The following is a 72,089-nucleotide window of genomic DNA, read 5'->3' as shown; positions in this document are numbered from 1 at the left end:
GAAATTTTATCTTGTGTAAGTAACTGTAAGATAATGTTTCTCATGTTGAAAATTGGGACAAGTGGACTTTGGTTTCGGACAAGTAGATTTTTCAGTATGACTTGTCCGTGGACAAGTGCAAAAAAATGGGAATTCCACACCCCTGATGATGGTGTAACAGTAAGCTACTGCAATAGCATTTTAAAGAAGGTGTAAGCCACTGTTACCTAACTTAGGGAATAAGTCAGCCACTGATGCATTATAAGGAAGTGTCAGTCAATGCTAATACACCTTAATCACCATAATGTTTAAACTTAAGGAAATACTTGACAGAAACTAAAATTTTATATTTACTTCACAGCTAGGGATGATAGAGTTTTTCCCAAACTTATCTGTAGAAGTGTGGGCACCTAGTATATAATACATTTGTTTTAAGAAAGGTGTCTGCCAGTTAGTTTTTGCCTCTAAATAACAAAATACAGGTACTGCCTTATCATTTATTTGGTCAACTGTTGCAGCCAGGCGGTTTAAACAAAATCTGGTTTAAACAAAATCTGCAGTTAGTCAGTTAATGTATCTGACAACTGATTCCAGGTTAAAAGTTAGTTATCACTTCTTGCATTTAGAAAATATATCATCTCTGTTAGGGATATGGTAGGATAAGGCAAAGAAGTACTGGCTGAAGGTTTCAGAAAACTACCGTATCACCGCATTTTAAAGGCAGTTTCGGCCAAGGGGCTCATGTATTTTTGGACTAAATTTCATTTGGATAGGGATGATAAGGTAGGGTAAGATAGGATTTTTCTGCCACTGTTAGTGTGTGAAAGTGTACTGTGTGATAGTGTTTTTAAACAGTCAACCCTCAAAACATGATGTCTTTAGGTACTACCATATCATTTAATGTGATCAACTACTGTAGCCAGGCCGTTTACTTATACGCTAACATAAAAAAATTGAGGGTTGCAATTGGTTACATCATTTAGTATAGGAGATTAGATGTTTTTCAGTAATTGATTTTTGACAAAATATCAGGGTTCTCCCCAGAATATCGTGCAGTTTGTGTGTGCTTAGTTAGGTGACTATTACCTTGGAAGATATTGATCAGTTATATATAATTTTGGTCAGCAGTGTTACTGGTAGAGGTTATAGTAAACAGGTGTTGTATCTGTCAAAGACAACATATTTATAGGAATATAACTGTTGAAGTTCCATAATGGTTTAAATTTTATGTTAAAAACAGATTACTTGGGCAACTGTCCAAAAAGATGATTGCATTCAAAAATGGTGATTTTAATAAAATTTTATGTTATAAACTTGTTAATCAGTGAACATTTGGCCAATATTTGAAAAAAAACAATGATCAAAAATGGGACTTAACAAGAAATTACTGTATTTTGATATAATATTATGTTCAGATAGATCATAAACAAAGATTTTATGAATTTTCAGACCATACTACTACCAGAAAATTTAATTCAAGGTATATAATAATATATATTGCTAACAGGTTGGTTATTCCATTAAATTTAGGAACCTGGGGAGAACAATATTGTTGCTAGGGTTATGGTATTAGTAATTAAAGCCAGTTATTTAAATAGGGTAATTGGCTACAGGTTAAGATTGAAATTGAACTATCACTTGCTGCATTTATTATCCACTATTGAAGGTGGATGAATATAGACTTGGTGTTGTCTGTCTGGCTATTTGTTCATTCATCCATCTGTCCTTGTGTGTGTGCGTCCAAAGTTCAAGTTAGTATTTTTAAATTAACTAGAATCAACAAAACCTCATATAGTTACTGATTAGCTAATAATAGTATTATCCCCATGCAAAGATTTTTCCCTTAATTTGGTAAAAGATAGGGATTTAATTTTGACTGAGTAACCTATTGATATTTTTCATGAAATTTTACACATTAGTGTAGTTTATGACATGCACAACTTATATTAGGATGACTTCAGTAACTTCAGAGTGATTGCCCATTACTTGTATTACAGTCAGTTAATTTCCACATAACAAAGTAATCCATTGGTGGATATTTATTAAATGTAATACACTATAGGATAGTTGTGCATAAACATCTTTTGTAAGGATCTCTTCACTAAATGCAGAGTTATTGCCCTTTAATTGTTTTGAAATTCCCACAAAACAGAGTAACACAATCATCATTGTTGGATCTTCATGAAACTTAATACTATATAGATCACTGATAAGGTGGTGGTGCATACACAGATTTGGTCAGGATTTCTTCAATATTGAATTGTTTTATATTTCAAAGTATAGTCCTGTCATTCACAAAACAACCCATTTTGTGGGGGATATAAATTTGCTTCTTTTGTTAGGGATATGGTAGAATAGGGCAAATGTTTTAATTCTGGCTACTGGTTTTATAAAAGCTACCATATCACCACATCTTAAGGGCAGTTTCGGCCACATGCATGTATTTTTGGACAAAATTTCAACATGATATGGTAGATTTGTTAGGAAGATGCCTCAATTAATGACAACTTTGTTCAAAGGATTTCTTCTTCATGCATGGAGGGATTTTGATGTATCTTGGCACAATTGTTCACCATCATGACACAAAGTGTCATGTGCAAGAACCAGGTCCCTAGGTCTAAGGTCATGGTCACATACAAGAATGAAATTTTCTTGTATGGCCTTATAGTGGGTTGATGAATGCTTCTACCTTATATCCAGGTCACCCATGACACTTATTTTAGGTCAAGGTCAATAGGTCAAATGTCAAGCTACTGTCATGATATTTGAATGGTATGTGCAGTTCTGTAACAAAAACTTTTCTTCTATTATAAGCTCTCTCTATGGGTGTATTTTGAGACTATGACACCCTTGTCATTAATAAATATTTTTTACTGTAAAACAAATTGAAAATATTAAAGATATATAACATTTTGTCTATGATTATTGGGTTTGTACCAATAATGGTGTTTATCAATGGTCTACAGGCTGATACCAGTATATAGATTTATGGGATGCCATTAAAGGGGGAAATATTTTTTATTACATTTGAACATGTTGTTAAGAGTTCCTACATTAAGATATGATATTTTCGGCTCTTCCTACATTTTTTTTATGTGTGAATGAGATTGGATGAGTGAATTCCTACCTGCAGAGAAGAGGATGCTGCTGTGAAAGAGGAACTTGGTGGAGGGTTTGACATTGACTGTACCATTGAGGGCTTCAAGATATCTGGTAAAGCCCAACTGTCAAACTTGACTGTTCAAAGATACCACCATATCATATTTTCTGTCTACAGTTTAGCCAATTGAGCCATTCAAGTTTGGAGAAAATCCTCAACTCAGAAGTTTAATGGAAAACAAATTTACCTGTGGTTATGATATTCTTCTGCATATAAGGTATAGGTTCAAATCATTGTAGTTTTTTCATATATTAGTTGTTAGGACTGTAGTGGTGTAGGTCAGTTAATTTAGAACTGGCTAATGGTTAAAATGGAAGTTAAACTATCAGTTCTTGCAGATTTAAAAGAGTGACATGGTAGGATAAGCAAAGTGGCTACAGGTTTCAGAACTACCATGTTACCATATTTTAAGGACAGTTTAGGCCAGGTCATCCATTGTACAATTTTCTTATTCTGTGCTCCAGCCAACACATCATTTTGTCACTATCCAAGTTTTTCATTTGACATGATAATGAAAGTGACAAATTTATTTTCTTATAAATTTCAATCTCTTTAGTTGATACATCGAGTTTTAGTTTGGAAAGTTTAAAAAACAAGCAAGTAAGAATTACTTACTGATAGGAGCACAGAGAGTTTAACCATTTTTGAAGGATGGCTGTATGTATTTTTGGACTAAATTTCAAGAGATAAGGTCGATATGGTGGAATAAAATAAGGTGTCAGCCATTGATCATTTTTAAAATGGCAGTTTTTGTCAATTTGTATCTAAAAGATTTGTAATGAAATTTATGTTAAATTCTTTTTCACTTCTAAAGCACTAGGTCAGAATTTGTCTTATAAGAGTTGTATGAAATATCTTGTAAAGCACAGTGATTGAATGTTGTAATGAATTATCTGTAATTCATTATGTAAAGCCTAGTGTTTGAAATTCTCCTGCACATCCGTCAAACTTGACTATTTAAAGATAACTACCATATCATATTTCAGTCTCTAGTGTAGCCGCCCCATGTGGTTCTGGGACGTTCTATGTATGAAAAGAATTGGAACCACTGTCTTACCCTTGCATGATAAGAGGGTCTGAATACTTGGTTTTGCTGTAACTCTGTGATTCCAGTAGGTATAAAAGTTTTGATTTAATATCTCATGTTTTTATTTTTATGTAAATGAGATGTGAAACCAAAACTTTTAGTCCTGTAATCTGTACTGTGTTGGTGCACTGACATGAGAAATTCAAGTTTAAAGAAAATCCTCAACTCTGAAGTTTAATGGAAAACAAGTTACATTGTATATACATGTGGTTATGACATTCTCCTGCACATAAGGTATAGGTTCAAACCTTTGTACTTTTTTCATATAATATATATTTGTTGTTAGGACTGTGGTAGTGTAGGTCAGTTATCAGAACTGGCTGATGGTTAAAACTGAAGTTAATCTACCACTTCTTGCAGATTTAAAAGAGTGATGTGATAAGATAAGCGAAATGGCGACAGGTTTCAGAATTGCCACATCACCGTATTTTAAGGACAGTTTTGGCATGGCTATCCTTAAAACAATTTTTCTTTTCTGTGCTCCAGCCAACCCATCATTTTGTCACTATCCTCAATATTGTTTTGGACATAATGAAAGTGACAGAATTTTGTTTTGTACAAATTTCAAATTCCAGTCATCTGTTTAGCTCATAATTATAATTATGCTCAAGGTTTGACTGAAGGAAAAACAGAAGTAAGAATAACTTACTGACCCGCCTAGGAGCACAGCAAACATATAATTTCTTAAGGATAGCCTCTCATGTATTTTTGAACAAAATTTCAAGTAATAAGGATGATATGGTAGAGTAAAATAAGGTGTCAGCCATTGATTTTTGTTTAAATGGCAATTTGTACATAGTTTTGATAACTTTATGTTAAATGATACAAGATTAATATAATAACATTAGCAATATGTATTGTCCAATTTATTTGACCTGTCAAAAAATGGACCCGGCTTTTAGTATATTCTGTTCGAGCCTATATAAGATTAACATGAAAGCCGGGAACATGTTTTGACAGGTCAATTAAATAGCACAATATTGTATAAATTGCATTTACTACATTAATGAATTATTTGTAAAACACAGCAAATGTATCTTTAAATAAGTTTTGTAAAACACTGAATGGATGTGAAATGAGTATGATTATTGTAAAGCAGAGTGAATGAATGTTAGATGAATTATTTTGTAAAACAGAGTGAATGAATATGTAATTAGCAGTCAGTTGTACTTCACTGTATGAATTCTTTTGCCATTTTTGAAATATCATTTAAAATGAACTGTTTTTAAACAAAATGACAGGACTGTAATATTAGTAATTTTGTAAAACAGTGGTCAGATTATTTCTTAAAATTGGTAACTTTGTAACAGTGACAAGGTTTCATTTTTGACATGAAGTGGCAAGGTTTTTCAATTAGATTTTTTATATGAGTAACTTTGTAACACACTATGGCAAGGTTTAATTTGTAAGGTAAACAAAGTGGCAAGGTCTTTAATTATGATTTTTATATAAGTAACTTTGTAGGTTTAATGTGTAACATGAAGTGGCAAAGTATTTCAGTCAGCTTTTTTTATATGAGTAACTTTGTAACACACAGTGGCAAAGATTAATGTGTAACATAAACAAAGTGGCAAGGTCCTTGGTATGATATTTAAATGAGTAACTTTGTAACACACAGTAGCAAGATTTGATTTGTAAGTGGCAAGGTCTTCAGATAAATTTTTTATATGAGTAGCTTTGTGTCACAGAGCGGCAAGGTTTAATTTGTAATATAAACAAAGTGGTAAAGTCTTTCAGTATGTTTTTCAAATGAGTAATTTTGTAACACACAATGACAAGATTTAATTTGTACCATTAAGTGACAAGGTCTTATCAATCGGAACTTTTATATGACTAGCTTTGTAACACACATGAAAAGGTTTAAATTCAGTAGCAATGCCTTTCAATCATTTTTCTTCATATGACTAACTGTAACTCAAAGTAGCAAGGTTTAATCTGTAACACAAAGTGGCAAAGTATTTCGTATGAGTAAGTTTGTAACACATAGTAGCAAGGTTTAATGTGTAACATAAAGTGGCAAGGTCTCTAAGTCAGATATTTAGCTCACACACTCCTTCTCTGTGATAATACCAATAGAATGAAATTTCAGTCTTTTCTTCTCCACGATACCAACTGATTGAAACCCTGCACTCTTCTTTCCCATGATAATACCCGCTGAATGAAACCTCACACATTCCTTTCCCACGATAATACCAGCTGAATGAAACCTCAATGAAACCTCACACATTCCTTTCCCACGATAATACCAGCTGAATGAAACCTCACACATTCCTTTCCCACGTTAATACCAGCTGAATGAAACCTCGCACATTCCTTTCCCAAGATAATACCAGCTGATTAAAACCCTGCACATTCCTTTCCTGTGATAATACAAACTGATTGAAACCCAGCACATTCCTTTCCCACGATAATACTAGCTGAATGAAACCTCACACATTCCTTTCCCATGATAATACCAGCTGAATGAAACACTGCGCATTGCTTTCCCATGATAATACCAGCTGAATGAAACCTCTCATTCCTTTTCCAAGATAATACCAGCTGATTAAAACCCTGCACATTCCTTTCCTGTGATAATACAAACTGATTGAAACCCAGCACATTCCTTTCCCTCGATAAACTGAAACTGAAACTGAAACTGGTTTATTTGCTTAAACGCCTATTTCTACATTTAAAACATATTCAATGGCGTTTTACAATACAAGTTGAAATAAAATATTAAATATAAAATATTTTAAATAAGATTAATTAAAACGAATCAAAATAGCAATTATTAATTTAAAGTCAATGATAATACTATATTTTAAAATATTACTAACATACAATTATCACAGACAAACATTAAATTTCTATCACTGTCACCAGCATCATTGTTTAAAACTCAATCAAAACTTAGAATAATGCAAGGTAGTCTCTGAAGAAATGCGTTTTCAACCTTTTCCTAAAGCAGTCAATTGAAGAACTTTGTCTGATGTTCAACGGCAAATTGTTCCACAACTTTGGCCCTATAGTACTAAAGCTTCTATCACTAAAAGTTTTTCGCTTGTTGAAAGGGACGATGTAACAGTCAACTGATGACTCCGAGGATCTGAGGGAGCGCTGGGGGATTTTCGGTGTTAAGAGTTCAATCAAATATGCAGGCGCATTTCCAACATGGCAATTGAACATGTACGTCAAGATCTTAAAGTTTATTCTGGCTTTGATCGGCAGCCAGTGCAAATCGTAGAGTGCCTGCTTAGAACTGTCTCTTCTTCTACGATTCAGAACTAACTTCGCACACATATTTTGAATGCGTTGCAGTTTTGCGATGTCACAATCAGAAATACCGTATAAAATAACATTACAGTAGTCTAAATGCGAAATAACCAGCGATAGCACTAAGGTTTCAGTTGCATCCTGAGTCAAATATTTGCGAATGTTTTTGATTCGGAAAAAATTCAACATTGCCGTTCTACACTTTATTTTTATATGCTCTTTGAAAGTTAAAGTTTCGTCCAAATAGGCCCCCAAATATCTGATGTTACTCTGTCTCTTGATTTTATCACCACAAATATCTATCTCGTGAATGTTTAACTTATTCAACTGTGGGGCACTTCCAAAGGCAATATGTTCAGTTTTTGAGGAATTCATTTTAAGTTTGTTACTGTTCATCCACTCATTTGAATCTGTAGCAAACTCCTCTAGTTCACCAATGGATTTAGCCTCGATGGATGGTTCGGGCTTAAAACGTGTGCTTGCGGTGTGGTCGTCGGCAAAGCCAAAGACGGAAATGGACGGGGGAACAATGTCAAAAATCGTTCCTGCGTACGTGAGATAGAGCCACGGCCCTAAACAGCTTCCCTGGGGGACACTACACGTAAGCTCACGTGCTGATGACACTGTTTGATTCACACTCACGCGGCAGCTCCGTGGCCTCAGATATGAGTTCAACCAGTCCAATGCAACACCAGAGACACCATACTGACATTTCAAAACGTCCAAAAGAATATCGTGGTCTACCGTATCAAAAGCTGCACTAAGGTCTAATGCTATCAATGCAGTCACTTCTTGATGTTCCATAGCGTCCAAGATGTCATTGATAAGTCTCAATAAAGCCGATTCGCACGAATGATGTTGCCTGTATGCGGACTGATTTTTCGGAAGGAGATTATGTTCATTTACATGTTTATTAAGTAAATACAGTGCTGCTTTCTCTATCAATTTGGACAAGAATGATAAGTTGCTCACTGGCCTATAGTTTGAGAATATAAGTTCGAGACCAGCTTTCTTTAACAGAGGTCTAACTATTGCCTGTTTCCACTGCACTGGGAAGACTCCTTGAGTCAATGAAAGATTCACTAGTCTGGTTATAATTGGGAGGAGCTCGTTTAAATATGACTTCAACACTTTTGTTGGAATAACATCAATTTCACACGACTTTGTTTGTAACTGGTTAATGAGTTTTCTAACTTCATCCTCACTAAGTTCATCAAATTTTCCAAATTCCGGCACATTTCTCATAGATGGTTTATAGTTTTCAAAATCTTTTAAGCTGTCCCGTATTTTCTGAATCTTTTCCATGAAAAAGTCAGCAAATTTGTCAGCTAGCGTATTTTCATTTTCAACAATAATACTAGCTGAATGAAACCTCACACATTCCTTTCCCATGATAATACCAGCTGAATGAAACACTGCACATTGCTTTCCCATGATAATACCAGCTGAATGAAACCTCGCACATTCCTTTCCCAAGATAATACCAGCTGATTAAAACCCTGCACATTCCTTTCCTGTGATAATACAAACTGATTGAAACCCAGCACATTCCTTTCCCACGATAATACTAGCTGAATGAAACCTCACACATTCCTTTCCCATGATAATACCAGCTGAATGAAACACTGCGCATTGCTTTCCCATGATATTACCAGCTGAATGAAACCACACACATTCCTTTCCCAAGATAATACTAGCTGAATGAAACCCTGCACTTTCCTTTCCCAAGATAATACCAGCTGAATGAAACCTCACACATTCCTTTCCCATGATAATACCAGCTGATTGAAACCCTGCACATTCCTTTCACATGATAGTACCAACTGATTGAAACCACACATTTCTTTCCCATGATAATACTAACTGATTGAAACACATTTCTTTCCCATGATAATACCAGCTGAATGAAACCTCACACATTCCTTTCCCATGATAATACCAGCTGATTTAAACCTCCCAAATTCCTTACCCATGGTAATACCAGGTCAGAAGACTAAGATCTATTGCCTTGGAAGCTTTTAACGTCATAAAAACAAGGCCCATCATACTTGAATTAAATATATTTATTACTATTTTAGGTACACAAACACAGCAGACATTCCAAGGGTAAGAACCTCTAGCTATGGCAGCTGCTCTTCGTTTCATAGCAACCAATTTTTGTTGGAACTCTCTGCCACAACATTTCAGGGAAGAAACCAATTTAACCAGTTCAAAAGTTTGGTCAATACCTGGAGCAGAGAGGGCTGCACATGCACTGCCTGTTCTAGCTACTGATTTGCTGCTTTATGCTATTTTGCTTGTTTTCTATGTGCTTGGTTGCATTGATGCTTTCTTTTATATGTGTTTATTTCATAATTATGCTTATTTCTTTCTTTCTTGTTTTATATGTGCATGTATGTGTAAATGCATTGCTTTCATATGTGCTTTTGTTTTGCTTGAAGGTAGCTGCTTCCAGAAATTATCTTTTATTTTATGTCTTTTTATGTTGCTTTAACATGTTTTCATATTTTATGCAAGTTAACGTATTCATGTCTTAACCAGTGTTTTGGTTGCTTTCTGTTTTTGTTGTTATTTATAACTTCAGGTTTAATTTTGATGAATGTGAGCATGTAATAGTGCAGTTTTGTCTAACAGTCAGCTTGAATTAACTACATGTACTCCCAATTAAGTAAGTATAGTGTTTCTGAAATAGACGTAAGACTCACAAAGTCATTGCCTTTAACTTAACAGAGTTACCCAATTTATGAACAAACTGAGTTTGTTTACATATATATGTCATATATCTGTAGCATTAGACTGAAATAATAAAATTTTCTGAAATATCAAACGTTTAATAAAATCCATTATAATACTGCAAATGAATTTCTCGGATTTTCATTGGTTAACATGCATGTTATACAAAACCGTATACCCCGTGAGCGATTTTCCCCTTCAGTAGGCCCCTCTACACTGACGGTATATACGGAAAGTGAATATCAATTTTGATTGGCCGTTGCGCAAGGCCATTTTTCAATTTACATTAAACAAAATGGCGGACGTCTCTTGATTTGAAAATTAATTCAATGATTACCCTTCTTTGAGATGGTTTCATATCAATTATGGATCTATTCTTTACCTTAAATAAAGTTTATTTTCTGCAATGATCGTCATTTTGTAGTTATTCATAGGAGACAAAGCAGTACGAGTTATGTTTTTTTTGCCAATAATGGCAGCATTCACCAATTGATTAAAATAAGCACAACACTACTTATGCTTGTGTACAATGGGAACTAAACGACTGGTCACTGCAGATAAGTCTGCTTAGCCTGCATAATCTAAGTATTTAAATGATTTACTCTCATTACACATTCAAATAACTAAATGGTATCACGTCATAATTTTATTTCTAATAAACAATAACAATACAGTAACCAAATTTCATTGGAGTAAAAAAAACTGACAACAACAAGTTTAAAAAAAAAATGAATATAACAGCAAAAAAAATTAAACAGGAGTTTTCTTTGAAAGCGAATTTACAATACAAAATAAATAAACAGAAGAGTGGTCAAACCAGCACTTGCCATGAAGTTAGTTCAACGAAATTAATTTGATGCGATCCTAGAAAGTATTTAGGTAATATTTTCATATGGACAATATCCCCATTCGCGTCAAACACTCGAAAGACCAAAATAGTGGAAGCAATTTCCGATGAAATTTTCATCTCTGTCGACGCTTTACATGCTCTAGGTTCAGATGCCGATAATGTCACAAATTGGCCATAAATTCAGATAAAACTTACATGTATCGAAAGTGGATTCAATTCCTCATTGATTTGTGTAAAAATTATCAAATAAAATCCAAAATTACAAATTTTCTGGTGATTTAAACCTACGTACATACTGTACATGATTAACGTTTACCATGACTACACGCCAATATGCACAAAAGATAAAACATATAAGTTTACATGACTGTGATTTAGCTTCCATTATTTTGGTCCTTCGAAGTTTTGACATTTAGATTGCCCTGTCACAAATTTAAACAATCTGAATGTTGAATTATTTTGACTAGCCGCGAGGTGTATTCTAGTGCTCAGCATAAATGTGCTTAATTTTGAATCAATCAATAATGAAAAATAATAATTAATTTTACAGTAAGTTCAAACAACAATAATCATCATTATTATTTACAACCGTGTCATTGTTTTAAGATGTATCATTAACTTAATGTAGTACACACAGAATGCCAGCCATTTCCATGGGATTATATTATCGTCAGGTAATTCGGCATTGTTCTGACATAAATATCTGTATAGAATCATTCATCATGAAAATAAGCCAGTCATTGGATACACCATTCTAAAAATGTTTAAATTCTGAAATCCGGAATAAAAGTTCCTACTAGTTCTCAACTCTAGAATTTTAGAATGATGTGTAGTATTTGAAAAGTAAAGAAATTACATACCGACAATTGAAACTGAAGCTTGAAAACATCAATACCTGAATTACATACTCATGTTTATACTCTTCAAAGTGGCACAAGCGAATTACATACATCAACATTTTTCCATACAATAAAACCTGTCTTAAGCAGCCAGCCAATGGAGTTAGAAAAAGTGGCTGTTTAAAGCAGGCGGCTGCGTTATGCAGGTAATTTATAGAATAAATGATGATTTTAGGAAATGAGAACAGGCTGCTTACAGGTTTAAGTGTACTGGCATGCAATTTTCGTACCGGGTACGTGGCGTCATTTGTAACATCACTGTTTTGATCTTTTAACATCAAAATTTTCAAATTGGTTAAAGAACTTAATTATTTCATCTACCAGAATAATTCTAAGATTAGATCTAACTATGTGTATGTAATGAAAATAAACTTTGCATCCAGAAATATGAATTAATTTTGTTCTTTCTCAGAATAATATTGCACGAGTCCAGGCTCTGCTACAGAAATTATGCATATTTTTGCGACAAAAATCTAATAAAGTCAAAGCAATAAATATATTAATTTTGTTGACAAGACTTACTGTAGTGTTAGTAATGACTTAGCAGGGCTTATGTCATATGACACAGTTAATTTGACAACAAATACGACTAGCTTCTACTGATTATAAAAAAAGATATTCCTTGTTTTGACAGTTTTAAAGATCTGAGCGAGGAAGAAGTTAGAAAACTTATAAACCAATTACAGACAAAATCATGTGAACTTGATATTCTACCAACAAAAGTGCTAAAATCATACTTGGATGAGCTGTTGCCTGTTACTACCAAATTGGTTAATTTGTCGTTGTGCGACGGAATCTTTCCAACAAAATGGAAACAGGCAATTGTAAGACCTTTACTGAAGAAAATGGGACTGGAACTTGAATTCGCAAACTACAGGCCTGTTAGCAAACTATCGTTTCTGTCAAAATTAATTGAAAAAGCAGCTCTGTTCAGGCTCAATGATCATGTAAACAAACACAATCTTCTACCAAAAAACCAATCTGCTTACAGGAAAAACCATTCTTGCGAATCAGGACTGTTACGTCTTGTAAATGATTTACTGGATGCTATGGAGAAGAAAGAAGTTACGGCACTAATTGCCATCGATCTCAGTGCCGCCTTTGATACTGTACATCATGACATTCTTGTTGATGTGTTAAACAAGCAGTATGGCGTTCGTGGAACAGCACTGAGCTGGGTTGATTCCTATCTGCGCCCCAGAAGTTGTCGTGTAAGTGTCAATTCAGCCATGTCAATTCCACGCCAATTAAATTGTAGCGTTCCACAAGGGAGCTGCTTAGGACCGTGGCTATATTTGACATATGCGGGGACACTGTTTGATGTTATTCCGCCGTCGATTTCAGTTTACGGCTTTGCGGATGACCACACTGCTAATAAACGCTTTAAACCATCATCTCCAACAGTAGAATCCCAGGCAATACGAGAACTTGAACAATGTGCTAAAACAATCAACAACTGGATGAATGAAAATAAGCTTAAAATGAACACTTCCAAAACTGAGTTCATCATGTTTGGTAGTAGGCAACAGCTCTCTTAAGTGTTCAACTGACAAAGTATGCATTGTAGGTGATGAAGTGAAATCAGTGAGCTTTATTCGATATCTAGGTGCATTCCTGGATGAAAACTTGAATCTAAAAAGAGCATGTAAAACGAAAGTGTAGAACAGCAGTGCTCAACTACTTCAGAGTAAAATGTATCCGGAAATATCTTACCAAAGAGGCTACCGAAACCCTTGTCCTGTCATTGGTGATATCCCATTAGATTATTGTAATGTCATTCTGTATGGTATTGCTCAAAGCGAAGTAAACAAAATGCAACGAATTCAGAACATGTGTGCAAAACTTGTCCTAAATCGAAGAAAATATGACAGTTCCAAGCAAGCGCTGTATGACCTTCACTGGCTACCAATCAAAGCCAGAATCACATTCAAAATGCTCACCTACATGTATAATTGTTCAGTTGGAAACTCTCCAGAATATCTTTCTGAACTTCTCATAAAACAATCACAGACAAGAAACTTGCGTTCTTCAAACTCCGTTACTGGGTGTTTCGTTGTTCCTTTCAACAAGCGCAAAACGTTCAGCAACAGAAGTTTCGGTACTGTTGGACCTAAACTCTGGAATGAATTGCCTCTCGAAATAAGGAACTCAGACACAATAGATGTTTTCAAAAAGAAGTTGAAAACTCATTATTTTGGAAATTACTTTGCACTGTTTTAGAGAATGTGACTGTAATTTTTAAGAAATTGAAGTAACGTGAACTGGATGATTTTATTGTGTAAATACAGTTGTTTGTAATAACTTCTGGACATTTCGCAATAACCCACTTATTCTTACTTAATAACAAACAGCTGTCTTACTGTATCTTAATATTCTAATATTTTATCAATCTTATCTGATGTCTGATCTTTTTTATACGCCCGTTTGAAAAACGGGACGTATTATGGGAACGCCCCTGGCGGGCGGGCGGGCGGGCGGGCGGCGTCCACAGACCTTGTCCGGAGCATATCTTCTACATGCATGAAGGGATTTTGATGAAACTTGGCACAGTTGTTCACCATCATGAGACGGAGTGTCATGCGCAAGAACCAGGTCCCTAGGTCTAAGGTCAAGGTCACACTTAGAGGTCAAAGGTCAAATTCAAGAATGACTTTGTCCGGAGCATATCTTCTTCATGCATAGAGGGATTTTGATGAAAGTTGGCACAATTGTTCATCATCATGAGAAGGAGTGTCATGCGCAAGAACCAGGTCCCTAGGTCTAAGGTCAAGGTCACACTTAGAGGTCAAAGGATACAAGAATGAAAACTTTGTCCGGAGCATTTCTTCTTCATGCATAAAGGGATTTTGATATAACTTGGCACAAATGTTCACCACCATGAGGCGGAGTGTCATGCGCAAGAACCAGGTCTCTAGGTCTAAGGTCAAGGTCACACTTAGAGGTCAAAGGATACAAGAATGAAAACCTTGTCCGGAGCATGTCTTCTTCATGCATGGAGTGGCACAAATGTTCACCACCAAGAGACATAGTGTCATGCGCAAGAACCAGGTCCCTTGGTCTAAGGTCAAGGTCACACTTAGAGGCCAAAGGTCAGATACAAGAATGACTTTGTCCGAAACATTTCTTCTTCATGCATGGAGGGATTTTGATGTAACTTGACACAATTATACACCATCATGAGACGAAGTGTCATGTGCAGTTCCCTTCTTTCGAATTACTTCCCTTTTTTGTTACTATAAATAGCTTATATTGTAACTTTTTCATTACTAGTCATAGGGAAAAATCGAGACCACTTTTCTGTAGTACAATATGCATGCTACATCCAATTTTGAGGTGTATTTTGACCAGTCTCTATCTGGTAAAGATTTTTGTGAGGACTTACAATTTTTTTTTTTGATTTTTTTTTTTAAGATTAACTTCCCTTAGTTGTTACTATAAATAACTTATATTGTAACTTTTTTATAATTGACCGTAGGGAAAAACCAAGACCACTTTTCTGTGGTACAACATAGATGTTACTTTCCAATTTTAGGTGTATTTTAAGGTATCTCTACCTGGTAAGGAATTTTTTTGTGGACTTAGAAAAACAAAACACTTAGTTATTACTAAACAACCACAAAGTTAAAATTCCATTTGCAAATACAGGTGCTAGAGTAAAGAAATTTGCTGTGACGGGCGTATATTGTGACATTGTTGCACTCTTGTTTAATGCTTACTAAATAGTTTATTATGTCTCCCCCAGGAGACATATTGTTTTTGCCCTGTCCGTCCGTCCTTCTGTCCGTCCGTCCGTCCGTACGTCACACTTCATTTCCGAGCAATAACTGGAGAACCATTTGACCTAGAACCTTCAAACTTAATAGGTTTTTAGGGCTGCTGGAGTAGACGACCCCTATTGTTTTTGGGGTCACTCCATCAAAGGTCAAGGTCACAGGGGCCTGAACATTGAAAACCATTTCCGATCAATAACTAGAGAACCACTTGACCCAGAATGTTGAAACTTGATAGGATGATTGATCATGAAGAGTAGATGACCCCTATTGATTTTGGGGTCACTCCGTCAAAGGTCAAGGTCACAGGGGCCTGAACATTGAAAACCATTTCCGATCAATAACTAGAGAACCACTTGACCCAGAATGTTGAAACTTCATAGGACGATTGGTCATGAAGAGTAGATGACCCCTATTGATTTTGGGGTCACTCCGTCAAAGGTCAAGGTCACAGGGGCCTGAACATTGAAAACCATTTCCGATCAATAACTAGAGAACCACTTGACCCAGAATGTTGAAACTTAATAGGATGATTGGTTATAAAGAGTAGATGACCCCTAACGATTTTGGGATCACTCTGTGAAAGGTCAAGGTCACAGGGGCCCACACATTGAAAACCATTTCCGGTCAGTAACTTGAGAACCACTTGACCCAGAATGATGAAACTTCGTAGGATGATTGGTCATGCAGAGTAGATGAACCCTAACGATTTTAGGGTCACTCTGTCAAAGGTCAAGGCCACAGGGGCCTGAACATGGAAAACCATTTCCAATCAATAACTTGAGAACCTCTCGACCCAGAATGTTGAAACTTCATAGGATGATTGTTCATGCAGAGTAAATGTCCCTTATTGTTTTTGGGGTCACTCTGTTAAAGGTCAAGGTCACAGGGGCCTGAACATTGATAACCAGTTCCGATCAATAACTTGAGAACCACTTGACCCAGAATGTTGAAACTTCATAGGATGATTGAACATGCAGAGTAGATGACCCCTATTGATTTTGGGGTCAGTCAATTAAAGGTCAAGGTCACAGTGGCCTGTTCATGTAAAATCATTTTTTGGAAAAAACTTGAGAACCACTTGACCTACAATGTTGAAACTTAATAGGATGATTGGACATGCAGAGTACATGACCCCTATTTATTTTGAGGTCACTTGATCAAAGGTCAGGGTCACAGGAGCCTGAACAGTGACTTGAGAACCACTAGGCCATGAGTGTTGAAATTTAGCGGGATGACTGGACATGCCAAGTAGATGATCCCTATTGCAGCCAACCATCAGTGTCTCTTTGACTTTTGCTCCTGACCCCTATTGACTTCTTGCCTATAGGACTTGCATTGGCTAGGGTTGGTACTGATCACTTGTGTGAAGTTCCATTAAATTATATGCAAGGGTTCGGAAAATTAGGCGCGCACAAGATTGCATATGCAGATTGTATGTACATTTTATGTTAACAAGACACAAAGTCCCAGAACTCAGCAAATTTTGTTGTTGAAAGAATCTAACATGCCCCACGCACAACTACTGTTGTTACTGATCACTTGTATGAAGTTTCATTAAATTTTGTCAAGGGGATGAGGAGAGATGGTGCGCACAAGATTGTGTCTATGTATATAGCATCATAACATAAAACAAAGTCCCGTAACTCTGCAATTTTTTTTTCTGAAAGAACCTAACTTGTCCCATGCATAACTACTGTTGTTACTAATCACTTGTGTGAAGTTTCTCTAAATTGTGTCAAGGGGATGAGGAGAGATGGTGCGCACAAGATTGTGTCTATGTATTATACTCTATAGTAACAAAAAACAAAGTCTCGTAACTCTGCAATTTTCTTTTCTAAAAGAACCTAACATGCCCCATGCATAACTACTGTTGTTACTGATCACTTGTGTGAAGTTTCTTTAAATTGTGTCAAGGGGATGAGGAGAGATGGTGTGCACAAGATCGTGTCTAGGAACAGACAGACAGATGGACGGACAGGCAGACAGACAACCTGAAACCAGTATACCCCACTTACAACTTTGCTGTCAGGGAGTAAACATAAGGCAGTTTACCTAGAGTAAAGTGTTACATCGTAAAAAGTTGCAACAAGAGGGTCATGATGACCCTGAATCGCTCATTTGAGTAATATAAAGCACATGTTTAAAATGGCAAACTGATGCTAAAATATTAGAAAGCAGGTCAGTATGTCAAATTCATGGTCACTGAGAGTCAGTTTTAAGACTGGTGTGAAAAACTGTACATGTCATCCAAATTTCAAGGCTGTATCTTGAAAAAATAAGAAAGTAGGTCAGTAGATCAAGGTCACAGTCAAGTAATCCCTAATCACTTTGGGTCATCAGGCAATTATGATAAAACACTCTAGGAAATATGATTTGATAACTTTTGAAGTATCTATTCCTATATAACTTATATAACAAAAGACATCCGGGATGGGGCCTCTGGGGCATAATATGAACAATCTTGTATGAGATCCACTAAGCAATGCTACATACCCAATATCCAAGGCCTAGGCTTCGAACTTTCAGACAAGAAGATTTTTTCCCCTACAGATATGTTTATGTTAAATTTAGACACCCTAGAGTTGGGCCTCATCCTATATACCCACAAACCAAGTTTGAAGTCAATACCTTGCATTTTTATTGATTTATGCTCCAGACACAAAATATGTTGGCTAATTTTAACTTTCAGCACTGTTTGTGACCTTGACCTTTGCCCTACAGACTGTTTAAGCACTCTACACAGCTTCTTACTGGCATGTACCCTTGTCCCAAATTTGAAGTCAATAATTTGTATTTAGTTTTGCTCAGGACACAAATTATGATGGACAAACAGTCTCACAGATGAACATGCAATCACATATTTCCTTTATTCAAAACAGATAAATAATAACTAGAGCTATCACTAAAGGTGATGAATGTACCCCCCGCATGCACTGACACAGTACATTGTAATTTGACGCACACAAGATTGCATAATTATGTGGACTGTATGTATATAGACTGTATGTATACAGTATAGTAACAAAAAACAAAGTCCCATAACTATGCAGAATATTTATCTAAAAGAATGTAACATGCACCATGCACAACTAGGGTTGGTACTGATCACTTGTGTGAAGTTTCATTAAATGGTGTGTAAGGGTTTGGTAGATTAGGCACGCACAAGATTGCATATGCAGACTGTATGTACATAGTATGTTAACAAGAAACAAAGTCCCATAACTCTGCAATTTTTGTCGCTGAAAGAACCTAACATGCCCCATGCACAACTACTGTTGTTACTGATCACTTGTGTGAAGTTTCATTAAATTTTGTCAAGGGGATGAGGAGAGATGGTGCGCACAAGATTGTGTCTATGTATATAGTATAGTAACAAAAAAACAAAGTCCCATAACTCTGCAAAAATTTTTTCTAAAAGAACCTAACATGCCCCATGCACAACTACTGTTGGTACTGATCACTTGTGTGAAGTTTCATTAAATTGTGTCAAGGGGATAAGGAGAGATGGTGCGCACAAGATTGTGTCTATGTATATAGTATAGTAACAAAAAAAACAAAGTCCCATAACTCTGCAAAATTTTTTTCTAAAAGAACCTAACATGCCCCATGCACAACTACTGTTGGTACTGATCACTTGTGTGAAGTTTCATTAAATTGTGTCAAGGGGATGAGGAGAGATGGTGCGCACAAGATTGTGTCTATGTATATAGTATAGTAACAAAAAAACAAAGTCCCATAACTCTGAAAATTTTTTTTCTAAAAGAACCTAACATGCCCCATGCACAACTACTGTTGGTACTGATCACTTGTGTGAAGTTTCATTAAATTCTGTCAAGGGGATAAGGAGAGATGGTGCGCACAAGATTGCGTCTACGGACAGACGGACAGACAGACGGACAGACAGACAGACAACCTGAAACCAGTATACCCCCCCTTACAACTTTGTTGTCGGGGGGTACAAAAATTTACAGAATTCAGGTTTGGGTCAGTAAAGTTGAAAAGAATGTTTGCATTTAATCATGCGAAATTCTCCCCTTGCATGGACCCTGGCCCCAGTCCCAAAAAGCAAGAGAGCTCCAAGGCTTTAGTTTGTAAACTCTAATCAAAACTGCATTCATTCAATATGTGTAAGTATCGTGATACTTATCGCGATACAACCAAAAGTATTGTGATAATATTGCGATACATTTTCAGGGGTGATACCCAGCTCTAAAGGATGTGCAAGTTGATCATGATCAATCGTGTCTAGTGCATGGTAAGGGTAACAGTAGTAATACTACAACAATGATTACCTGAACACACAGATTTCTTTAAATTCATCCAGGAGAAGTCTACAGTTTCTGTAGTTCTGCCTCTCACTGAACTCAGCATAGAACTGTAGAAATGGCAGCAGTGGTGAACTCTGTAAATGACAGTAAGTTAGATCTCAGACAAAATTATAATAATCAAACCTGTGAACTTTACACAAGTGCAGTGATTTGATTTTTTGAGTAAAGAGAAGATAAAGGCAGTTCTGCCTGTTTTAATTTGACAATTCTTATCTACAATGTAGAATTTAACAAGCAAATTCGATGAACTGGTATCCCGCGCCGAAAGGGTTTGTGGTGAGGAATGGCAAAAAGATATATCCGGCAAAAAGTTAAGGATGTTAATAAGAAGCAAATAATTTCATTAGTCAAAATCAATTTAACAGAAAACAAATGTTTAATTAAAGAGTACACAATAAATGTATGATACTTTGATCCGGACTAAAGAATTTATTTTGAATATGATATGCTTACTGTAATAAGCTTAGCTTTTAAAATTAAATGCAGTTAATTGAAATGTGAGCTTGAAGTTTAACTGGAATGAAATATTGTCTTTGAGTGGTTTGGCACCAGGTGTTGCTGTTTTACATGTACATTTGTACATAAAAGATCAGATGTCCTTAAGAGAACACAGATAAGATATCTTGAACATGGCTGAGGGCAAGGTTTGTGCAGTCACAACTTAACATGTTGAAGGTTTGAACATTTAAAAAGAAAAAAAAAAAGGAATGGAAATATATATATCTATATATAGATATATGTATATATTTATTTTTTTAGGGGGTGGGGGTGCAGGGGAACGGAGAGAAACAAAATTTCACATGCTGATTATAAATATTGATTGAAAATTAAAAATGTAAAAAAAAAAAAAAGGTAAAAGGGTGAAGTTGGAGGGGGGGGGGGGGAGAGGATGCATGATCAGTGGTGGGCATTACTGGGTGGAGAAGGGAGGTGGGGGAATAGTACAACTTGGAAGGTTTGAAAAAAATCTAAAATAAATGAAAAAAAAAACAAAACTTCGGGGGGGGGGGGGGGGGGGGGGGGGTGTGTGTGTGTGTGTGACCAAGGCATGGGTGCGCAAATTCACATGTTTATAATAAATGTTCACAGAAAAGAATGAAAGAAATTTAATGAAATTCTGCCAAATGGTAAGTTTGTTATGTACAAATATGTGGATTTTTAGACAATTAAAGGGCAATAACTCTGAAGTTACAAAAAGAAATCCGTACAAAATTGTCTGTGCACAACCACATTATAGTGCTCTAAATTCTGTTAAAGTTTCATAGTTCTAGGTCAAATATATCAAAAGTTATGATGCAGAAATTGGCATATCTATAGATCTATAGTACCCTATATAGTTAACACTAGAAACTTCTAAGGGCCATAACCCTGGTGTTACTTGGGCAATCTGTCTGAAACTTGATGGGCCCCATAACCTCATAGTGGTGAACATGTATATGAAGTTTGTTTGAAAAAATCTAAAATAAGGAATGAATTTTTTTTTTTGGGGGGGGGGGGGGGTGGGAGGGGGGATGGGGGGGGGGGGGGGTGTGTGATCAAGGTAAGGGGGCGACCAGGTGTGGGTACACAACTTCACATGTTTACAATAAATGTTCATGGAAAAGAATGAAAGAAATTTAATGAAATTCTACAAAATGGTAAGTTTGTTATGTACAAATATGTGGATTTTTATACAATTAAAGGGCAATAACTCTTAATTTACAAATAAATCCAAATGAAATTGTGTGTACACAACCACATTATGGCGATCTAAATTCTGTTTAAGTTTCATAGTTCTAGGTCAAATATATCAAAAGTTATGATGCAGAAATCGCCGTATTTATAGTACCCTATATAGTTAACACTAGAAACTTCTAAGGGCCATAACTCTGGTGTTACTTGGGCAATCTGACTGAAACTTGACGGGCCGCAAGAACTCATTGTGGTAAACATGTATATGAAGTTTTAAATAAACATTCCCAACCATTTCCTAGATATGGCTCCGGACAGACGGACGGACGGAAAGACGAAAGGACGGACGGACGGACGGAAGGACAACGCCAAAACTATATCCCTCCGACTTTCGTCGGGGGATAATAAACCAGTAACAGTTTATTTTCAAAACTTCAGGATATACTAAAAAAATTCAGCGAATAGAAGAGTTTTGAGTGCATGATTTTCTGCTCGACTGATTTAAATAAAAAGAGTACTTAAACTAGATGTGTGTCCATAGGACACAGGTGCCCCCACTCCTATCACTGCAACACTGTTTTATGACTCAGGTTAAATAATTTTTAAGATGTTTGCAACACAAACTTTTAAGAACCTTAAGATGTGTATTATTTACTTAGTAAGCCATAACTCTGGCCTAGCTGAGTAAAATCCTAAAGAGAACGCTTCACAGGCTATAAAACAATCCTCTTAATGTTTTATGATTCTAGGTCAAGTACATTTTAACATGCATATTTCACAAACTTATTTATTTATTTTTTTTTTGAGTAAGTCTGGACAAGGAGTCTGGTCTTGTGTAATGAAAATAAAATAAGTCAGGGGCCATAACTCCTACACGACTGAATGAATCCAGATGCAAAACTCCAGGTGCACAACTGCACAGGCTGACCAACATCCTGTAAACTTTGGCAACTCTAGGTCAAATACTTTTGGAGCTACATGCGACACAACATTAAAATGACCAATATTTTACTAAGTCAGGGGCCATAACTCCTACATGACTGAATGAATCCAGATGCGAAACCCCAGGTGCACAACTACACATGCTGACCAACATTCCTGTAAAGTTTTGTGACTCTACGCCAAATACTTTTGGAGCTAGGTGCGACACAACACTAAAACAACCAATTTTTACAAAGACAGGGGTCATAACTCCTACATGAGTGAATGAATCCGGATGCAAAACCTCAGGTCACAACTACATATGCTGACCAACATTCCTGTAAAGTTTTGTTACTCTACGTCAAATACTTTTGGAGGTAGGCGTGACACAACATTCTCAGACGGACAAACAGAAAGACGGACACTCACGGTGGGGCACAAAAATGTCTTTATACAGAGTGTCTATGAGAAAATCACAATTTTCGATGACATTTTCATATATAGAAAAAATTCTAGACAGCTGATTTTAATGAAACTTCTCAAAGTCATAAATAAACAGGTAGTCTATTACAAAGTAAAATAAAATGTAATGGTTCACGTGTCTGAGATACTAGTTTATGATAAAAACTGGTAAGCACAGGTTGATTTTGAGACATTATTCAGAATGTTATTGTGTGTCAACATCTTTGGATAGTTAGAAAAATTGCTATTTTTATAGATTATCACATCAGCTGCCATGAATTCATGGGATGAATTTTGTTTCCATATGCCAGGACCAGGCTTTGTTCTATGTTTTCCAAAGGAATTATGTTACGCCATCACTTAAGGTTTATCAAACATGCGGAACTACTTTAATGCCACTATTGTAAAACAATTCGATCTAAAACATAATAATCCTTCTTCAAACACATGACCAAGGAAATTTGCTATAAAAACTGACTATCCTTATCTGCTAAAATCATTGCTTAAAGAGGCATAAGTCCATTTCATCCATTTAGAGTGTACTGTAAAAGCAGAATTTTTTTGTGAGGGTTTAAATTTCGCTATATTTGCGAGGCCCTACATCTCAAGAAAATTCATCCTCGCTTAAATATTCACCATTAGTATAATTCAAATTCAAGTAGGATATTATTTTAAAATTTCGCAAATATTAAACCTCGCGAACATACTAAAAATTTCAAATACGCGAATACTGAACAAGTGAAAATATATGCTTTTACAGAATAAGGACCCTCAGAGTGTATCAGGAAGTGATGCAACTGTTTCTTGCTGAGGTTACCCAAGTTTAATGAAGTTGTGCTGTATTATGCAATGATCATTTACCTTCTGAAAAATGTCAAATCCTGTAACAAGCAGTGATCCCCTTTTTTTACTTATGAACAGATCCAAGATGGCATCTAGGGTATGCATGGTGTATCTCCATGGTGATTTCCCATAATCCTCTAGGAACTGAGCATGCTCAGTGACATCCATCATGGCTACCTACCAGCTGCAGAGACAAGGCAAGACTGAAGCACCCTGAAATATGACAGAACATTAGCGATAAATATCAGATTCAAGTTAAGGTGAAGAAGGTGTAATTCAGCGATGTCTGTCGGAATACCAAACGTTACGCTTCACAACGTCGCATCATTACATTCTATAAAGCTATCGGAAACAAAATGACGTTGAGCGATGCAGGAGGGCGACACACCGGACGTTTTATTTTTTTCATTCTTGGCATGATAATCTTGGTGGTTATGCACTTTATATACTGTGTATGTGCAAGTCTTTTCTGTAAATAATGGGTACATTTGAGAATAATGAAAGGCATTACAAAATAAATATCTATTTTGAAGACAGATGATATGTATAAATTTTATTCAGGCATTTTATATCATTGCTGTATTACATTATACAATTATCGACTTTTTCATAGGTTGATATCAGGATTTATCAACCTGAAAAGAGTTATATTCACCGAGCCTTTGGCTCGGTGAATATAACTTTTTGAGGGTTGATAAATCTTCGGCTCGGTAAATATAACTTTTTGAGGGTTGATAAATCCTGATATCAACCTATGAAAAAGTCAATAATTGTTTTATTACATGAATAAATGTATAGTCAGTCCTGTTATTACAATTGTATCTTTAATAAAGAAATAAGGAATAAATTTAGACCAAATCAGGGTGACATTGGTTTTCCAAGCACCTACTCCGATCTATTTCTATTTTCGTACTATTTATAACCCAAGATAAGTTGATATGATATGTTCTCATTACTTTTTGAACCGTTTTCAGCCAATCAGAGAAACAATAGAATACAGTCATGTTATAAACAACCATAGCAGTTATCAAGCGCATTGTTGTAATAAACATGAAAATTTATGAAAAACATTTGATGTTTGTGTTCTGTTTTGCATTGCAGGTAGTAATGATATACTGACAATTTAACTGTTATTGTTTCCAAACTCCCCATTGGTATTAACTTGCTCACAACATCTCAACAAGTAACAAAAGTGGGTATGTCCATTTGTCCGATGTTCACAAACGGAAAGTTTAGTCTGACTGGTTAAATCTTTCTACACAACTGTCTGAGTTTGTTTAGATGCAGAAGTTCCAAAAGATAAATTATAGTAAAACAAGGCAGTCTGAAAGACAGCTAAATCCCCCGCCACTGCTATGGATAGTGAAAGGGTAAACCTTTGATTTTAGCTGTGACCGTGACCTTGAACTGACATGGCTGACTCATGAATTCTGCGCAACGTCTTGATGAGGTGATCATTTGACTAAAGTTTCATGAAAATCCTTCAAGGGGTTTAGGAGATACAGAGCTGAAACCTTTGACCTTCAGTTGTGACCTTGACCCTGAGTTGACATGGCTGACTCATGAGTTCTTGATGAGGTGATCATTTCACCCAAGTTTGATGAAAATCCTTCAAGGGGTTAAGGAGATACAGAGTGGAAACCAAATGGAACGCTCAAACCTTCGACCCTTAGTTGTGACCTTGACCTTGAGCTGGCATGGTTGACTCATAATTTCTGCACATCGTTCTGATGAGGTAATCATTTGACCCAAGTTTTATAAAATTCCTTCAAGGGGTTTAGGAGATATAGAGCGGACATGAAATGGAAGGCTCAAACCTATGACCTTCAATTGTGACCTTGACCTTGAGCCAACATGGCTGATTCATAAGTTCTGCACATCGCCTTGATGAGGTGATCGTTTGACCCAAGTTTGATGAAAATCCTTCAAGGGATTTAGGAGATATAGAGCGGACACAAAATGGAAGGCTCAAACCTTTGACCCTAAGATGTGACCTTGACCTTGAGCCGGCATGACTGACTCATGGGTTCTGCACATCGTCTTGATGAGGTGATCATCTGACCAAAGTTTTATAAAATTCCTTCAAGGGGTTTAAGAGATATAGAGTGGACACAAAATGGAAGGCTCAAACTTTTGACCTTCAGTTGTGACCTTGACCTTGAGTCTGCATGGCTGACTCATGGGTTCTGCATATCGTCCTGATGAGGTGATCATTTGACCCAAGTTTTATAAAATTCCTTCAAGAGGTTTAGGAGATATAGAGCGGACACAAAATGGCAGGCTCAAACCTTTGACCTTGAGTTGTGACCTTGACCTTGAGCTGGCATGGTTGACTCATAATTTCTGCACATCGTTCTGATGAGGTAATCATTTGACCCAAGTTTTATAAAATTCCTTCAAGGGGTTTAGGAGATATAGAGCGGACATGAAATGGAAGGCTCAAACCTTTGACCTTCAGTTGTGACCTTGACCTTGAGCCAACATGGCTGATTCATAAGTTCTGCACATCGCCTTGATGAGGTGATCGTTTGACCCAAGTTTGATGAAAATCCTTCAAGGGATTTAGGAGATATAGAGCGGACACAAAATGGAAGGCTCAAACCTTTGACCCTAAGATGTGACCTTGACCTTGAGCCGGCATGACTGACTCATGGGTTCTGCACATCGTCTTGATAAGGTGATCATTTGACCCAAGTTTTATAAAATTCCTTCAAGAGGTTTAGGAGATATAGAGCGGACACAATATGGCAGGCTCAAACCTTTGACCTTGAGTTGTGACCTTGACCTTGAGCTGGCATGGTTGACTCATAATTTCTGCACATCTTTCTGATGAGGTAATCATTTGACCCAAGTTTTATAAAATTCCTTCAAGGGGTTTAGGATAAATAGAGCGGACACGAAATGGAAGGCTCAAACCTTTGACCTTCAGTTGTGACCTTGATCTTGAGCCAGTATGGCTGACTCATAAGTTCTGCACATCGCCTTGATGAGGTGATCGTTTGACCCAACTTTGATGAAAATCCTTCAAGGGGTTTAGGAGATATACAGCAGACACAAAATGGAAGGCTCAAACCTTTGACCCTAAGTTGTGACCTTGACCTTGAGTCGGCATGACTGACTCATGGGTTCTGCACATCGTCTTGACGAGGTGATCATTTGACCCAAGTTTTATATAATTCCTTCAAGGGGTTTAGGAGATATACAGCGGACACAAAATGGAAGGCTCAAAGCTTTGACCTTAAGTTGTGACCTTGACCTTGAGACGACATGGCTGACTCATGGGTTCTGCACATCGTCTTGATGAGGTGATCATTTGATCCAAGTTTTATAAAATTCCTTCCAAGGGGTTTAGGAGATACAGAGCGGACACAAAATGGCAGACTCAAACCTTTGACCTTGAGTTGTGACCTTGACCTTGAATTGACAAGGCTGAATCATGGGTTCTGCACATCTTCTTGATGAGGTGATCATTTGACCCAAGTTTCATGAAAATCCTTCAAGGGGTTTAGGAGATATGGACCGGACAGGATTTTATTCCGGACGGAAGGACGGACGCAGACCATTCCTATAATCCCTCCGCCACGGCGGGGGGATTAAAACAAGAGCTGTCAGAGGACAGCAACGCTCGACTATTCAACAGCCTTGTCGACTGAATGAATACGAAAGTCGAAAAAGGGGCATAATTTTGTAAAAAAGCAAAATAGAGTTATGGACCTGTGCAATGTAAGTCAGTTTATCACAGTGAATAAGTGTGTGAAGTTTCAATCCATTCCCACAAGTGGTTACTGAGATACCAGCTTACATACAAAACCTTAACCAAAAATTTCTAAGTCGAAAAAGGGGCATAATTTTGTAAAAAAGCAAAATAGAGTTATGGGACCTGTGCAGTGTAAGTCAGTTTATCACAGTGAATAAGTGTGTGAAGTTTCAATCCATTCCCACAAGTGGTTACTGAGATACCAGCTTACATACAAAACCTTAACCAAAAATTTCTAAGTCGAAAAAGGGGCATAATTTTGTAAAAAAGCAGAATAGAGTTATGGGACCTGTGCAATGTAAGTCAATTTATCACAGTGAATAAGTGTGTGAAGTTTCAATCCATTCCCGCATGTGGTTGCTGAGATACCAGCTTACATACAAAACTTAACCAAATCGGGACGCGGACGCCGACGCCGACGCAGACGCGGACGCCGACGCATGGGCGAGTCCAATAGCTCTACTATTCTATGAATAGTCGAGCTAAAAAGCGGTCTCTCAATCTCGAATATGTTACAATTTCACATGCTGCATATTATTACTACATGGCTTCATGTCTCTATTGAAAATCTCGGAAGCAAAAATACATACAAAACAAACTTTTTATGTATATTTTCGACTAGTCAGGAGCCATAACATTGGTCTGACTGTGTGAGATCAAATTAAAACATCATATACTCAAATAAAAATGTTGATAACAATCCTGGGAGGTTTGATGACTCTAGGTCAATACTTTCTGAGATATGCCTGACACTAATTCGGACTGAGACACGGACGGACGTGCCGGCAAGTGCAACACCAATTGCCCCACCCAAACATAATGAGGAAGGCAGGGGCTGTGGGGGGACCTGAAAAGGGGGCGAAAAAAAATACGGCTTTCTTTTTACCGTGGGATTCAATGAAAATTCAGACCAATTCCGAATATTTGTATATGCATATGCATGCGCAGTTGCTTATTTGTACTTTGTCTTGCAATTGTACAATCTTCTAAGTAGGTATTTCGAAAATTACAACCTACATTCATGTGATAGAGACAACTATGAAATACAATGATTTGAGCCACACCATGAGAAAACCAACATAGTGCATTTGCATCCGCGCAGTCTGGTCAGAATCCATGCTGCTCGCTAACAGTTTTTCTAATTCCAATAGGCTGGTCGCAAACGCCCTGTGTTGGTTTTCTTATGGCACAGCTCATTTGTATATACAATGATGAAAGTATGTTTCAGAAAGTATTAGAATTTTTAAAACAGAATGGCCAAATATTTATTTGCAAACAGCATACACCGTTTTAGTAATAAGACGTTTGCTAACATCACAAAAATGCGGGAAAATGCGCAACGTCAATCGCCGCCCATAGCACCATTTGCGACTTCTTCGTTGTTCAAAAATGAAGTCGGTAGTCAAGGACATTTTTCTTTGTTATTTTGCTCAGAAATACCTTTAAAGTAATTGTATAAATTCTAAAAAAAAATCTATGGACCAGTAAATGCATGCTCCCAATTTATACAAGAAACGTCATTTCCGTAGAGATCAAATTTTGGAACAACACATGCTACAATTTATGGCTACAACTTAATTATTCGGAAAGGGTCAGGACTCAAACTTATCACTTAACAAACTCGTGTGCAGTCAATGTCGCTTTGGGCTTACAATTATTTGGTAGAAGTGAATTGATTTATCAAATGATTTTCTTATGATTTTTTTATGTTAGAAAAATGCATGAGAAAATGGAGATAGGGGAAAATTAATGACAATACTGCGAAAACGAAGTCGGTGACCCCTAAATTTTATTTAATCATTTTACAGTAAAATAAATTTATAAGATATTAGTTTTTTTTTTTAAAAATCTATGGACCAGTTTTTGCACACTAGAGCAGGTGCATGTATTATCGACAGTCTACAGTTATCGACAGTTCTGTTGATATTAATTGATAAAAAAAAGTGTAAACTAGCTTTTCTTTTAATCTGACCTGGTGACCTAGTTTTTGACCTGGCATGACCCAGGTTCAAACTTGACCTAAAGATTATCAAGATTACAATTCTGACCAAGTTTCATGAAGATACAGTCATAAATAAGGTCTCTACAGTGTTAACAAGCTTTTCCTTTGATTTGACCTAATGACCTAGATTCTGATTCCACATGACCCAGATTCAAACTTGACAGCCTCAAGACTAACATTCTGACCAAGTTTCATTTAAATATGGTCATAAATATGGCCTCTACAGTGTAAAATAGTTTTTCCTTTGATCTGACCTGGTGACCTAGTTTTTGACCTAGATTCAAAATGGACCTTGAGGTCATCAAGATTAACATTTTGACCAAGTTTCATGAAGATACAATTATAAATGTGGCCTCTACAGTGTTAACAAGCTTTTCCTTTGATTTGACCTAGTGACCTAGTTTTTGACCCCAAAAGACCCAATATCAAACTCGTACAAAACTTTATTGAGGGTTACCAAGTTTCATTAAGATTGGGCTCAAATTGTGACCTCTAGAGTGTTAACAAGCTTTTCCTTTGATTTGACCTGGTGACCTAGTTTTTGACCCCAGATAACCAATATCAAACTCGTCCAAGATTTTATTGAGGGTAACATTCTGACCAAGTTTCATGAAGATTGGGCCAAAATTGTGACCTCTAGTGTTAACAAACTTTTCCTTTGATTTGACCTGGTGACCTAGTTTTTGACCCCAGATGACCCAATATCGAACTCATCCAAGATTTCATTGAGAGTAACATTCTGACCAAGTTTCATTTAAATTGGCTCCAATTTGTGACCTCTAGAGTGTTAACAGTCAAACTGCTGACTACGACGACAGACACAGGGTGATCACAAAAGCTCACCTTTGAGCACGAAGGTGAGCTAAAAATTACAATATAAGCTATTTATAGTAGCAACAAAGGGAAGTAATTCTAACTTCTTGCGCATGACACTCAATCTCATGATGGTGAATAATTGTGCTAAGTTACATCAAAATCCCTCTATGCATGAAATAGAAATGTTCGGCACAAAGTCATTCTTGTATCTGACCTCTGACCTCTCAGTGTGAACAACTGTGCCAAGTTACATTAAAATCCCTCCATGCAAGAAGCAATGCTCCAGACAAAGTTGTTATTGAATTTGACCTCTAAGTGTGACCTTGACCTTTGAGTTAGGAACCTGGGGTTTGTGCATGACACTCCATCTCACTGAGGTTAACATTCATGCCAAATAAAAACATGATTGCTCCATGCATGTCTCAAAGGTCCGGACAAACAAATCCAGACGGACACATACATGAACAGCAATTTGGACAATTTTGTCTTCGCTTCCGCAGGCATGCTCGACATAAATCTTAAACAAGAGGGCCATGATGGCCCTACATCGTTCACCTGTTATCATTGCACTTTAGGACAAGAAGGTCCTCAGAAAAAATATTGAAATCCAAAGGACAGGAACAACAAAGGGAAGAAATTTAACCAATAAGAAAAAAAAGGGAAAAAAATTCTTACAAGGTACAGATATGTCAAAATACACCTAAAAATTGGAGGTACCATCCATGTTGTACCACAGAAAAGTGGTATCGGTTTTTCCCTACAGCCAATAATAAAAAAGTTACTAAAAATAAGCTATTTATAGTAACGTAAAAGGGAAGTAATTAAAAAAAAAATTATTGTAAGTGAACAAAAGAAGGATCTGCCAAATAAATCTGTTGACATAAATGAAATTTCAGATCAGTAACTTCATAAGTTACAGAGATATACCAATTTTAATTTGAAATAAAGGGAGGTAATTTGACATAAAATCAGTCCATAGTTAACTACCCTGATTGGCTCAGTGCAACTAATGACAATAATGAAATTTCAAATAAGTTCTGTAAGTACTTACTGATATAAATCCATTTTGATTACTATCAGGGGAGGTAATCAGATATAAAACAAGCAAATTCGATGAATTGGAATCCCCCGCCGAAAGGGTCAGAGGTGAGAAACGGCAAAAAAATATATCCAGCAAAAAGTTAAGAATGTTACCAAGAAGCAAATAATTTCATTAGTCAAAATCAAATTAAAAGAAAATGAATGGTTTGTTTGGGTGGGGGGGGGAGGGGTGAGGATACAATGGTTGACATGTTGATTATAAATATTGATAGAAAACGAAAAATGAGAAAAAAAAAAAAAAAAAAAAAAATGGGGGGGGGGGGGGGGGGGGGGGGGGGGGGGGTTGAGGGGGAGTGACCAAGGTAAGGTGGCGACCAGGTGTAGGTACACAACATCACATGTTTAAATAAATGTTCATGGAAAAGAATGAAAGAAGTTTAATGAAATTCTTTCCATTGGTTGGTTTGTTATGTACAGATCTGTGGATTATTACACAATTAAAGGGCAATAACTATATGGAAAATTGACCAATCGAAAATAAACTTGAAGGGCATCATCGCAGTATCTTGGTTCATGTCTATTTCAAGTTTGATGAAATTCTACCTGCTAGTTACTGAGAAATGGCTGCAGACGGACATTTTTCATTAAATCAAGGGCAATAACTCTGAGGGAAACTGACCTATCAAAAAAAAAAACTTGACGGGCATCAGCGCAGTATCTTGGTTCATATCTATTTCAAGTTTGATGAAATTCTACCTGCTAGTTACTGAGAAATGGCTGCAGACGGACATTTTTCATTAAATCAAGGGCAATAACTCTGAGGGAAATTGACCTATCCAAAAAAAAAAACTTAACGGGCATCAGCCCAGTATCTTGGTTCATGTCTATTTCAAATTTGATGAAATCCTACCTGTTAGTTACTGAGAAATGGCTGCAAACGGACATTTTTTATTAAATCAAGGGCAATAACTCTGAGGGAAATTGACCAATCAAAAAAAAAACTTGACGGGCATCATCGCAGTATGTTTGTTCATGTTTATTTCAAGTTGAAATTCTACCAAGTAGTTACTGAGAAATGGCTGCGGACGGACGAACAACACCATTTCAATACCCCGCTCCCGATTTCATCAGCGGTGGATAATAACTCTGGAACCTACAATTGGATCTGATTTGTCATGGAATCCAAGATTAGTTGTTGTTGAAGATATTTTGGAAGTTTGTATCAAATAAAACCATTAATGAAGTCTCTATATATGGTTGCAAAAGCCAAAATAGCCAATTTTGGACCTTTAAGGGGCCATAACTCTGGAACCCATGATGGAATCTGGCCAGTTCAAGAAAGGAACCAAGATCTTGTGGTAATACAAGTTGTGTGCAAGTTTGGTTAAAATCAAATCAGAAATGAAGCTGCTATTGTGCAGACAAGGTCAAAATAGCTAATTTTGGCCCTTTCAGGGGCCATAACTCTGGAACCCATTAAGGGATCCGGCCGGTTTAAAAAAGGAACCGAGATCTTATGGTGACACAAGTTTTGTGCAAGTTTGATTAAATTCAAATCATAAATGAAGCTGCTATTGTGCAGACAAGGTCAAAATAGCTAATTCTGGCCTTTTCAGGGGCCATCACTCTGGAACACATAAAGGAATCTGGCAAGTTCAAAAAAGCAACCAAGCTAATTTTGGCCCTTTCAGGGGCCATAACTCTGGAACCCATAATGGGATCTGGTCGGTTCAAGAAAGGAACCAAGATCTTATGGTGACACAAGTTTTGTGTAAGTTTGATTAAATTCAAATCATAAATGAAGCTGCTATTGTGCAGACAAGGTCAAAATAGCTAATTTTGGCCCTTTCAGGGGCCATAACTCTGGAACCCATAATGGGATCTGGCCAGTTCAAGAAAGGAACCGAGATCTTATGGTGATACAAGTTGTGTGCAAGTTTGGTTAAAATGAAATCATAAATGAAACCACTATCGTGCAGACACGAAATTGTTAACGCACGGACGGACGCACAGACTGACAAAGGACGAAGGACGAAGGGTTATCACATAAGCTCACCTTTTCACTAAGTGACAGGTGAACTAAAAAATCTAAGTCCACACAAAAATCCTTTCTAGTAGAGATAGGTCAAAATACACCTCAAAATTGGATGTTACATGCATACTGTTCTACAGAAAAGTGGTCTTGATTTTTCCCTATGACCAGTAATAAAAAAAATACAATATAAGCTATTTATAGTAACAAAAAAGGGAAGTAATTCTAGGTTCTTGCACATGACACTCCGTCTCATGATGGTGAACAATTGTGCCATGTTACATCAAAATCCCTCCATGCATGAAAAAGAAATGCTCATGGACAAAGTCTTTTTTGTATCTGACCTTTGACCTCTAAGTATGACCTTGTCCTTAGACCTAGGGTTCTGGTTCTTGTGCATGACACTCCGTCACGTTTGTAAACATTTGTGCCAAGTTACATCGAAATCTCTCCATGCATGAAGAAGAAATGCTCCGGACAAAGTCAGTATTGAATTTAACCTTTAACCTCCAAGTGCGACCCTGACCTTTGAGATAGGAACCTGCTATTTGCGCAGTGACAATCCGTTTTACTGAGGTAAACATTCATGCCAAATATAAACGAGACTGCCCTATGCATGTCAGTTATGGTCCGGACAAACAAATGCAGACGGACACACACACGCACATAGACCGAACAGCTATTTGGACATGTGTCTTCGCCTCCGCAAGCGGGCTCCACTAAAACCAAACATATTTCAGGAAAAAGCTTTGAAGATGCCTACCAATGACAAGATGCCCACAGGTAAAATGTAGAGCGAGCCCTTTGAACCATAACCATTGACATAAAGTCATTCTCATTGAATTAAAACAGTCATGCAAAATATAAACAATATTCCTCAATGCATGTAAAAGTTACGGGCTGGACAAGATCTGACATGATCTTTGACCTCCAACTGTGACCTTGACCTTTGATAGGAACCTTGGGTTTGCACATGCCACTCTGTCTCTTTGAGGTTAACATTCATGCCATATATAAACAATATTGCTTTATGCATGTAAAAGTTATGATCCAGACAAGTAAATTCAAACGGACACATGCAAGCATGCACAGATGCACATTCACAATAGAGCCATTTAGACAACTATGTCTTCGCTTCCGCAAGAGGGCTCACCAAAAGCTACAAATTTTTGGTGTTTTCATGGAAGGTGGTTCATGACAATAGAAGGGCTCATCAGAATGTTGTTAAAAAGGGTTTTTTTTTCCTATTTTTAGCTAAAGTGGTCCCTTAAAGGAGCCAAGTGGAACCATTTCAACAAAATTAAGAGATGACCAAATAAGGACGCTATAGACCAAGTTGGGTAAAGGTTCATCAAGCAGTACATGAGATGTTGAAAAATGTTGCTGTTTTTAGCTCTGGCAGCCTCTTAAAGCAGTAAAACTGTACCACTGAAACTAAGTTGAGAACAACAGTTCTCAGAATACTACAGACAAAGTTTGGTGTAATTCTAACCAGTAGTTTCAGAGATAAAGGTTGTTATGTAAACTGAGGAGAATGGACAATGAATAAGGGACCATGGACCACCCAACTATACTTATAGCTAATCCTGAACTAGCTAAAACATGTCACTAAAGTAAAACAACAGCTTACTGTACTCACTGTGTGTATCTCCTCCATACCATACAGATGTACACTAACAGTTACTGCACTCCATCATTTCAAGTTTGACTTTATGATGCTGTATAACTCAGTTCTTTATGGTCAAAGAAAGACTCTAACCATGTCTTGCAAATGGCACAAGGGTGAACACCACCTGTCATATAATCATTATGTGTATAAGTAATCCATCCTTCAAGTAGAAATGTTCTATTTACTCTATTACACATGTATGGATAACAAGTGGGCCATAATGGTCTTTTATCGCTCACCTGTTATCATTGCGCTTAAGGACAAGAAGGTCAAAAAATCATAATCAAGATCAATCAAAAGAAATGATTTATGATAAAATATACTAGCTGAAATTTTCTTAAAGTTACTTCAAATAAAATTATTTTCAAATCAGGCCAGTAGTTTCATACAAGATGTTTTCTGTATAGCCATGTGCGAAAATGAGCCCCTCCCCCAGGCGGTCACTTTTTCAATGAATCAAAATTATTTGAAGGAATTTGGTAGAGGGTCACACAAGAAACATTTGTGTAAAATTATTTTGAAAATGGACCAGCAGTTTCTGATGAAAAGATTTTCAAAGTTCTATATCGGCATATAGGGAAAATAAGCAAAACCCCTTGGTGGTGGTGGTGGTGGGGTTGGGTGCATATTTTTCGCTGAATCAAAATTTTTTGAAGGAGTATAGTAGAGGATCACCCAAGGAACACTAGTCTTGTGTAAATTTGACTCCTAAGTGTGTCCTAGACCTTGAAGTGAGCCATCTAAAACATGTGTTCTGCATGTCGTTTCGATGAGGTGAACACTTCTGTCAGGATTCTTTGAAATCTTTCAAGGGGTTCAAGAGTTACAGAGCGGAAGGGAAATTGCTAACCAACAGACAGACAGACGGACTGATTCCGAGGCGATAAAATAATATGTCCCTTCAGGCGTATATAAAGGAATCGAGATCTTATGGTGATACAAGTTGTATGCAAGTTTGGTTAAAATTAAGCTGCTATTGTGCAGACAAGGTCAAAATAGCTAATTTTGGCCCTATTATGGGATCTGGCCAGTTCAAGAAAGGATCCGAGACCTTATTGGGATGCAAGTTTTGTGCAAGTTTGATTAAATTCAAATCATAAATGAAGCTGCTATTGTGCAGAAGAGGTCAAAATAGCTAATTCTGGCCCAATCAGGGGCTATAACTCTGGAACCAATAATGGAATCTGGCCAGTTCAAGAAAGGAACCAAGATTTTATGGTTATACAAGTTGTTTGCAAGTTTGGTTGAAATAAAATCATAAACAAGAAACGCGGCAATGCCACGAAACCAGGTTTTCAACACTTTTCATAAGAATAAAAAAGTATACTGAATTACAGTGCACCACTTTAAAGCACAACCCTAACCCTAACCCTAACCTAACCCTAACCCTATTTTTAGTAACAATGACCTTGACCTTGATCCCAGAAACCCCAAAATCAATCCCAAGCTACAACTTTATATAAGTTTTCTATACACCAAGTTTCATCATGATAGCTCATTCCTAAGTTAAGTTATAGACCGGAAACCATTTTTCTATTTTAAGTAACAGTGACCTTGACCTTGACCCCAGAAACCCCAAAATCAATCCCAGCCTTTGTCTTGATATAAGCTACATACATACCAAGTTTTATTCAAATATCTTTACCGAAACAGAAGATATTGACCGGAAACACCAGTTTGATGCCGCCGCCCGCCCATCCGCCCGCCAGACCAACGACATACCCCAATCTAATAACTCAGGTTTTTTTATTGAAAACCTGGTTAATAAAGCTGCTATTGTTCAGACAAGGTCAAAATTGCTCTGATTTTGGCCCTTTCAGGGACCATAACTCTGGAACCCATAATGGGATCTGGCCAGTTCAAGAAAGGAACCAAGATCTTATAGTGATACAAATTGTGTGCAAGTTTGGTTTAAATAAAATCATAAAGGAAACCACAATCATGCAGAAAAGAAATTGTTGACGGACGCACGGATGGACGGACTGACGGCGGACGAAGGGTGATCACAAAAGCTCACCTTGTCACTAAAAAATGTTACAGCTTCAAAATCAATGGTCATCACTATGCCAACCATAATATTTGCAACTTTTTCAAACATAATTACATTTTATCTTCTTGAACAAACAAGTTTAATCTCAAGGTCATAAAAATGTCAGAGGCAACACATGTAAAACTTATTCCTGGATATACTGTGTTTTGCCAAACTGTCATAACATTCTTTATAGTCTGGTGATGAAACATTCAGCCCTGGCTTGTATACCTGTTGCCTTGGCAACAGACCTAGCAAAGCAAGCTCATCTTTAATGAAGTTACCAAAATTCCTACTCACATGCCTGTGGCACAAGTCATATTAAACATACTTAACTAGAATGTGTCTGTAGGACACAGGGTGTGTTCTTCCCCCCCCCCCCCATATTGGCACATATGTCACAAATAAGGGGCAACAATTCAAATGTTTGCAGTGTTAAGGGGGTATAGCCTCAACAAACATTTTATATAAAGGATTCATTTTTCCAGGTCATATTCTTTTTTAGTTATGAGCATCACAAACGAAAAAAACCCTATAATTAGTGCTAAAATCTCAAGAAAATGCCAAGTCTGCATGTTCAAATTATGATAAAGACTCGTGCAAGATTTCATGAATTTACATCAAATACTTTTTGAGCTAAGTAAATCATTAGGTGAAAAAATGTGTTTTTGAATTTCAGGGGCCATTACTTTGGAAATATGAGGCAGAGTCAGATGAAAGATAGGAGGTGGGCAGATTCATATCATGATAAAGATTCTTGCAAAGTTTCAGCAATTTTTGACCTATGCACGTCACAAGGTGAAAATGTGCAGTTTTGGCTATTTAAGGGGCCATAATTTTTAAAATAGCAAGTGGAGCCAGACAAAAAATAGGAGGTGCGCAAGTTTATATTTTAAACAAGGCAGTCTGAAAGACAGCTAAATCCCCCACCAATGCTATGGATTGTGAAAGGGTAAACATTTGACCTTTAGCTGTGACCTTGACCTTGAACTGACATGGCTGACTCAGAAATTCTGCACAACATCTTGATGAGGTGATCATTTGACCCAAGTTTCATGAAAATCCTTCCAGGGGTTTAGGAGATATAGAGCAGACACAAAATGAAAAGCTCAAACTTTTGACCTTAAGTTGTGACCTTGACCTTGAGCTGACATGGCTGACTCATGGGTTCTGCACATTGTCTTGATGAGGTAATCATTTGACCCAAATTTCATAAAAATCCTTCAAGGGGTTTAGGAAATATGGAGCGGACACGAGTGTTACGACAGACGGACTGAAGGACGGAATGACGGATGGACGGAAGGACAGACGGATGGATGGAGACCATTCCTATAACCCCCCACAAATTATGGCAGGGAATTAATGAAGAGCACACTGATAAAATTACTACTCATCAAATAAGAGAAATGTTTAGGAACTAAAGTTAACTTATGGGCAAGTACAGCTATCCCCTACCACTGTTATGGATAGTGAAAGGGTTGATGGCATTGGGTTAAACTATTAAACATTCGAGTTGTGACCTTGACATTAAGCTGGTAGGGGTGAATTATGAATTCTGTATATTGTCTTGATAAGGGGAAATTACAGTCAAGTCATATTAATATCCTTCAAGGGATTTAGGACATACAAAGCAGACAAAATAAAAAGCTCAAACCTTTGACCTGGACTTGTACCTTGACCTTAAGCCAACATGGCTGACTCAAGTTTTGCACACTGTCTTGATGAGGTAATCATCTCACCTAATAAGTTTCATGAAAATCCTTCAGGGGGTTTAGGAGATGTAGAACAACAAGAGGACCATGATGGTCCTGAATCGCTCACCTGTCCCCACATGAACTGAGTATGACGTCGTTTTTTCTATTATTTGACATAGTGACCTAGTTTTTGAGCTCATGTGACCTAGTTCTGAACTCGGCCTAGATATCATCAAGATTACAATTCTGACCAATTTTCATGAAGATCCATTGAAAAATATGGCCTCTAGAGAGGTCACAAGGTTTTTCTATTATTTGACATAATGACCTAGTTTTTGAAGGTATGTGACCCAGTTTTGTACTTTTTCTAGATATCATCAAGGTGAACATTCTCACCAATTTTCATGAAGATCTCATGAAAAATATGGCCTCCAGAGAGGTCAAAAGGTTTTTCTATGTTTAGACGTAGTGACCTAGGTTTTGACCGGAGTTGACCCAGTTTCATACTTGACCTAGATATCATCAAGATCAACATTCAGACCAACTTTCATACAGATCCCATGAAAAAAATGGCCTCTAGAGAGGTCACAAGGTTTTTCAATTATTTGACCTACTGACCTAGTTTTTTTAGACATGTGACCCAGTTTCAAACTTGACCTAGATATCATCAAGATGAAAATTCAGACCAATTTTCATGCAGATCCCATGAAAAATATGGCCTCTACCAGTGTGTACATACCACGTGGTTTGTGACGTCATTTTCGGGTATTATGGCAAGAAAACTTATAAACAATTCCGTCGATTCAGAACTTAAAAACACTGTAAGTTTTTCCTTTTTTTGATCGATTTGAATAATTCTTTTACGAGGCTCAAGCCAAGGTAGTGGGCTATAAACATAAGACAAAGTTTTCCTGAAATTTTAAGCTGTTTTTGCAAAGGTCGGTTCCAACCCTGAAAATCGGCAAATTCTTGGAGGGTAATACGGCAAGAAAAACCCGTGTTTTACAAATTAATGCCGAACTGCTTTCCTTTACATTGTTATGCCTTTCACCGCTGTTTATTTCGGTTCCAAGAGGGCCTGCGAACCACTTTACTTGACATAAAATGGTAGCATAAGGTTTCTCTGTGAAAACATATGTCTTCAGAAAATGCTAATACTGCAAGAATGATATGACGGCAAGCAGATTCACGAATATGTCTATTGTTCCTTTACGAACAGTTTCACGAATTACTGAGTTTAAGACTCGTTTCCTCATGTATAATACCTGTTTGCAGATTTGTTTAGCTTCTATTCAGATTAATTTTGGTATGATGTGTTATGAAAGAACGGCTTTTTTTCAATGCTTCTTAAAGATCGTTTAGTTGATATATTATTGATATCTAATTATAGCTTTCAAGAAAAGTTTCCTAATTTCTACTTTATTTATTTATAGTCTCAAGAGATATCTTAACAAGAGCTGTCTCCATAGGATGACACATGCCCCCGATGGCTCTTTGAATGAATAGTTATGGCCGATGTTAGAGTTTAGGACCTTTGACCTACGGACCTGTGTCTTGCACGCGACACGTCGTCTTACTGTGGTACACATTCATGCCAAATAATTTTAAAATCCATGCATGAATGACAAAGATATGGACCGGACACGCCCATCAATGCACTATCATGAAATATGACCATTAACGTCTAAGTGTGACCTTGACCTTTGAGCTACGGACCTGGGTCTTGCGCGCGACACGTCGTCTTACTGTGGTACACATTCATACCAAGTTATTTGAAAATCCATCCATGGATGACAAAGATATGGACCGGACACGAATGCACTATCATGAAAAATGACCTTTAACGTCTAAGTGTGACCTTGACCTTTGAGCTACGGACCGGGGTCTTGCGCGCGACACGTTGTCTTACTGTGGTACACATTCATACCAAGTTATTTGAAAATCCATCCATGGATGACAAAGATATGGACCGGACACGAATGCACTATCATGAAAAATGACCTTTAACGTCTAAGTGTGACCTTGACCTTTGAGCTACGGACCTGGGACTTGCACGCGACATGTCGTCTTACTGTGGTACACATTCATGCCAAGTTATTTGAAAATCCATCCATCAATGACAAAGATATGGACCGGACACGAAAATTGCGGACAGACTGACAGACCGACAGACGGACAGATGGTTCAAAAACTATATGCCTCCCTTCGGGGGCATAAAAATGAGTCCCTATGTGTTTATATTGTTGCATCCACGAATGCTAACAACCATCTGTCAAACTGCTAAAGTGTCTACAAAAAGTGTTTATAACTGAAAATATATCCTACATATTCACATTATGTGTTTACTTATCAATCATTAGTGAAAGCTGGACCTCTGAACAATGCCTATCAATAATGGTAATTGATAATGTATCGAAACTGTATTTCGATATAAGTCTTTGAGATTTCGAGATTATGGAGATAGATCTACTAAACTTTGATACAAAAAAAAAAACCCAAAAAAAAACAACTTGATGTTAGCAAAGACAAAATTAATACTCGGACGATGTATTTTTACTCTTTAGCGTAATGACGCGAACAAAGACTAAACTTAAACTTGGGAAACGATCTAAGACGTCAGTGTTCAGACACAAAAACCAACAAGCGAGTTCATATGTAAAGTTTATTACAGTATGGATACACACAGAAATTGAAATTTTCAATAAAGTTACTAATTATTTTATTACTCGAAATAAAAGACAAATAAATCCAGTGCAATTTACACATATTTATTTCTATAATATATAGTTCTGTATCATAATCATAATACAACGAGATGTATATAATGCACTGCATAATATCACACGACTAACTTTAACGTACACTATCAACGAACAGTAATTAAACTTAGGTTGGAATGAATTGGCCGCTCAAAAAATTTTCAGAGAAACATCGCTGGCTAGCCACAGCGCATGTAATTGACCGAAAGGAGAACAGACGTGTTGTAGACGCCAATAATGAATAAATTTGTATCAGTCCCTGGTACTAAACCCGCAAAAGTACCATACTAACGCAACGCAAACGCAATAACGCAGTGTTTAACAATCCAGATTACTGCAAATGACTGGCGAATTAAAGATTCCATCCATCGCTGGCTAACCTCAGCGCATGGATAAAAACCTCAACCCGCACCACTGTACGGCAAAGCCAGCACTGCAACGTAATATTGGAATTACCAAGTACTAAGGGCAAAACCAATGATGCAATACTCCTGTGCAAATAGTGTATGATACATCTCCCAATTAGTGTTCTGATCAAAGGTCAGCCTATCCTGACGGCTGCCCTGTCACGAGAAGTAAGACCCTAATCAGATTTAAAATTTAGAAAATACAGACACGCCTGATCACCTCTCGGCCGATAAAATTTCATGGCCACAATAAATTGCCTAATTTATACCCCAAATTCTTATCGAGCAGCGGGGCTGTTTTTAATAATCGAATCCCTGATATTATCTAAATAAAACTCAAGTCCAACATCGTTCAGGTGAACACCGTCAAAACGAAAAAATGCCGTTTTCGCATCGATACCTGGTCTGACGGCATCACTTCTGCCTGACGAAGCGACTAGCTGAGAACCTATTCTGTTCACCCGTTTACGTTTATTGTCTACTGATAGCCATGTGCCTGATGCTTTAGCCCAGACCTGCCGTTGCAAAATATCCACCCATATAATGACAGTGTCTGGGAATGCGTCACGAAGATACGTCACTTCCGTCCGAATGATATCTTTCAGCTCTAATATTGACAAATCAACCAAAGCATTGCCACCTAAGTTTAAAATAAGTATCTTAGGAGATGAAGAAAACAGCACCTGCTATTGAATGGAGTGGTGAAAGGACGTCCATCGTAGACCACGTATACCCCACCATGTTATTGTTATGTCCCTCAGGGGAAGATTTGGTTTGCCAGTGTCCTTCGCACGCTTGCCTGCCCAATACGGAATAGAGTCGCCCAGGAGCCAAACATCGGCGTCAGACTGCAACAGGCTCTCGTCTACCAATTCCTCAATGTCGTCGACCATACGCTTTCGCCCCTTGGTTTGCGTGCCTTCTTGCTCATTTCCGGCATCACGCTGTGCCAGTGCGTCCTGCATGGCGACTGGTTGTTGGTCCCGCTCCTGCCTCGGAAGTGGCGGATTTCTCTGATTCTAGTGCAGCTGCACGTCTGCGCCCCTATTTCTATGCCCCTGGGGATTCCTTTCTCTAGTTGCCTGTCCTGGCCCGCAACATTTCTTTGCTGGCCTCTCCCGGCTGCATGCTGATGCCTTCGGCGGCCTTGACCACGTGGCATTATCAAGACAGAATTTCAAAATCAAATTCTACAACCAAGTAAGTATCATTGTCTAAAGTTTTCTTGTGTTGAGAGCGACGCGTCGATATCTGACTGAGAAAAGTGCACGGGATTTATTTGCTTATATACTGTAGTGACTTTAGCCCGTTTGTAAACAGCAGAGCGGGAACCAACGTGAGACAGCGAATGCAACAATAAAGCCCGAGAATAACCAAATGCATAGCAACCGATAATGTTCGTCATATCAAGACAGATGACAATTTCTCCGAAAAATAAATTGAATTATTTTAAAGGAAAAATAATTTTTATTATTATAAAATTAACGCATTACACATTAAATTATGACAGTATAAGGAGATAGTTACAAATTTTAGAAATTCATTAAGCGTTTTGCAATGTTAAACATTACATTAATATTAAGTAAAATTGCACAATTCATTTTATCAGACCAAAGGAAGCAAAAGTAACACAACAAATGCAAAAACAACAAAAGGTCACCAAGCCAGCTTTGTAGTTTCCATATACGTAAGTAACGCAACAACATATTATACACATTGAAACTTAGTAATCAATGTTCATAAATAAATACTGTGCAGCATCCTTTTGTAATCAATTTGTATTTCAAAATTATCTTTTATTCAAACAAAAATTGTACAGACGATGGGCAAACTAGCACATAATTATGATACAAAATTATTGTAGGTGCAAAGGATTTCCATCTCTTTGTATTTGTGGTATCGTCCATTAATCACAGTTTAATCAAATAATGAATGTAAACCATATAATTATAAATAAAAAAAATATACATGTGTACTTCCAGTATGTCATACTTGAGTGTAAAATGGAAATGCACCTTTAAAAAAAAAAAAAAACAATATACAAAACGTAATGAGTTAAAATATTTTCTTAAATATTGGACACTTTCAACGTGTAAACCAACGATTCTTTGAATCTCATAAAGACCACACCGAACGTGAAAGAAAAAATTATTGCATGACCTTTGTATAAAACGTTAGTGATTAGCCAAAGAGCACACATCAGTGCGATATTGATCTGCTCCTGAGACAAACCAGACTGTTGGAAAATAAAACATAGTTGTCACAGACAAGGGTCGGTGTAACATCTTCTAAATACAGGTCAAGTCATGAAACAGTTGTTTACCAAGTTATGACCCTAGTTATGGTAAGGATCACAGAATCATTACTGAAGATAACTTGGGCTTAACCTAAAACTTAAGAATCAAATAATGATGAATCCAGAAAGTGCTAAACATTATGTCCTAAAAGGGGGCATAAAAGTATGAAAAGAAAAGATGGTTTATCCTGTTCGGTAAACGTAACATTCTTAATTTGAATTTTCATAAGATTTTTCATAATATAATATCAAAATTGTACAGTATTACATGCATTCTTCAGACCCCTATACGTAAGTTGTCATAGTATCAAATTATTTTTGACAAACGATAAATACCTTTTATGAACAAAATTACAGTCGTTCAAAATATCGTTTCAGAATCATGTTCGTAAAATAAAATGTAAAACTATGCTTATGCAATCACTTTACTTGCCAAAAATATTCTTAAAAAAAATTTCAAGTTGTGCTAAACAGACAGACTTTAAAAAGTAGTCTTGAGACTGCTATTACAGTCCTTTATCGCTATCATAGTAAAACTGCTTGTACAGAAAAGTCCCAATTCTTCCTATGGACTGAAAGTGCATGAAAACATAACAATAATTTTGAAAACATACCACTGATTTATTCTTTTTAATAAATCTCAGGCATACGGAAAAATGATTTGTCAAAACTTCAAAAATGAAATAAGGCTTTAATTTACTGTTTATAAATGGTTCCGTCTGGTTCAGCTTACCATGCACTATGTAGGTATGCCCTATTTACTAACCTGCTGACAGAAGTAAGTAAGTCTCAACTGCTATTAGGGACAATAGGAATATTCATAAATCTGCTTACCGTCATATCTTTCTTGCAGTATTAGCATTTTCCAAAGATATATGTTTTCACAGAGAAACCTACCATTTTATGTCAAGTAAAGTGGTTCGCAGGCCTTCCTGGAACCGAAATAAACAGCGGTGAAAGGCATAACAGTGTAAAGGAAAGTAATCCTGCATTATTTTGTAAAACACGGGTTTTTCTTGCCGAATTACCCTCCAAGAATTTGCCGATTTTCAGGGTTGGAACCGCCCTTTACAAAAACTGCTTAGAATTTCATGAAAAACTTTGTCTTATGTTTATAGCCCACTACCTTGGCTTGAGCCTCCTAAAAAAATTATTCAAATCGGTGAAAAAATGAAAAACTTACAGTGTTTTTAAGTTCTGAATCGACGGATTTGTTTATAAATTTTCTTGCCGTAATACCCGAAAATGACGTCACAAACCACGTGGTATGTGCACAGAGGTCACAAGGTTTTTCTATTATTTGACCTACTGACCTATTTTCTGACCGCACGTGACCCAGTTTCAAACTTGATCTAGATATTATCAAGATGAAAATTCAGACCAATTTTCATGCAGATCCTATTAAAAATATTACCTCTAGAGAGGTCACAAGGTTTTTCTATTATTTGACCCAATGACCTAGTTTTGGACCGCATGTGACCCAGTTTCAAACTTGACCTAGATATCATCAAGGTGAACATTCTAATTTTCATGAAGATCCATTGAAAAATATGACCTCTAGGGAGGTCACAAGGATTTTCTATTTTTAGACCTACTGACCTAGTTTTGGACCGCACATAAACCAGTTTCAAACTTGACCTAGATATCATCAAGATGAACATTCTGAACAATTTTCATGCAGATCTAATGAAAAATATGGCCTCTACAGAGGTCACAAAGTTTTTCTATTATTTGACCTACTAACCTAGTTTTGGACCGGACATGACCCAGTTTCGAACTTGACCTAGATATCATCAAGATGAACATTCTGACCAATTTTCATGCAGATCCCATGTAAAAAAATATGACCTCTAGAGAGTTCACAAGGATTTTCTATTATTTGACCTACTGACCTAGTTTTTGACCGCATGTGACCCAGTTTCAAACTTGACCTAGATATCATCAAGATAAACATTCTCACCAACTTTCATAAAGATCCCACGAAAAATGTGACCTCTAGAGTGGTCACAAGCAATAAGACGACAGACGCTGCGTTATCACGAAAGCTCACCTTGTCACTATGTGACGGGTGAGCTAAAAACAAAATTGACGGCTCAAACCTTTGACCTAGAGTTGTGACCTTGACCTTAAGGTGGCATGGTTGACTCATTTCTGCACATTGTGTTGACAAGGTGATTATTTGACCCAAGTTTCTTAATTATCCTTAAATGGGTTTAGGAGATACACAGCAGACCTGAAACGAAGGCCCAAACCTATGATCTTGAACTGTGACTTTGGCCTTGAGCCAATATGGCTGACTCATTGGTTCTGCACATTGTCTTGATGAGGCAATCATTTGACCCAAGTTTCAAGAAAATCCCTCAAAGGGTTTAAGAGAAACAGAGCGGACACAAAATGTTACAGATGGAAGGACACCATTCCTATAACCCCCTGTAAATTTCCTAACAAAGTGGCTGTATTGTAACCTGATTTGTTTTGCTTGTTTTCTGTTGGGTTTATCGTCACAGTGATACAATTACTGGTCATAAAGTGACTGTCCACATTTTGATGCTGGATGATACCAGACACTGGGTAGAACCACAGACCTTCCATAAGCTAGCTAGTTAGCTTCCTTACATGTAAGAATTCAAAACCCTAAGCAAGGTTTCAGACCTATAGCAATGAAAGGTCATCTGAAGTCTGTAATTAAAAGCACCTGGTCACAGAGACCCCTCACTGTAAGGTGAATATCTGGGAATGATGTTGATAAGATGTATACCTTCTCTGTCAGCTCCTTTGATTGTATCATTATCACCAGACGAATCATCTGTTTCTATATCATCATCTTATTTACCACTTGTTGTTGACCCTGTCCATTCTGGTCTGGTATTCCCCACTGTCTGAAGATGTTACACTGAGCAGTAAATTAATACTGTTATAACAAGTTTGTGAATGGAACCTTGCTACTGGTCAATTTCAAACTGTGCAATAAAACAACATGTTAGATGCAGAAGTTTTTAGCCTTAAAACTCCAAACCAAGACAACAGCTTGTTACACATTTGTCAGTGAATTATCTAAATATTTGAGTGCAATATATCTGGTATTTTCACAGTGAAAAATATGCATCTGGTATTTTAACAGTGAAAAATATATATCTGGTATTTTCAAAGAAACAAATATCAAGTAAATTTTTCTCTGGTAAAAGAAACAATAAAATGGGTAACTTTAATTTTCTCTACTGCTGTATAACATAATGAACAGAAGGGGAATAAATCCTAAAAGAACAAGGCAGTCTGAAAGACAGCTAAATCCCCTGCCACTGTTATGTATAGTGAAAGGGTAAACTGTGAGCTGTGACCTTGACATTGAACTGATATGGCCAAGTCATGAATTCTGCACATCATCTTGATAAGGTGATCACTTGACCCAAGTTTCATGAAAAAATCCTTCAAGGGGTTAAGGATATACAGAGCTCAAACCTTTGACCATGAGTTGTGACTTTGACCTGACTCATGAGTTTTTGATGAGGTGATCATTTGACCAAAGTTATAAAATTCCTTCAAGGGGTTTAGGAGATATAAACCGGACACGAAATTGATGGCTCAAACTTTTGACCTTGAGTTGTGACCTTGACTTTGAGCCAGCATGGCTGACTCATAAGTTCTGCACATCGTCTTGGATAGGTGATCATTTGACCAAGGTTTCATTTGAATCATCCAAGGAATTAGGAGATACAGAGTGGACACAAAATGAAAGGATCAAACTTTTGACCATGTGTTGTGACCTTGACCTTGAGCAAACATGGCTGAATCATGAGTTCTGCAGATCGCCTTGATGAGATGATCATTGAGCCAAGTTTGATAAAAATCTTTCAAGGGGTTTAGGAGATACAGATCGATGACAAAATGCAAGGCTCAAACCTTTGACCCTTAGAGGTGACCTTGACCTTGCACTGGCATGACTGACTTATGGGGTCTGCACATCTTTTTGATGAGGTGATCATTTGACTAAACTTCTATAACATTCCTTCAAGGGGTTTAGGAGATACAGAGCAGAAATAAAATGGAAGGCTTAAATCTTTGATCTTGAGTTGTGATCTTGACCTTGAGCTGACAAGGCTGACTCTTAAGTTCTGCACATCATCTTGATGAGGTGATATTTGACCAAAGTTTCATGAAAATCTTTCAAGGGGTTTAGGAGACATGGAGCAGACACGAAAGTGTTACAGAAAGGAAGGAAGGAAGGAAGGATGAACGGAGACCATTCCTATAACCCCACCCCCTTACCACTCGTGGCAGGGGATTAGCAAGGAGACATATAATTCTAAAACAATGGTGCCTCATGGTGGTGAACATTTGTGCCAAGTTACATCAAAATCTCTCCATGTATGAAGAAGAAGTTACAGACTGGACAGGAAAAAAGACCTTTTGACCTTTGAGTTCCAAGTGTGACCTTGACCTTGCAGCTAAGGGCCCAGTTTTTGCGCATGACACTTTGTCTCATCCAGAGGAATATTTGTGCAAACTGATTGATATTTAAATTCTGTTTTGCATGACAAAGTTATAGACTGGACTGGAAAAAAATCCTATTGACCTTTGACCTCCAAGTGTGACCTCGGCCTTTAAGCTAGGGTTCTGGGTGTTGTGTAAGACAAGTCGTCTCATCATGGAGAACATTTATGCCAAGTATAACTGAATTCCCTTGATGGATGACAGAGTTCTCACCAGACAGGAAATAAACCCTATTGACCTTTGACCTTAAATTGTGATAATGAGGTCTGGGTTTTGCACATGACACATTGTCTCATCATGGGAAACATTTGTGCCAAGTAATATTAAAATCATTTCATGGATGGTACAGTTATGGACCGGATTGTGACCTTGGCTTTTAAGCCAGGGGTCCGGAATTTGCGCATGATATGTCGTCTTATCATGGGGAACATTTGTGCCAAGTGATATTAAAACCCATTCAAGAATGACAGAGTTATGGACCGGACACGGAACAGACCCTATTTATGCCATGTTCACATTTGACTCATAAGTGTTGACCTTTGACCTTCAATTGTGACCTTGACCTTAAAACTAGGGGTCCAGGTTTTGCGCACAACACATTGTCTCATCATGGGGAACATTAATTTGTGCCATGTAATATCAAAATCCCTTCATGGATGACAGAGTAATGGACCTGACATGAAATTGCGGATGGACAGAAAGACAGACGGAATGAAAGAATGACAGACGGAAAAGCACTTTCCTATAGTCCCCGGAACTGTTCTTTTATCCAGAAGGGGACTAACAAAAGCTGTCAGTGGACAGCGCGCTTGACTATTCCAGTACTTAATATAAGCTATGAGTAAAACTTTAATATTACAATCAGCATATTCTTAGTCAAAAAGGGGCCATAATTCAGTCAAAATGCTTGATCGAGTTGCATCCTCCTTTTTACAGACTGGAGTCATGATGTTTAACAAGTATGCAAAATATCAAAGCAATATCTCAATGGACTTTGAATATATTTGGGGTGATACACAAACTAACATTACAATAAGCTTATTCTTAGTCGAAATGGAGCCATAATTCAGTCAAAATGCTTGACAGAGTTGCCTCCTCCTTTTTACAAACTGGGGTCACGATTGTAAGTAAGTATGCAAAATATGAAAGCAATATCTCACTGGACTTTGAAAATATTTGGGGTGGTATGCGAACTTTAACATTACAATAAGCATATTCTAAGTCGAAAAGAGGCCATAATTCAGTCAAAATGCTTGATAGAGTTGCCTCCTCCTTTTTACAGACTGGGGTCATGATGGTAAACAAGTATGCAAAATATCAAAGCAATATCTTAATGGACTTTGAAAATATTTGGGGAGGTATGCAAACTTTAACATTTGTGTGACACTCATGCTCACGCTTATGCCGATGCAGGGGCGAGTAGGATAGCTCCCCTATTCTTTGAATAGTAGAGCTAAAAAGTGCTCCAGAGTTTCTAAACAAGAGAGTCATGAAGAGCCACGTTTCAAATTGCAAACTGATGCTAAAATATTAGAAAGTAGGTCAAATCCATGGTCACTGAAAGTCAGTTTTGAGATTGGTATGCAAAACTGTACATGTCACCCAAATTTCAAGGCTGTATCTTAGAAAACAAAAAAGTAGGTCAGTAGGTCATTGTCAAGTTACTCCTAATCACTTGCGGTCAGCAGGTAATTAAATTAACAGTCTAAGAAATATGATCTGATATTTTTGAAGTATTTATTCCTATATAACTCATATAACAAGTGACCCCCAGAGCGAGGCCTCTTTTCACCCAAGGGGCATAATTTGAACAATCTAGTTAGAGATCCACATGGCAATGCTACATACCAAATATCAAAGGCCTAGGCCTTAAACTTTCAGAAAAGAAGATTTGATTTTTTCCCTATGTAAGTCTATGTTAACTTTGGGACCCCCAGGGCAGGGCCTCTTCACCCCAGGGGCATAATTTGAACAATTTTGATACAGGACCACAATGCAATGAAACATACTAAATATCAAAAGCCTAGGACTTGCAGTTTCAGGCAAGAAGATTTTTAAAAAAAAATTCCTATACATACTAAATATCTAAAGCCTAGGACTTGCAGTTCCAGGCAAGAAGATTTTTTTTTAAAATTCCTATACAAGTCTATATAAAACTTAAGACTCCATGGCAGGGCCTCTATTCACCCAAGGGGCATAATTTGCACAATCTTGGTACAGGACCGCAAGGCAATGCTTCATACCAAATATCAAAGGCCAAGGTCTTGCGGTTTCAGACAAGAAGATTTTCAAAGTTTTTTTCCTATATAAGTCTATGTAAACAAGGGACACCCCCCACCCCAAGACCGGGGCCTCTTTTCACCCCAGGGGCACAGTTTAAATAATCTTTATAGAGAGGACCATTAGATAATGTCACATGCCAAATATCAAGGCTCTACACCTTGCGGTTTTGGACAAGAAGATTTTTAAAAAAATTCCTTTTGGTTGCCATGGCAGCCAGAGTTCTGCATGGAATTCAATTCTTTGAACAATTTTGAAAGGAGGCCACCCAAGGATCATTCCTGTGAAGTTTGGTGTAATTCTGCCCAGTAGTTTTCAAGAAGAACATTTTTTTAGAAAATGTTGATGGACATACGACGGACGACTGACACCACACGACGGACAACCGACACTGACGGGTCACAAAAGCTCACTATGAGCCTTTGGCTCATGTGAGCTAAAAGGGTCATAATTCAGTCAAAACAGTTGACAGAGTTATGTACTCTTGCCTACAGATGGAAATCATGTTAATAAACTAATGTTATAAGTTTCAAAGCCACAGTTAAATAGTTTTGACAAAATGCCGACTTGCAAGAAAAACTGAACAAATTTCAAAGTCCTTAAAGGGCCATAATTCAGCCAAAATAGTTGTCAGAGTTATGTACTCTTGCCTACAGATGGAAATCATGATGATAAACATGTGTTTAAGGTTTAAAAGCCATATGTCAAATAGCCTTCACCAAACATGGACATAAACAAAAACAGAACCAACTTCCAAGTTCAAAAAGGGCCATAAGTCAGCCAAAAAAGAAGACAGAGTTATGTACTATTGCCTATTCATAGAGACTATTATACTGAACAAGTTATAAAAAGTTTCAAAGCCATATGTCAAAAACTTTACACAAAATATAAACTGGTACGAAAAACTTAACCAAGATTTCTAAGTCAAAAGGGGCCATAATTCAGCCAAAATGCTTGATGGAGTTATGTACTGTTGCCTATAACTGAACATGGTGACGGTAAACAGGTGTTGAAAGTTTCAAAGCTTTATCTCAAAAGGCTTGAACTGTACGAAATACTTAACCAAGACTTCGAAGTCAAAAGGGGCCATAATTCAGTCAAAATGCTTGACAGAGTTATGTACTCTTGCATATAACTGGACATGCTGATGGTTAACAAGTGTTGAAAATTAAAGCTTTATCTCAAAAGACTGTCAAAATGTGGACTGGTATGGAAAACTTAACCAGTGTGTGACGCCGACACTGACATTGTGATGAGTAGGATAGCCCTACTTATTCTTCGAATAGTCGGGAGCATTTCTTCTTTATGCATGGAGGGATTTTGATGAAACTTGGCACAAATGTTCATTACCATGAGATGGATTGTCATGTGCAAGAACCAGGTCTCTAGCACTAAGGTCAATATCATACTTAGAGGTCAAAGGTCAAATTTAAGAATGACTGTCCAAAGCATTTCTTCTCCATGCCTGGAGGGATTTTGAGGTAACTTGGCACAAATGTTCATTGCCATGAGGCACCCTTGTTTTTTTTAAAGTATAACCTCCCTTTGTTGTTAATATAAATAGATTATATTGTTACTTTTCTGTGGTACAACATGCATGTTACATTAGATTTTTAGATGTATTTTGACCTATCTCTACCTGGTAAAAAGTTTTGTGTGGACTTGTAATATACCTTTTTCTAATAGATTTTTTAACAAGAGCACCGCCTTGCGGGTGCTGACGCTCATCTGATTTCTTTTGTATAATAGAAATATTGTCCTACCCATGATTTTCTAAGTCTAAAAAGGGCCATCATTCTTGCAAAAAGCAGGACAGAGTTATGTTTCTTGATGTTTAGTGTCCACTTATGATGGTGAAAAACTGTTGCAAGTTTTAAAGCAATAGCTTTGATAGTTTATGAGAAAAGTTGACTTAAACATAATACTCAACCAAGAAAATGATTTTTTAAGTCCAAAAGGGGCAATAATTATTGCAAAAAAGCAGGATGGAGTTATGTTGCTTGCTGCACAGGGTCAGCTTATGATGGTCAACAAGTGTTGCAAGTTTCAAAGCAATAGCTTTGATAGTTTAAGAGAAAAAGTTGACCTAAACATAAAGCTTAACCAAGAAATCTGATATTTTCTAAGTCCAAAAGGGGCCATAAATCTTGCAAAAAGCAGGATGGAGTTATGTTTCTTGCTGTACAGGGTCAACTTATGATGGTGAACAAGTGTTGCAAGTTTTAAAGCAATAGCTTTGATAGTTTAGGATAAAAGCTGACCTAAACATAAAACTTAACCAAGGAAACTGATTTTCTAAGTCCAAAAGGGGCAATAAATCTTGCAAAAAGCAAGATGGAGTTATGTTTCTTGATGTACAGGGTCTGCTTATGATGGTGGACAAGTATTCCAAGTTTCAAAGCAATAGCTTTGATAGTTTAGGAGAAAAGTTGACCTAAACATAAAACTTAACCAAGAAATCTGATATTTTCTAAGTACAAAAGGGGCCATAAATCTTGCAAAAAGCAAGATGGAGTTATGTTTCTTGCTATTCAGGGTCAGCTTATGATGGTGAACAAGTATTCCAAGTTTCAAAGCAATAGCTTTGATAGTTTAGGAGAAAAGCTGACCTAAACATAAAACTTAACCAGGCAACGCCGACACAGACGCCGACGCCAACAACCGCTCAAGTGATGACAATAACTTTTCAACAAGAGCACCGCCTTGCGGGTGCTGACGCTCATCTGATTTTTTTTGTATAATAGAAATATTGTCCTACCCATGATTTTCTAAGTCTAAAAAGGGCCATCATTCTTGCAAAAAGCAGGATAGAGTTATGTTTCTTGATGTACAGTGTCCACTTATGATGGTGAAAAACTGTTGCAAGTTTTAAAGCAATAGCTTTGATAGTTTATGAGAAAAGTTGCCTTAAACATAATATTCAACCAAGAAAATGATTTTTCTAAGTCCAAAAGGGGCAATAATTATTGCAAAAAGCAGGATGGAGTTATGTTGCTTGCTTTACAGGGTCAGCTTATGATGGTGAAAAACTGTTGCAAGTTTTAAAGCAATAGCTTTGATAGTTTAGGAGAAAAGTTGACCTAAACATAAAATTTAACCAAGAAAACTGATTTTCTAAGTCCAAAAGGGGCCATAATTCTTGCAAAAAGCAAGATGGAGTTATGTTTCTTGATGTACAGGGTCTGCTTATGATGGTGAACAAGTATTCCAAGTTTCAAAGCAATAGCTTTGATAGTTTAGGAGAAAAGTTGACCTAAACATAAAACTTAACCAAGAAATCTGATATTTTCTAAGTACAAAAGGGGCCATAAATCTTGCAAAATGCAAGATGGAGTTATGTTTCTTGCTATACAGGGTCAGCTTATGATGGTGAACAAGTATTCCAAGTTTCAAAGCAATAGCTTTGATAGTTTAGGAGAAAAGTTGACCTAAACATAAAACTTAACCAAGAAATCTGATATTTTCTAAGTACAAAAGGGGCCATAAATCTTGCAAAATGCAAGATGGAGTTATGTTTCTTGCTATACAGGGTCAGCTTATGATGGTGAACAAGTATTCCAAGTTTCAAAGCAATAGCTTTGATAGTTTAGGAGAAAAGCTGACCTAAACATAAAACTTAACCAAGCAACGCCGACGCAGACGCCGACGCCGACGCCGACAACCGCTCAAGTGATGACAATAACTCATCATTTTTTTTCAAAAAATCAGATGAGCTAAAAAGTCAGATGAGCTAAAAATTAATTTCCCTTTGTTGTTACTATATATTAAACTTATAACTTTTCTATAATTGGCCAAAATAAATCCATATGAAAACAACTGTAGGTTTTTATGTATGCAAATTTTAATCCAAGTGTTTTGTTATACACATTGTATATTATATAGTACATTATTGTTTATACATCATTGACATATCAATTCATTATGTTGTACTGCAGTCCAAACAATTAGGTACCTTCCAGCAGGGGACTTTGTATTGCATGGCTATACTTTATTCACTTGTTAAATGTATATTTATAGTCCTTTCCACTGGTCTAAATGTAGTGTCATGATCAAAGATAAAACGTCCCACTCAAAGGCGGAGCCAAAAACATGCACTGACTGCAAGCTGTGACGTCTTCATCGTTTTACGTCAAAATAATGCAATGTTGTACACATTTTACAATGAAAAATGAACAAAGGCTGCAGCTATTTGTATTTAATTGTTATACTTATAAGTAGGCTGGATTTAATAATAAAACAATTGTTGCCTTTTAGGTTCTGTCGATATGTGGATTTATTGATCTGGTAAAAGCAATATCAACCCTGAGCTGTGCCCTCAGTCATTATCGCTTTTATCAGGTCAATAAATCCACATCATCGACCTCATCAAAGGCAATAATTGTTTAATATAGCAACAGCAAAAAATGACCATGTTTTCTTTGTTTTACTTAGTATACAAAATCAATGTTATTACTATGCCTAAACATGTTCTAAAGTTCTCTGTGAAGTTGGCTAGATTGTCAGATTCCTTTTTTATTCAACAAAACCTCTCCAACAAGGTGCCAACTGATTATATCAGGTAACAGGAATTTGCTTTGGTATAAATTTATTTCTCTGCAAATATCAAACTACATTGTATTTCCTAGAAGCAGAGATAAAAGTGACTTCAGGAGCAACTGGATGTTCCAATTTTAGTGACCTAAATGCACCTACAACAGGCTTACATACTGATTCAGAAGATTTTACCAACAAATTCTAAAATTATTTCAGTAGTCACATTTTCAGATTGTAAACTAAAAATAATTTTGCTTATGTTAATAAAATACACAACTCTATACTGTTGAACATTATTAAACAGATATATTAAAATGTACAATCACAAAACTCATATAAAATGATGTTCAAGAGTCAAAATTTACCTTTTTCTAAAGAAATAAAGCAGTAAGTGGTGAGGAGTCTGTTCTTGCTGACAATCTTGAGACCATGCTGCTACATATAAAACATCATCAGAGGAATCACAGCTATGTTCTCATTTACCTGTCTTCCTCCTGTCAAAACAGTTTACGACAAAAATCCTTTTAAGCTATATATATACGTTGATGCGTAGGTCGAGCAAAAAAGACGCTTTCCTACAGAGGTGAAGGCCCCAGGTTAAAAGCCTAAGTTAAAAAAGATACGATTTTGACAAAATATAAGCTAGAGTTATATAACTTTGCCTATGACCAGGGCCCAGTCGTTCAAAACTTTAACCGGCTGTTTAAATAACCGCTGGTTAAATTTTGATTCAAAACACTAGTCTTGATGGGAGAAACAAGTATGATGTTTTGATTTTATTGTAAAGATTTTTCAAAGTCCATTATTCTTAACTCATACAATTGTTTTTCTAAGTCTTCTCCAATGTCGAAAAATAACCCTAAAAGTTAATCAACCGTTAGCTTAATCGCCTGTTAAAGTTTCAAACAACTGGGCCTTGGTCTTCTCATGATGCAAAAGATGTGTGTTTTGAACACATTTCTTCTGGTTGTTTTTGAAAAACTTTTTTGCATGCAAAACATTACCAGAAATTCTTAAGTAAAAAGGTGCAGATTTTTGACAATGTAGAAGCTTGAGTGAGTTAACTTGTTCTGTGAAGTCATCTCATGATGCAAAATACATGTGTGAAGTTTGAATACATTATGCCTTGTAGTTTTAGAGATACCTGCTCACATGCAAAACTGATGTGACTAAGATGCTTACAGCTATGAAATGGTCAATTCAAGTAATATCTATTTAAATAGTCAGAGAATAATAACAAGAAATATAAGCTTTAGTGAGCTTTTTGCACTGATTTAGCCATCAAAAACATGCCCACTGAGCATCATCTCCATGTGGTGAACATTTGTGTCAAGTCTGTTTGACATGAAACAAAGCCATATGACCTTTGACCCCTAAGTGTGACCTTGACCTTGAAGCAAGCCTCGGAAACATGCACTCTGCATGCTGTGTCTATGTGGTGAACATTTTTGTCAAGATTGGTTGATATCCTTCAAGGGGTTCAAGAGTTACGTGGACACAAAATTACTAAAGATTATATGGAAAGACAGATGGAAACCGGGGGCATAACATAATACGTCCCTTTGGTAGTGATGGGCCGATAATCGGGGACAATCTGATAATCATCGGCCTTGCATTCATGCTTGCGATCGCCAACTTTACATTTCCCTGACCGATTAATACTTGGCACACTAAACAAATAATTTAGTTGTTTCTGATCTTTTTCTTTCTGGTATTTACGGTTCTTTGGGGGTCAATTACACCAAGGGAAACTACTCTTCTGCAAAAAATGGCTTCCTCTTACATCTCAGAAGAACTCGAGGTCATCTATGATCACCCAGATTTTGGAAGAACTATGGCTTTTACAAAATTAAGCCGAGAAAACCATCATCCCAAACTCTGGACATTAGTATGGCAGTATGCATAGCATGCCATAAGACTTACGCAAGCAAAAGTATTTTTTATTTTTAATTTCCTTGGATTAAAAACAGTCGTTAACTAAGAATTAATAAATCGTTATTACTTTTTTTGCTGAACTACTAGTAATTTATAATCCAAGAACACAATATCACTGGATTAATACTGTCTGTCTGCACTCTGGTGAAATTAAGACGAGTACCTGATTTGAAGTTTACTATCTCCACAAATACCTTACTTTTATGCTGTTAACTTACTCGTGTTTATGAAGGGATACAATAGAAATAGGATATTGAATCTCTATATGGTTCATTTCGTAAGTAATGATATAAAACATACACTGTCAAATGAACTAAAATAACCGATTATCCGATTATGTCCGATTAATTGAATCGGTTGGCTTGTCCATTTATGCCAATTAATCGGTTGACAAATTTAACTGATTTGCCCATCACTACCCTTCGGGTGTATAAAAAGAGTGATAAAACAGAAGCAGGTAATTATTGTCAGCTGTCTGAATTTTAAGGGATGTGTCAAAGGTTCTTGAAAGAATAATATATGATCAAGCTGCAAGCTATTTAACTGAAAATAAGTTACTCTATACTCATCAGTCTGATTTTAGACAGAAATTTTCCACTGATACATGTCTTTTACATCTTGTTGCAGTGTTGTTGTTTTTTTTACCAAGAGGGAAAGGTACCCAGGCCTGTGGTTTGGGAAAACTAGAACTGACATAGGAGTGACAAATGCCCCCTCAATACAGTCTTGTCACAGAAGAATGGCAACCATAAGAAAGACATGGCCACAAGAAGGTGCAATTTAAATCAAACTTGACCTGTATTTTATGATGTTACACCTGTGTACAAAAATTTATCTAAATTGTCATGCCTTTCTTGAGTTATTGTCCAGCAAACATGAGTTTAACAAATTTCAAGTTGGAAAGGGGCCATAACTACATATAAAATTGGTGGTTTGTAGACAAAGTCGAACTTCACTTGTATTTCATGATGTCAAACCTGTGTACCAAAAACATTTAAATCTGTCAAGAACTGTCACTGGAGTGTTTAATGACACCGTTTAATGACTCCAATGGTGGATGAATATTCACAATAGCTTGAGTATGTGTTAAGAAATATCATACAATAAAAGAGGTACAGATAAAGTATATCAAAACACTATACAAGTATAATTCTAAGCAAAAAGTGGGCATAATTCAGGAATTATTGGTGCAAGAGTTATGCACCTTGTGTCATATGATGTGGGTGATGATGTGGAACAACTACTTCAAGTTTGAAACAAATGCATTTCGTAATAACTGAGATATAGTGAAAATGCATCAAAATTAACCTTAAAGTCTAAATAAAAGGGGGCATAATTCATGCAAATTTGGTGTCAAGAGTGTGTAACATGATGCGGGTGATATGGTGGAACATCTATTTTAAGTTTTAATCATATCCATTTTGCAGTAACTGAGATACAGTGAAAATGCATCAAAATTAACCTTAAATTCTAAGTAAAAGGGGGCATTATTCATGAAAAATTTTGTCAGAGTTAAACACCTTGTGTAACATGATGCGGGTGATACGGTGGAACATCTATTTTAAGTTTGAATCAAATCCGTTTCGTAATAACCGAGATATAGTGAAAATGCATCAAAATTAACCTTAAATTCTAAGTAAAAGGGGGCATAACTCTTAAAAAATTTCGGGATGGGACTGGACGGGCCGGGACATGACATGACAAAACTGACTCCTATATAGCACTCCGCCAACATGAATGGTGGGGGTATAAAAAATAGTTCGGTATTTGGCTAAAGGGGAATAAAACAAGGAGCTGTGTTCAATAAACGCTTGATGCCCCCGGTGGCATCCTTGTCGATACAAAGCAACCTAAGTCCAAAACGAGGTCAAGTTCAAGGTCAAATTGAGGTCAGGTGATGTCTGAAGATGAGGAATGGTCACAGGTTACATCTGCATTAGTATCAAGTCATTCTAGTAAGGGGTATTGATGCTAGACGAAATGGTCCCATTTGGTTAACCTCGTACAGATGGACGGACGAACGAATGGACAGGACAATCACTATATGCCTCCTGCATCAAAAGAATCATAAAAACCGGATATAATGTCAATTCTTTGGGAAAACTGCATGATTAAAAGGAGATTTTCTGAGAGGAAGGGGCCTGTTAATGGCTCCTAATATAAAAGGAAATAAGACTGTACTGAATTTAGTAAATTTGAAATGGATAAAGGCAATTATTTTAGGTATGGTAATTTTAGTTTATACCTATTTATTTTAGCTCAATTGTGATGAAAGCTTAAAGCTTACTTGAACCACTCTCGAGTCCTCTTCCTGGAAAAACCAGTACTGGTGTCATATGAGGTCATGGTCTTGACCCCAGTGGGGCTCGAACCACGACCCCAGGGCTGAGCAGCCGACACCTTAACCACTAGACTACTGCTCCTCTCTAGCAGATCAGGTTATTATGGTCCTTTTAGACTTACAAAAGGTGTTTGACACTGTTGACCATGATATTTTGCTAATGAAACTTGGTGAAACTGGGTTTTCAAATGATGTTATTCAATGGTTTAGGTCTTACTTATCTAGCCCCACAAAAATGATCAATGTTTTCTAGTGTATTTTCATCTAGTGCCAAGGTCATATGTGGGGCCCCCCAGAGTTCAATCCTTGTCCCCTCCTATTTTTGATTTATGTAAATGATACGAAGACCACGGTTTCTAATAACTCCTGTATGGCCATGACTTGGGTATCTTATTAGGTAAAGACATTGAGTACATTACCTCTTAGCTTACTGATGATCTTACTAGTGTAAGTAATTGGCTTACTGGTAATAAGCTTTCATTGCATCTCTGTAAGACAGAGTTCATTTTGTTTGGTTCCAAGCCAGGATTGAGGTCATGTGATGAAGTAGAATATTTATCCAATGAAACTTCAATTTCAACCACCAAATCTGTCAAATACCTAGGTCCTGATTTTTACCAAAGCTTATCTGGCGAGTCCATAACCTATCAGGTTATTAAAAAGGCCAATGCTTATTCAGAAAAAGTAAGTTTTAAATAGGTATACTAAACAACTCCTGGTTTCTACATTAATTCTGAATCACTTTGACTATGCTTGTGCCTCCTGGTATTTTGAACTTGAAGGTGTTTTTGTAACAAAAACACATGTCTCTCCACTATATATTGTAGGGACAGAAGAGGGGCATGTTTGTTGGTATGCAGGGTGAAAGTCAAAACACAAGTTGCAGTTGATTTTGACAGATTAAATACATGAAGATGAAGGCAGTTTTGTAAAAATCTGTCCAGCAGTTTGACCTGTAAAGGCCGGACAAGATTTTTCTATTTTTAGCTCTGGTGGCCATTCTGTACAGTGAAGCAGATCATGCCAGAGATGCACATAACTAGGGTTGGTACTGATCATTCCTGTGAAGTTTCGTCAAAATCCAGCCAGTAGTTTGACCTGAGAAAGCTGTGCAATATTTTTCTATCTTAAGCACTGGCAGCCATTTTGTGCAGCGAAGTGGAACGTGTTGGCATTATGCACAACTAGGCTTGGTACTGATCACTCCTGTGATGTTTGGTCAAAATCCAGCTAGCAGTTTGACCTGTGAAAGCCAGACAAGATTTTTCTACTTCTACCTCTTGCTGCCATTTTGTACAGCAAAGCGGAACATGCTAGCCATGTTCACAACTAGGCTTGGAACTGATCACTCCTGTGAAGTTTCGATGAAATCCAGCCAGCACTTTGACCTGTGAAAACCAGACAAGCTCAATGCAGACAGACAGAGATGGCAAAGGCAAAAACAAGAGGGCCATGATGGCCCTATATCGCTCACCTGTTATCATTGCACTTGAGGACAAGAAGGTCCTCAGAAAAAATATCTAAGTCCAAAGGACAGGAACAACAAAGGGAAGAAATTAAACCAAAAAGAAAAAAAAATTCTTACAAGGTACAGATATGTCAAAATACACCTAAAAATTGGAGGTACCATCCATGTTGTACCACAGAAAAGTGGTCTCGGTTTTTCCCTACGGCCAATAATAAACAAGAGGGCCATGATGGCCCTATATCGCTCACCTGTTATCATTGCACTTAAGGACAAGTCTTCAAGGTCAAAAGATCATAATAGAAATCAATCAAAAGAATTATGAGAAAATATAGTTGAAATTTTCATTAAGTAACTTTAAAAACAAGATTTGAAAACTTTTTGTAGAGGTCCACTAGGCAATGCTACATGTCAAATATCTAAGCTCTTCTGGTTTATTTTTAGAAAATTTTGAAGATTTTTCTATGTACAATCAAGTAACCCCATGGGGCAGGGTCAGTTTGACCCCAGGGGTCATGATTTGAATAAACTTTGTAAAAGTCTAATAGGCAATGCTACATGTCAAATATATAAGATCTAGGCCTTCTGGTTTATTTTTAGAATTTTTTTTTAAGATTTTCCTATGTAAAATCAAGTGACCCCTAGGGGCGGAGTCAATTTTGACCCCGGGGAAAAAGGTTTGAACAAATTTTGTAGAGGTCCACTAGGCAATGCTACATGTCAAATATCTAGTCTCTAGGCCTTCTGGTTTATTTTTAGAAATTTTTTGAAGATTTTCCTATGTAAAATCAAGTGACCCCTGGGGCGGTGTCAATTTTGACCCAGGGGGTCATGATATGAACAAATTTTGTAGAGGTCCACTAGGTAATGCTACATGTGAAATATCTAAGCTCTAGGCCTTCTGGTTTGTTTTTAGAAAACTTTTGAAGATTTTCCTATGTAAAGTCAAGTCACCCCTAGGGCGGGGTTCAATTTTGACCCCCGGGTCATAATTTGAACAACTTTAGTAGAGGTCCACTAGGCAATGCTACATGTCAAATATCTGAGCTCTAGGGCTTCTGGCTTTTGAGAAGAAGATTTTTTAAATATTTTCCTATGTAAAATCAAGTGACCCCTGGGGCGGGGTCAATTCTGACCCCGGGGCCACGATTTGAACAAATTTTGTAGAGGTCCACTAGGCAATGCTACATGTGAAATATCTAAGCTTTAGGCCTTCTGGTTTATTTTTAGAAATTTTTTGAAGATTTTCCTATGTAAAATCAAGTGACCCCTGGGGCAGGGTCAATTTTGAACCCGGGGTCATGATTTGAAAAATTTTAGTAGAGGTCCACTAGGCAATGCTACATGTCAAATATCTAAGCTCTAAGGCTTCTGGTTTTTGAGAAGAAGATTTTTTAAGATTTTCTTATGCAAAATCAAGTGACCCCTGGGACAGGGTCAAATTTGACCCCTGGGTCATGATTTGAACAAATTAGGCAATGCTTCACACCAAAAATCTAAGCTCTAGGGCTTCTGGTTTTTGAGAAGAAGATTTTTGAAGTTTTTCCTTTCGGTTGCCATGGCAACCAGTGTTCTGCATGGAATTCAATTCTTTGAACAATTTTGAAAGGGGGCCATCCAAGGAACATCCCTGTGAAGTTTCATCAAAATTGGCCTGTTGGTCTAGGAGGAGATGTTGTTTAAAGGAAAGTGTGGACGGACGTACAACGGACGGACGCCGGACGGTGAGCGATCACAATACCTCACCCTGAGCACTCTGTGCCCAGGTGAGCTAAAAAGTTACTTAAAACAAGCTATTTATAGTAATGTAAAAGGGAAGTAATTAAAACAAGAGGGCCAAGATGGCCCTAGGTCGCTCACCTAAGAAACACTCCATAACAGTGTAAAACATGTTTGACCTAGTGATTTCATGGAAACAAATATTCTGACCAATTTTCATTAAGATTGGACCAAAAAATTGGTCTCTTGCGATAAAACAAGCATTTTCTTAGATATGACCTAGTTTTTGACCCTAGATGACCCATGTTCAAACTCGACCTAGATTTTATCAAGGCAATCATTCTGACCAAAATTCATGAAGATCAACTGAAAAATACAGCCTCTATCACATACAGAAGTTTTTTCTTTGATTTGACCAAGTGACCTAGTTTTTGACCTCAGATGATCCATATTCAAATTCGACCTAGATTTCATTAAGGCAATCAACCTGACCAAATTTCATAAATATCAACTGAAAAAAACAGTCTCTATCGTATACACAAGATTTTTCTTTAATTTGACCTAGTGACCTAGTTTTTGACCTCAGATAACCCATATTCAAAACTGACCTAGTTTTCATCAAGGCAATCACTCTGACCAAATTTCATGAAGATCAATTGAAAAATACATCCTCTATTGCATACACAATGTTTTTCTTCGATTTGACCTAGTGACCTAGTTTTTGACCCAGATGACCCATTTTCGAAATCAGCCTAGATTTTATCAAGGTAATCATTCTGGCTAAATTTCATGAAGATCAGTTGAAAAATACAGCCTCTATTGCATACACAAGGTTTTTCTTTGATTTGACCTAGTGACCTAGTTTTTGACCCCAGATGACCCATTTCGAACTTGGTCTAAATTTCATCAAGGCAATCATTCTGACCAAAATTCATGAAGATCAATTGAAAAATACAGCCTCTATCGCATACACAAGGCTTTTACGTGATATGACCTAGTGACCTAGTTTTTGACCCCAGATGACCCATTTTCGAACTCGGCCTAGATTTCATCAAGGTTATCATTCTGACCAAAATTCATGAAGATCAATTGAAAAATACTGCCTCTATCGCATACACAAGGTTTTTCTTTGATTTGACCTAGTGACCTAGTTTTTGACCCGAGATGACCCATTTTCGAACTCGGCCTAGATTTCATCAAGGCAATCATTCTGACCAAAATTCATGAAGATCAATTGAAAAATACAGCCTCTATTGCATACACAAGGGTTTTCTTTGATTTGACCTAGTGACCTAGTTTTTGACCCGAGATGACCCATTTTCGAACTCGGCCTAGATTTCATCAAAGTTATCATTCTGACCAATATTCATGAAGAAGAATTGAAAAATACAGCCTCTATTGCATACACAAGGTTTTTCTTTGATTTGACCTAGTGACCTAGTTTTTGACCCGAGATGACCCATTTTCGAACTCGGCCTAGATTTTATCAAGGTTATCATTCTGACCAATATTCATGAAGATTAATTGAAAAATACCACCTCTATCCCATACACAAGGTTTTTCTTTGATTTGACCTAGTGACCTAGTTTTTGACCCGAGATGACCCATTTTCGAACTCGGCCTAGATTTCATCAAAGTTATCATTCTGACCAAAATTCATGAAGAAGAAATGAAAAATACAGTCTCTATCGCATTCACAAGGTTTTTCTTTGATTTGACCTAGTGACCTAGTTTTTGACCCGAGATGACCCATTTTCGAACTCGGCCTAGATTTCATCAAGGTTATCATTCTGACCAATATTCATGAAGATTAATTGAAAAATACAGCCTCTATCGCATACACAAGCTAAATGTTGACAGACGACGGACGACAGACGACAGACGACAGACGCCAGACGACAGACGACGGACGACGGACGCCGGACATCGAGCGATCAGAAAAACTCACCTGAGCATTGCTCAGGTGAGCTAAAAAATGATTGTAAGTTAACAAAAGAAGGATCTGCCAAATAAATCTGTTGACATAAATGAAATTTCAGATCAGTATCTTCATTAGTTATGGAGATATATCCATTTTAATTTGAAACAAGGCAGTCTGAAAGACAGCTAAATCCCCCGCCACTGCTATGGATAGTGAAAGGGTAAACCTTTGATTTTAGCTGTGACCTTGACCTTGAACTGACATGGCTGACTCATGAATTCTGCACAATGTCTTGATGACGTGATCATTTGACCAAAGTTTCATGAAAGTCCTTCAAGGGGTTTAGGAGATATAGAGCTGAAACCTTTGACCTTCAGTTGTGACCTTGAGTTGACATGGCTGACTCATAAGTTCTTGATGAGGTGATCATTTGACCCAAGTTTGATGAAAATCCTTCAAGGGGTTTAGGAGATACAGAGTGGACACAAAATGGAAGGCTCAAACCTTCGACCCTTAGTTGTGACCTTGGCCCTGAGCTGGCATGGTTGACTCATAATTTCTGCACATCATTTCGATGAGGTAATCATTTTACCAAAGTTTTATAAAATTCCTTCAAGGGGTTTAGGAGATATAGAGCAGACACGAAATGGAAGGCTCAAACCTTTGACCTTCAGTTGTGACCTTGACCTTGAGCCGACATGGCTGACTCATAAGTTCTGCACATCGCCTTGATGAGGTGATCGTTTGACCCAAGTTTGATGAAAATCCTTCAAGGAGTTTAGGAGATATAGAGCGGACACAAAATGGAAGGCTCAAACCTTTGACGCTAAGTTGTGACCTTGACCTTGAGCCGGCATGACTGACTCATGGGTTCTGCACATCGTCTTGATGCGGTGATCATTTGACCCAAGTTTAATAAAATTCCTTCAAGGGGTTTAGGAGATATAGAGCGGACACAAAATGGAAGGCTCAAACCTTTGACCTTCAGTTGTGACCTTGACCTTGAGCCTACAAGGCTGATCTATGGGTTCTGCACATCGTCTTGATGAGGTGATCATCTGACCCAAGTTTCATGAAAATCCTTCAAGGAGTTTAGAAGATATAGAGCGGACACAAAATGGAAGGCTCAAAACCTTTGACCCTAAGTTGTGACCTTGACCTTGAGCTAAAAATTGTTGAAAATCAATGCCGCATAAAGCATGCCACATAGTAATGAACAGCAGACACAGGACAATCCTTGAGCACTTTGTGCTTAGGTCAGTTAAAAAACTTATGGCTTTTCCAGTAAAAGGGAACTACACTCTGCACTGAAAATGGCTTAAACTAAGACTAACGTATGATATGCTCCAAAACAGATAAAATTGACTTGTTTCTTAAATAAAATTTAATTTTATACAAATTCAATATTATTTTGAAGAAATAATATTAAAACCATAATATAAATGATACTAGTTAATGTTAATGGACTACTATTTGTAACTGAGATATATCTGTCAATAACAAAACTGACAAAAGGTGACACAGTAGGTCTGCCAACTAACTGACACTTTGTCTTTAACAGATGAGAACAACAAAATATTGGTAAAACCGATGAACTCTACCCAATGTAAAATTATTGCATACTAAAAGCCCAGAAGGGGAATTCATCAACTGAGCACAATGTGGAAATCTGCAAAGAGTTTATCTTTTTACTATTGATTACTAATGTTGAATAATAAAAGGACAATAATTCAGTGAATAATCATTGGACATGAGCGAGTAGTTGTTGAGAAAACCCATGCACAAGACATGTGCATTTCCTCTTGGCTGTGAAGTTTCCTATGAAGTTTTGCTGAGTTCCAGCAGCTGGTTGCTGAAGTATAATCTGAACAAGAAATGGTGCTATAGAATACTAATGCTGAATAATCAAAGGGCAATAGCTCTGTGAAAGATCATCCAGCAATATGCACATTTCCCACTAAATGTCTCCTAAGTCTCTGACACCAAAAGCTTAATGATGTTTAATGTGACATCATCTGATTTCAAGGCATGAAATTTCATTGTTAACCCTAACAATAACTGCGGGTACAATAACTTGTGTAAAATCAAAGGAAGTTTCATTTGTTCATTTGGACTGAATTTTGTGGATTTGATACAACTACATAATCCATGTAAATCAACCCTGCCTCGAATATCTATGATTTTACAGTCACCTAGATTTGTGTATTTGTAGTCTAAATGTACTGTCTCAAAGTATGGTTCAGGCTTTCTGTTAAAAAACTGATTTTTCACAAAAGAAATTATATCTTGTTACCATTTCCCGAGTGTTGTGTGAGGTCAGGATCACTTGAATCATACACTTTGTTCAGGCTCTCTCTCTGAGGAAAAGTCCAGAATATCACTACCCTTTACTTTTACTGAAAAGAAAATTGTGACCACTTACAACCACGTTTAATGATTTACTGTGTCTTAAACAAAAACATACATATACAATTAAAACTTGAAGAGTGATTAATTGGTTGACAGATTCTCAAATTTTCAACACACAGAAAATGTAAAACACAAAAGCTATCAGTGGACAGCGCGCTCGACTATTCTCAGTGCTTGACAGTATAATATAAGCAATGAGTAAAGCTTTAACATTACAATAAGCATATTCTAAGTCGAAAAGGGGCCATAATTCAGTCAAAATGCTTGATAGAGTTGCCTCCTCCTTTTCACAGACTGGGGTCATGATGGTAAACAAGTATGCAAAATATGAAAGCAATATCTCAATGGACTTTGAAAATATTTGGGGTGGTATGCAAAATTTAACTTTAACATTTATTCTAAGTCGAAAAGGGGCCATAATTCAGTCAAAATGCTTGATAGAGTTGCCTCCTCCTTTTCACAGACTGTCTCAGTCCAACTAATGACAATAATGAAATTTCAAATAAGTCCTATAAGTACTTACTGACATAAATCCATTTTGATTACAATCAGGGGAGGTAATCAGATATAAAATAACTCTTGAACCTACAATTGGATCTGACAGATTCGTCATGGAATCCAAGATTTATTGTTGTTGAAGATATTTTGGAAATTTGTATCAAATCAAAACATAAATGAAGTCTCTATATCTAAATTTGATATCTATGACAGTATCAGTGAAACTATTTCAGCCTATAGACAAAATAAATTACTGAAAAGAAAATAGACATAGACAGTGCTGTGAATTGATACTATATCAATCATATTTTCATTTGTACTAATAGTTACTCCTTTCTAGGCAAACAAATTGACGTATAGTATACCTGTATATTAATGCAATTCTATAGTCATTTTTTCTTTGTACTTTCTTGTACAGTTAAGTAGTTCCTGTGGAAATGTTATGTAAACTGCACACTATGCAGCTAGTTTACAGTAAGTTTGCATTTTTCTACAATGATGCATTGCGCTGAATTCTATCTACCCTTTATTTAAAAGTTGAAAAAGTTACTACTACCAAAGTATGATTTTTTTTTTTTTTTGATTTTTTATTTTATTTATTTATTTATTTTTTTTTTTTTTTTAATTTCTAAATTACCCAAAAGTTTGTGTACTTTAAAAGGTATAACAGGCAATTATTCCTGCAAAAAAAACAAACTTTTGAGTTTTTTATGCACAAGTAATTTATGATGTTGTTTTTTCTGAAATGCACCGAGTTTGATTTGTTTACATCGATATGTAATAATCATTATTCTAAAATATCTTATTCATCTGTTGCTTTTACCAGATGCTTTTTTCTTCTCTTTCTTAATAAATACCTTCGAAGTTAGAAGCATAAACAGTTAGTGTAAGGATTCTTAAATTTTATGGGTGATAATATTTTCACATGATAATATGTAACACAAGCACAAATATGTCTTAAAGTTAAGGCTGATTACAGGGGTGATTTTTTATTGAATAAGTAACAAGCAGGACATTGTAAAATGTCATACAGTTTTTTTCACAAGAACGATAGATCTTACTTTATGGAATTACTGTAATTGTAGAAGACCATATTATAGTTTCTTCACTGTTTATGTTTCAGTTGCTACATGTTTGTTTCCACATTTTCATTACAATTAAGGTTGGGAATTTATTGATTTATTTTGCTTATATTCTTAGAGACATACAGATAAATACTGTGCCCAAATGTAGTTATTTAGCATGTAGAGATTTTATAGTTAAGAAAATGAATAATCCAATTGACAATGGCTGATCTAAAAATCTATTCATACAATTGTCGTGGCCTGAGGGGTGCCAAAAAAAGATTAGATATTCTAAATCTGTTCAAGGAAAAGCAAGTCGATATTTTATGTCTACAAGAAACTCACTTTACTCAAGAAATGGAAAAAACGGTATATTCAGAATGGAATGGAAATTGTTTCTTCAGTCATGGAAAATCTGACGCAAGGGGTGTAGCAATACTTTTAAAAAAAACAGTTAGATATCAAAATAGTTCAAAGGAAAACAGATGTAAATGGTAATTTTTTGATCTTAGAAGTGTTATATAATGACACAAAATTTGCTTTGATTAATGTTTACACACCTAACATTGCTTCCCCAGATTTTTTCAGTAAAATTTTTGATGTTATTGATACTTTAGATACTGCAGATGTTATCATGTGTGGTGACTTTAACCTTGTGCTTGACCCAGACATAGATTATAGCAATTATAAATCGAAAAACCATAATGTGCATGGACGGCAAAACCTTCTATGCATGACTGATGACAGAAATCTTGTTGACCCATTTCGTGAATTTCATGGCAACCTAAGAAAATATACATGGAGAAGAATGAATCCATTACAACAGGGAAGACTTGATTTCTTTTTGATTTCAAATAATCTATTGAAAAATGCCAGGAAATGTAATATTGATATTAGTTATAAATCAGACCATTCAAGCATATGTCTAGAAATGTCACTATCACCAACCGTACCTGGGAAAGGGTTCTGGAAATTTAATAATTCTCTACTACATGATATTGACTTTATAAACTGCATTAATAAAAAAATTGAAGAGGTTATTTTACAATATTGCATACCCATATATGATAGGACAAATGTTTTGAATATGGACAGAGCTAATCTTCAATTTGTTGTTAATGATGAATTATTCCTAGAAACACTGCTGATGGAAATTAGAGGGAAAAGTATATCTTATGCAAGTTATAAAGTTAAGGAAAGAAATAATAATGAAAAGAAAATCTTGAAAGAAATTACAGATATTGAATCCTGTCTATCAGATACTAACAAGGACAAATTGACTTTCCTGAAAAATCAGTTAGAAGAATTGAGAAATACTAAATTAAAGGGTTCATTTATTAGGTCTAGAGCAAACTGGGTGGATAACGGGGAAAAAACTACAAAATATTTCTGTAACTTGGAAAAAGCTCATATTTCAAACAAAACAATATCATTCCTTGAAAAGGCTAATGGATCGATTATCTTTGACCAAAATGAAATCATACAAGAAACCGAAACATATTTTAAAACTCTTTACAGTAAAACAATGTTAGTGGATGATTTCAATCTAGAAAATGATATACAGAAGTTAAGTGCTGAACAAGCCAATGATATTGAAGGTCTTTTAACTTATAGTGAGGTACATGAAACATTAAAAAATATGAAAAGAGATAAAAGTCCTGGATGTGATGGTTTTACTTCCGAGTTTTTCAAAGTGTTTTGGGGGAAATTAGGGCATTTTGTTGTTAGAGCAATAAACTGTGCTTTTTTATCAAATGCTTTTTCAAAGAATATTAAGCTAGGAACCATAACTTGCATCCCAAAAGAGAATAAACCAAAACAATTTTTAAAAAACTGGAGACCAATAACACTCTTGAATGTACTATATAAACTGGCTTCTGGTAGCATCGCAAATAGATTGAAAAAAGTGTTAAATATACTAATTTCAAATGACCAGACGGGATTTGTTAAAGGTCGTAATATTGGTGAAAACACCAGGTTACTATATGACATTATGCAATATACTGAAGCAAATGATATTCCAGGGCTACTTGTACTGATAGATTTCGAAAAGGCATTTGATTCAATATCCTTTAACTTTATTGAAAAAACGTTAGATTTGTTTAAATTTGGTAACATGATGAAGAAGTGGATTAACATGTTCTTGTATAATACAGAGGTTTGTGTACAACTGAATGGATTTTTATCAAATTTTTTCAAAGTTGAACGTGGCTGCAGACAAGGAGACCCAATTTCACCTTATATCTTTATTTTGTGTGCAGAAATTTTAGCTATCAAAATACGACAATGTAAGGATATTAAGGGAATACAGATTGAAGGTGAAGAATATAAGATTTCTCAGTTTGCTGACGATACTTCTATATTACTAGATGGAACTGACAGGTCTCTGAACTCTACCTTGAATCTGTTAGATAGATTTTCATTGATATCTGGTTTAAAGATAAACTATGACAAGACAAAAATCATTTGGATAGGCTCCCTCAAATATAGTACTAGGTCAATTAAAACACGATGGAAACTATCGTGGGGGGATACTCAATTTAAAGTGCTAGGCCTAGTTTTTGATGTTGATCTAAACAGAATGTATGACTTAAACTTTAAAGAAAAATTAAGGAAACTGAAAAATAGTATTACATACTGGAAAAGACGTAAATTAACACCAATAGGTAGAATAACAGTTGTCAAGGCAAAGTTACTTCCTCTGTTGACAAATCTGTTTATAAGTCTGCCAACTCCTGCTGTGAATTTTATCAAGAATCTTACTGATATGCTAAATGAATTTGTCTGGAATGGTAAAAATAAAATAAAGAATACAGTGTTTATCAAAGACTACACTGAAGGCGGACTAAAAATGATCGATATTCCAAGTTACATATATAGTCTAAAAATTAAATGGCTAAGAAATTATGTTTGTAACAGCAAGAGTAAATGTTATAATTTGGTAAGATCAATATTTGATATGGAGAAACT

General features: G+C 36.6%; 1 long non-coding RNA gene across 1 annotated transcript; it reads right to left on the bottom strand.

Moving 5' to 3' along the window:
- Window positions 1-20,028: 20,028 nt before the first annotated feature.
- Window positions 20,029-56,262, bottom strand: LOC123563006 (uncharacterized). The gene is made up of 5 exons (XR_008370038.1): window positions 56,133-56,262; window positions 47,222-47,342; window positions 35,249-35,402; window positions 23,980-24,174; window positions 20,029-20,138 (listed from the first exon to the last, which is right to left on the bottom strand). It is a non-coding gene; the product is annotated as an uncharacterized LOC123563006 (long non-coding RNA).
- Between the last annotated feature and the right edge of the window lie 15,827 nt (window positions 56,263-72,089).

This window comes from Mercenaria mercenaria, chromosome 2, assembly GCF_021730395.1.
Source record: "Mercenaria mercenaria strain notata chromosome 2, MADL_Memer_1, whole genome shotgun sequence".
Lineage (NCBI taxonomy): Eukaryota > Metazoa > Mollusca > Bivalvia > Venerida > Veneridae > Mercenaria > Mercenaria mercenaria.
The sequence above is the reverse complement of the archived record's forward strand: the minus strand, read 5'-3'. Positions and strand labels throughout refer to the sequence as shown.